This window comes from Micromys minutus (genome assembly GCF_963924665.1).
Source record: "Micromys minutus genome assembly, chromosome: 4".
NCBI classification, from domain to species: Eukaryota; Metazoa; Chordata; class Mammalia; order Rodentia; family Muridae; genus Micromys; species Micromys minutus.
Window position 1 is genome coordinate 69701838 of NC_137973.1, and position 72089 is coordinate 69773926.

The 72089-nt window shown below is 41.9% G+C and overlaps 1 protein-coding gene and 1 pseudogene across 2 annotated transcripts; both read left to right on the forward strand.

Annotated features, from left to right (window-relative positions):
* Positions 1-4754: 4754 nt before the first annotated feature.
* Positions 4755-32134, forward strand: EIF4E (eukaryotic translation initiation factor 4E). Its single transcript, XM_080915178.1, has 7 exons — positions 4755-4858; positions 21830-21936; positions 23177-23272; positions 25763-25826; positions 26414-26527; positions 29086-29225; positions 30613-32134. Exons 1-7 carry the CDS (start codon positions 4841-4843, stop codon positions 30725-30727), a joined length of 654 nt encoding a protein of 217 aa, XP_080771304.1. The 5' UTR covers positions 4755-4840; the 3' UTR covers positions 30728-32134.
* Positions 32135-42108: 9974 nt separating this feature from the next.
* Positions 42109-42659, forward strand: LOC308419535 (serine/arginine-rich splicing factor 3-like; annotated as a pseudogene). The gene has a single exon. The product of its transcript is annotated as a serine/arginine-rich splicing factor 3-like (transcript).
* Positions 42660-72089: the final 29430 nt, after the last annotated feature.

Consider the following 72089-nt stretch of genomic DNA (forward strand, 5'->3'; position numbering starts at 1 on the left):
TTTCTTGTCAGGCCTGTAAATGAACTTGTAATTAGATGGGCTTCAGTGGGCGAGGTTGCTTGCTGAGTGAGCCTGACAGCTTCAGGTTTGATTCCACGGTGTCTTCTGATCTCCACATTCCCTTCCTGTCCCCCTACCCAGGCTATTATATACAGAAACAACAAAAATAAACTAAAAGCCTTCAGAGAATAATTGGCACCGTCTGGAGACCAAATCCGAAGACAGCAACTATGACGTGAAAGTATGAAGCCGGAAGTTGAGAAAAATGGTTTGACTGCATCACTGCATGTGTGGACTTCAGCATGGCACTCAATAGTAGTACTCTGCAAATGGGAATGACAGTTTAAGAGTCAAATGAAATAATGCATATGAGGAATACTTGGCATGGGATAGGGTACTGATCCATGTTAGCTCATCAACATACTACATTTTACTAACACAGAAGAAATAAGAAATTCATGTTGCCAGGTGTGCTGGCACACAGTCTCGGTACTCAAGAAATAGATGGAGGAGGACCAGGTAGTTCTGGGCCAGCCTGGGCTACACAGTGAGTCTGGCCTGGTGGCAGAGGTCTTCTATGTGGGAGAGGCTGATATAGAGTAGTGCAGATTGAAGGCTAGCCTGGGCTACAGAATGAGTTCAGGCCCAGTCTGGGGAACTTAATGAGACCTTGCGTAGAATAAAGAGTGAAAAGAGGGCTGTGGCTAGCTCAGTGGTAGAACACTTGTCTCGCATACTGTGAGGCCTGGGAACTGTGGAACCCAGAGGAGCCACAGCAGAGCAGGAGTTGGTGACTGACCTCTCCAAACCTAGAAGTCTTGTTGAGTGACAGGAATGGGACCACTCCCTCTGTACCAAACATTTGCCCACACCAGAGGAAGTCACATAGTTGCAGCCAGGTTAAGCTACCCCTCTCCATATAAGATCATGACCACTAAGCACCCAGAACTTCTCCTTATGCAAATGAGGTATCCTCAGACAGCACCCCGGCCCTGCCCAATGGGGTACACCCGCCCTGATAAGCCCTACTTATTCCTAAAGGTTTAAAAAGCCTTTGTCTCCCCCAACCTTGCCTCCCCGCCCATAATGAAACAAGCTGTCTCATTGCAGCCTGTCTTACGGACATCTGAGGTCTGTCTGATTAACCCCAGGTGACCCTGCTCCACTCTTCCTGCCTTACTGTTCCTCTCAGGCGACCAGTCATGATCACAAGACAACATGGATGGGGGAGCAGAGCCGGAGTAACAGCACATGATAAAGAAAATTAAATGAGAAAAGTTTATATACTATTCTATCACTCTAGTGATCAGTATGTTGAATATTGTGTTTGAAAATCTGTTCCAATCGCGCTACGTGAAGGTCAGTATTCTTCACTGTAACCAAATGAAACAATATTATTTCCCCATCTAACGCATGAGAAAACCAAAGCGTAACTCAGTCAGCTGCAGATCTGTAGAATGAAAACTGACACCGATGTTCTTAGCTCTAGAAGTCTTTCCTAAGACTAGTTTCTATGTCGAAGACACTATCTTGAATCTTTCCTAAAGGAAAGTTACCATAATAAAAGTAGAATATAAATTATAGTTCAGGCAGTCACATCTCAAGGGAGATGTGACAAAGAGATGTAGCTGGAAGTTGGTTTAGATTATTCCTATTCAGCTTACAATGCTGAGGTCACTTATTTGGCTAGACAACTTCATATCTTGTATCCCAAAGTCTGCTTGGTTCTTATCAGGAGCTATGCATGTCTAATGTTTTGAAGCTTGCTTAAGTAAAAACAACAAGGGAAACCCTAGACAGTGGGCAGGAATATTTTTATATAGATCACAGCAGGTATGTCTAGTTTCAACCATAGTCAAAAAGTCTAGCAAAACAATCACTTCAGTCATTTAAATCAGGGAACTAAAACTCCAAAGACAAAATATATAATGCTTAAAGTTTTAACATGAGTTAAAACTCTAAAGAGTGGTAACATACCAGTTTGGGGAATATATTATATTGAGAAACTATCTGGGACTAGAGGCGTGTGCCACTAAGTGCACAGCATGGGTGTGGTGGTGTGATGGCAGGGCACAGGTATGGGCACAGCTGTGCCTTTAGTTCCAGCTTCTTTGGAAGACTGGGTGGGAGGATCCTTTGCGTGTATGAGTTCAACACTATCTTGGACAGTATAGAAAGAGTCTGGCTCCACAAATGAATGAAATAAGCAAAAGGAGAGGGGTTACACACAGGCAGACACAACACATAAAATCTAGCCTCCATATATTTGACCAGAGGAAATCCTAAGTGTTAGCACTAGGCAAACACATCTGAAACGTTAAAAATAGTCAATAAATCATTTACAGATATAGAGATCAATTAAACTATAAAGAATGGGGCATACTATACATACTGTAAGAGCACAAGCCCTTTTTTCGGGGTCACTGGGGTACTGGGGATTGCATTCAGTCTTAAACTAATGAGGCAAACATTCCACCTGACTTACAGCCCTAGCCCAAAATATGAGTCTTCACTAATAGAGGAAGGTTAAAAAGAAAAACCCAATACAAATGAATGTTATTTAAAGCAAAAATTTTATATTGGTGGCTTTCAGGCAGGATAGTTTCTTGCCAATGGATTGGCTTTTGCTGTAATCTTGCAGCTCAAAACAGTGAATTTATGCTGTCTTTTCCTTTCTTTGGATGGAGTCTTCGGTTTCTTTGGCTGGCCTGAAATTTGACATGTCGCTGAATTTAAACTCCTGATCCTTCGGTGGAGAATCTAAAACAGGGCTTCCCGCTGGACGAGCACTCTCAACTGAACTACAGCCCAGCCCCCTCATGCTGTCTTTTCATAGAAATAAACCAGGCATCACTTTACCGACAACAGAAAACAAGCGGTCCATTGTAATCACTTTGGTTAGTGTAACAGATTTGTACATAGAAACTCACCTATGTGTTTAGTTTGCAGAACTTTGCCTACTTTAGAATCTACTCATGCTGTCTAAACAAAAGCTTTCCTTTAAATCACTTCTGCCATCTTGGTAAACAAAACAAAAAAAACTCCAAACAAACCAGGAGCCAGCACTGGTTTTGAGGTCGTACACAGCCTCAATTATGTGACAGTCAACCCAAGCATCCATTATGTACTCAATAATAGCTATGACACAGCTCTGGACAACAGAAACACCGTGGCGAGGCAGGCGCAGAGATAGACTGCTTATACTGCTTTTCCTGGTGGTAACATTCTTAAGCTGCGTGGAAACAGCAACGAGATCCTGTCTTCCTCATTAGAACCTTTACTCAACACTAGAGAAACGATGGCCCAGTAACTTGGAAGAAAATGTAGCATGCCAGCGTAGGGGCAAATTTCCGTTTGTTAGAAGTTGTTTTGAACATGAAGTTTCTGTTGAGAACAGCTACATTCGTAAAGCCGGAAAAAGGCTTGAAACTTTAAAACTGCTTTGGTGTCTGTAACAAAGTAAACAAGAAAATTTTAAGCCATTGTTAAGAGTTGGGAATCTAACTCAGTTGGTGCAGGGCTTGATTAGAGCTCAGGAAGCCCAGAGTTCCATCCCTATCTCAGCAAAAAAGCGCTCTCCTCACCCCTACTCCCAGCGCGTGCCAGTAATCCCAGTACTTTGGGGGGGAGGTGGAGGCAGGAGGATCAACAATTCAAGGCCATCCTCCCCTACACCTTAAGTTCAAGGCCACCCTGAGCTACAGAAGAGCCAGGGTCAAGAAAAAAAATTGTTAAAACAGCAGCGGAGGCGGAGGCAGCTGGACCTTAGGAAGGCACGCGCTTGCTTCTAGATTCCGAAGCGTTTTCAAAGCTGGTTACAGTCCTTACCACAGCACACCCTTGTGAGGTAAGTGTATTATCATCTTTGGTTCATAAATGAAAAAGCTGAGGCGCTGAGCGATTAAGTCACTCGCCTAAGGAGCATGAGTCAACGTCAAGAGTCATAGTTGACCCGGCTTAACGACTCCTGACCCTCAGTCCAGGGCTGAGTCAGCGGAGCCCGGAGTGGCTTCCCTGGCTGGCACCTGGACGTAGGCTATTTCCTTTCACGTCCAAGCAGAATACTGGAACCGATTGGACAGAACTTCCAAACTTTTTACGTCCAGCAAGATTCACCCCTGACGCCTTCATCTCAGGACTGGGAACAGGAAAAGCCGACGCGTGCACTCCCCTTCCCCAAGCGTGTGAGTGGGTACGGTGGGCAAGCCCGCCCACCGGCTTGGGCAGAGATGGCAGCAAGGGACCACCTGCGTTAGTAGACCGGGGACGGGGGAACGCAGACCGCATCAACGACTCTCCATCGCCGCCTCTTTCTGAAACCAAGAGAAAATGGTGGGAGGCGAAAAGAAAACTAAATAAAAACACAAGCAACTTGTCTTAGGACCTCAGCTAAGTAAATGAAGCCTTCTTGCGTGTGCTGAGCCTGCAGTTCTCAACCTTCTAGGAAAGATGGGAGGACTGGGCGACAGAGGGCACAGCAGGAATGCCCCGCAGTGAGTGCAACCGGAGCTCTGCCCGCTGCACCGCAGAGGCCTAAACCTACTCTGCAGGAAGTGCCGGCGGCGCCGGGAGCCGCGCACCCTCGCCAGCGAACACGTGATCACCCTTTTTTTTTTTTTTTTTGAGAAAAAAAAAAACTTCTTTGCCTTAAGAGAAAAAAAAAAGACTCCACTTCCCAGAAGCCTCTCGTTCCCCAAGCAGCTGCAGTCTTGCGCAGGCGCCGCCAGGGCCAAACGGACACGTCCGTCACGTGGGCAGGAGCCGGCCAATCCGGTTTGAATCTCATTTTTTTCCTCTCGCCCCCCCTTCAGGAGCGGTTGTGCGATCAGATCGATCTAAGATGGCGACTGTGGAACCGGTGAGTATTGCCTTCGGCCCCCACCCCCGAGGTCCCCGCGCTCTGGCTCCCTCCGCTCAGGGACTCCCCGCAGGACGGCGTTCTCGGCGCGCACAGCGCCTCCGGCCGCGTCCGGCCCCTGTCCACCCCCGGCCTGACCTTCCGCGGGCAGCCTCGGCGCCCGGAGGCAGACGGCGGCAGCGTGGAGCGCACACGCCGTGTAGGGGCCCGGGCACCGGGACGGTGGGGGAGGGGCGCCGCGCGGCCCCGCGATGATGCGGCCGGCGGAGGGCGGCTCGGGCCGCCGGCGCGGGGATCGGCCGGGGGTCTCGGGGGGGCGTGGGGCGGGCGGCTCCTAGCGGGCACCGTGGTTGGCGGGGCGGGTGGGCGCCGACCCGAATGAGCGGGAGGGAGCCTGGGGCAGCGGCGCCTAGCCGTCGTTCGCGTCCGGCCGCCGGGGTCCTCGTGCGGGCCGCGCTCTCAAGCTGAGGAGGAGGGCGGGCTGGCGGAGCCGGTGGGCGCGCGGGGCCGGGCGGGTGGGGCGCGGCATGAGGGCGAGCGCGTCCCGCGGGGAGCTGGGGGCTGTGGCGTTGAGTGGGGAGCACGCCCAGGGGTCGTGTCGCGCACCTCCCGGGGCCGAGGAAGGGGGCCTGCTGAGAAGGTGATCACATTGTCCTGGCCCCTCCACGCCGGGACTGGGCTGTCATGGAGGAGGGAAGAGGGAGGAGCGAGGCCTACCGATCGCGGCCGCGGGTCGGCTGGCGGTAGACCTGCATTTCACACGCGCCAGACTTCCATTCATTCATCCTCTGGGCGCAGCGCGCACGCCTCCGAGGACCGTGTAGATTCTTCTGCTCTTACGCGACGAGATCGTCTGGGAGATATCCAACGAACACTAAATTTGGAAATAGGAACTTTCAAGATCATCGTTCTTAAATTAAAAGGAAAAAAAAATTAAGCTTGGGGGCAGCGGTGCGAGCCACGGCTTGCGTGTGGTCAGAGGACAGCTTTTGGAGTCCCGAGAATCGAAATTCAGGCGCTTTTTTCGAACCATCACATAGGCTTCTCAACATTTGCTTTTCCATTGATGTTTCCTCCTTACTCTACACTGCTTCCCTCTTATTTAAAGCGCTATTTTAAAACTAATTGAGGCAAGATGTACACTGAGCATCATGTTGGTAAACCTGGTAGCCAGGAGATGGTGATTTTTTTTTTTTTATTTTAATTATTGTTTGGATTTGCCAACAGCTGGTCATTCATCCCAGGTTTTTAAAGAATGTCACACCTGTGTGATAAATTCCCGGTGAATAAAGGCATAGACCAGCAAACCAGAAACCTTTACAAACCACCTTTGCCAGATATTTTTAAAATTTTTCCATAGACTGAATAATTTTGATTAGTTTGCAAAACGGTCTTGTCTTGGCAGAATTCAAGACAACTTTTTTGAAGGTGGAGGCATGATGTACTTTATTTTTTTTTTTTTCTTGACATCAGTTTTCCTGCATTTTGCAAAACTGCCTCATAAGTTGTTGGTGAAGTTAACTTTAGACTATCAGTGTAAGAACGAGAGGGGAAGCATTTACATTTAACTTAAACTCTTGACAAGTTTTGCAGTCTACTTCTGACTGAATCCTGTACCTTCCCTACCGGTGGTAGAGGAAAATATTGCAGGTAATAATAGAGGTGAAACTAAGAAGATCTAAGCAATAAAACAGTAATGTGAACTATGGCATCTCAGTTCTTTTTAAGTCTTGGATTGTGCTAAAGCCACAATGTAGTCATTGGATTTTGTTCTGAGTCAACACTTAGAGTTGCTAATACCTTTTGGGTGGGTACTAAATGATATTTATGATACAAAGTTATATAAAATGTGGTCTGTGCTTTGTTTATTGTGAGTTCTTGTAGGGCCTAACTGCCAGTGTCGGGGTCAGAGGTAAAATGCTCTTCCCCTGGTGACCAGATGGATGTGGATAGTTTGTGTAAATATAGGACAAGAGAAAAAAAGAGACCTAAAATGTGTGAAGGATGAAACTAGTTGGAGACAGTATGCAAAATGACATTGAGGTGCTTGTTTTCTTTTTACTGTTAGACACCCTTGCTTTATAGGCTAGTCATACAGTATTTTTAATATTTGTAAGATATTGGAGCTGGTGGTAGCTGTGGGCTACTTTAATCCCGGTACTGGGGAGGTAGAGGCAGCTGGATTTCTTTTGAGTTTGAGCCCCAGCCTGTTCTACAGAGCTAGTTCCAGGATTTCCTTCAAACTAAAAGATTTGGTTTGGGTGCTTGATTTAGCTCAGGGCCTGGTGCATTTACTAAGTTTATTCTACCTACCACGAAACTAAACTGGTACATTTTCAGTTTTAAGTCATTAAAAAAAAACATGATTTGTTCTACTGTTGGATTACAATTGAAGTTTGTAAAAATTAAGAATTTTATTTGGTCATTGCTATTTTTATTTAGCTTGTGAGCTTTTCTTGAGTTTCTTTTTTGTTTGTTTTGGTGGTGTGCTTAATTGTATAAACACTTAGAGCAGTGGTTCTCAACCTGTGGGGTCTAAGGACCCTTTAGCAAGAGTTGCCTAAGACCATCAGAAACACAGATGGCTAACATGATTTATAACAATAGAAAAATTAGTTAAAAAGTAGCAATGAAAATGGTTTTATGGTATGGGGCCACCACAGCATGGGAACTGCATTAAGGGGTCACAGCTTCAGGAAAGCTGAGACCACTGATTAGGAGAAGCCTGCCATGGTTGTGTGCACCTGTAGTCTGAGCACTCAAAAGTGGAGGTGCAACAGAGTTTTGAATTTGGCTTGGCCTACATTGTCTCAAAGCAAAATAAAATCCAAGAAAAAGGGTCTAGCGAGATAGCTTAGGGGTAAGGTGCTGTGCATGTTGCCAAGCCTGAGGATCTGAGTCTGTGAGCTAGAACCCTGGTGGTGCAAAGTTCTCTTGGTCTCCAGGTCCACACCAAGGCAAGCTCACACACATACAAAAATGTGTAAATGAAATTATATTTTAAAAGCATTAAAAGCCGCTAGAGAGATTCATCAGTTAAAGCATCTCTAGAAGACTCGGGTTCAGTTCCCAGCACTGACATGGCAGCTCAGATTGTCTGACAGGAGTTGGAGGAGAGCCCTCACACAGGCATGCCATGTTGCACATATCTGTGCATGTGGGCAAACTGCCCATACATATGGAAAAGAACTAAATGCTATAAAATGTAATGTGTTTATTAGTGGTTTATGATGGTTTGGTAAGCAGACTTTGACAATTTTTTTTCTTTAGTGAGAAACTCATTTTCTTAGTTTGTTACTAAATCAAACTTTGGGTATTTATTCCAAATTTCACTTCACTTTATAATCTGAGTCTGCATAATTGTTTGACTTAGAGAAATCAAACCTGAATATACAGTTTCATGAAACGTAATTTTTTTAAAAGATTTTTTAAATTTTATTTCATATATGTGAGTTGCTCTCTTAAGATTCACCAGAAGAGGGTATTGGATTCTGTTACAGATGGTTGTGAGCCACCATGTGGTTGCTGGGATTTGACCTCTGGAAGAGCAATCAGTGCTCTTAACCACTGAGCCATCTCTCCAGCCCGAAACTTAGTTTCTAGAACAGCAGTTCTCAGACTGGTTGGACACAACCCTTTTACAGAGGTCGCCTAAGATCATTGGAAAATACATTTACATTATTAACAGTAGCAGAATTGCTACTATGAAGTAGCAACGAAATAATGTATGGTTGGGGGTCACCACATGAGGAAGTGTATTAAAGGGTCACGGTATTAGGAAGGCTGAGAGCCACTGTAGAAGGTTAGGGATATAAAATTGAGCAGAAAGAAGCACTTACAGGGCATGTGCAGTAGCTGTTCTGGCCTTTCTCCTTTTCATACTCTGCCACACTGGAGATGGATCTTCTGTGACATTTTGAGTTGTGCTGTGCCATCTTTCTCAGGGAGATGACTGAGAAGTGGAAATGAGCTCAGCTTATATAGTCTCATTTAAATTTCCCCGTGATGGAGAACATTGAAATTTCTTCATTCTTGAAAAATTAGGCTCAAATATTGTAAAGTGATTCTGATTTTTGAAATGTAGTATTTACAGATGATAGTTTTCACTTGTGTGGCCCTAATGCTTATATTTAATCTAGGTTCTGAAAATTAGGCACTTCTGCATGAGTTTATCTTTTCTGCTGGAAAATTCTTGACTATCTTGTAAGCAATGTGAAGCATTGCATGCTGATAGTAAGCAATGTGAAGCCTGTGATCACAGCCTCGGGTACTGTCTCCTTTCCTGTCCTTATCATAAAAATTACTTCTAAAGAGTCTAGTCACATCTAGAGAAGAAACTATTGCTTTAGTCCCAAAAAGAATTATTTTTGGCTTATAGTTAGAAGCAAGTAGCTGTCAGTGTGTGTCTGTGACAGTCAGTGCTTCTTCACCTATATGGTAATTTAAAAAAATATTCCATGGAAATTGGTGGGAAGCTGAGTGAATTTATGTCTAATCATGACAAGCCTGTCTACTATTTCCAGGAATGTGGATTTAGTGTTCTAAGCAAGTAAGTTGGGGGGGGGTGTTAATTACTGTTAGTAATGACTGTTTACTTTTGTAGCGGCTATTTTTAATGTAGGCAGTTCTTTATTAATTGCTAACATAGTGTGTGCCAGCATCTCAGCAGGTGCTATATTAATTTAATGTAGTTCTGTAAGAGAAGTGGGAGTGTTCTTATTTCACATATGAGGAAACCAAGGGATCAAAATGACTTGACTTTTTAAGGCAGCTACTTCCCAGTGTATGTGTCTTTAACTATCACACCACCATCTATCTCCTGGCATGCAGGGTAAGTTCAGAAAGGGAGCTTGATATCAACCTCTTTTGATATCAAAAAGGAGGACTTTGCTAAACTAAAAGTTGTGTAGCTGGCACCTACAGGATCATGTTGAATCAAAGCATAGAATTTTAGAAAATACCTGGAGATAGCTCAGGCCTCGTACAGTTGTGTAACTGCGTGTTACCTGCATATCCTGCTATATACTTGGGATACTATCCAGTACAATACAGATAGCACAGAAAGATATGTCCCGTGTTAAATAATGACAAAAAATCTGTACATTTTTAGACTGGGTTTTACAATATTTTCTGTTTAAAGTTTGTTGAAGTTGTTGATGACAAATCCACAAATCTGTAGAGCTCATTGTATAATAATAGCCATGCTTTAGTGCTTGGGCTAGAACTTTTAGATTTTGAAAGACAAATGACTGCTTCCCTTCTCCTGGCTCCTTGTTTGCTTCTTAGGATATTTTGCTAGTGGAACCAGTTTCAGTGAATTTGTAAAAAGAAAACAACCCATAAACTGGAATTTACTTGCTGTAGACTAAGCAGTTTTAGTGAGAGGTTCATTAGAATGTAACAGTTATATTTGGGAAATTTTAAGCCGTAGTGCATATATATTAACATTTATTTAAGCTTGTCATGTCAATGTACTTAGCAGAAATTAACTATAATGCTCTTTCTTTACTTTTACAGTGGAAGATTTTAATGCCTTGTCAATGTGCTAGTATTGCCATATGAATTCTCGGGGACAATAGTTTGCTAACTGTAATATATCTATCTGTTCATTTCAAGTGTCACAAAGGCAGTAATATCTGATTCCTTAATAGAAAGGTGAAATGTACATATTTTCTTCTTATGTTTTAGATAAGTTAAAAGGTTGTAGATAAGGAATTTATATTTTTGTAAAATTTTAAATTTTTTAAAAAAGGATTTATTATATAAGTATCCTGTAGCTGTCTTCAGACACACCAGAAGAGGGCATCAAATCTCATTATAGATGGTTGTGAGCCACCATGTGGTTGCTGGGATTGTACTCTAGTCCTCTACAAGTACTAAGACATTTCTAACAAGCTTGCTATCCACGTTTTTGCTTTGTTTTTCCAAGACAGGGTTTCTTTTTGTAGTCCTGGCTGCCCTAGAACTTACACTGTAGACCAGGTTGGTCTTGAACTCAGAGATTTTGCCTTATAAATGCTCTGATTGAAGCTGTGCACCATCCTTCCAGACCTTATTTCTGTTACTGAGACAAGGTGACCCAGAACTCTTTAAAATTAAAAGTGATTAAAAGTGTGTGGATGGTTATTATTTAGTGTAATATGAAATTGATATTGTTCTCTGAGTCAATTTTTTCTTTTTTAACTAAATGGGCAGTTAAATACACAGATTTTATACAGGGATATAAGGTAGGATATTAAACTGAGCTGGAGTTAATTCATTCTTTTATGTAGAGGTTTACATGCTTACAAACCAGTATAATATCTTTAATAGATGTTAGCCATGCACACTCTATTGGCCATTTTTGTGCAGTAGTTATTGTGAAAGTTTTACTATATATTATTATATCATGTAGTTTTAAATTATTTTTGTATTGATCAGTACTTAGGCCCTTTCCAACTATTTATAAATTCAGATATTGCGGTGATGAGTAACCTTTCCTATATATGAGGTTTTAAGTAAAATACACGTTTTAACAAATTGAAAAGTTAAAAATGGTGCTAGTCAAGTGAACTATATTATAGTTAGTTGTAACCTAACGTCACTCAGCTCTCCTTTAAAAAGTGCAATGCTTAACATGGAAATGAAGGGCTAGAGAGATGGCTCAGTCCTTGCTGTTTCTTCAGAGGACTTCAATTTTTGGTTCTAAGCGTGCCATCTCACATCAGTTCTAGGTGATACAACACCTGGCCTCCACAGGCACCAGACACTCTGTGTGTGTGTGTGTGTGTGTGTGTGTGTGTGTGTGTGTGTGTGTGTGTGTATACAAAGCATTTATGCACATAAATTAATGGAATTTGTATGTATTTACACATAAATTCATATGTACATATATGGTTTAGAGTAATAAACCTGGAACCCAAGTACCCACTACTAAGGAAGTTAATGTAATTTTTAATCTGTTGTCATAGTCTAATACTTTTAAAGAAAAGCCCTTTTTGTGTATTTTTATTTATTTATTTATATGTGTGTGTGTATGTATGTATGTGGGTGCCAGAGGAGGCCAGAAAAAGGCATTGGATTCCCTGTAGCTGGACTTAACAGGTTGTGAGCCATCAAGTGAGTGCTGGGAATTGAACCTGGATCCTCCAAAAAGAGTAGCAACTGCTCTTAACTCCTGAGCCATCTCCCCATCCCCATAGTCTTTTGTCTACCTACATTTCTGACTAGTGATGATTGTCCCCCTCGGGTTTTTTTTTTTTTTTTTTTTTGGCTGCCGAGTTTTATTATTTTTAATTTCAAATCTTTATACAATGTTTTGATTGTGTTTTCCCCCTCTTCTAAACTTCTTGCAGATTCTCTCCACTTCTCTGCCCACACTTTCTTCTTTCAAAAACTCCCACTAAAACAAAAATTAAAACAATCAGAAGACTAACCTATTTTTTTTTTAAAGGAAGGCCAAACAAAGCAAAACAAAAAATTCATGAAAATACCACTGAATTTGTTTGTGTGTTGGCCACTTACTCCTGGATGTGGGACCTACCCTGCAGTGTGGAATATATAAATCTCCATCCTTGACATTCAGTTGGAGAAAACTGATTTTTCCATTGCCAACTTATATCAATTGCAGATAGCTTCTTGGTTCATCAACAACTACCATTGTAGAAGCCAATGTCTGCTTCTCCATTTTAGTGCTGGGGGCACTTTTGGAGTTTCTTCACCTCTGACTCTTACAGTCTTTCTGCCCTCTTCCACATAGATCCCTGAACCTTTAATGAAGGAAGGTTTTAATGAAGATATCCCATTCAGGATTCTGCAAATTGTCCAGTTGTGGGTCTCTGTTAATTCCCATCTACTGCAAGAAGCAGCTTCTCTGATATGGGTTGAGTAAGGTACTGTTCTCTTGATAGCATGCAGAGTACCTTCATGTACCCTGATGCTAGTCAGTAGGGGTGAGGCTTTTAGTTAGGCACCAGCTGGACTTTGTGTTTAGTGACTTCAAATCAAAGTATCGTCTTCAGCAATAGAGCAATCAGGTTGTGAAGAGCAACCAAGAAGAGCCTTGTGATATTTGGGGTGAGGCTGGGGTGTCTTAGGGATCCCTTTGGTCAATGGCTCAACAAGATGTAACCCATTCCTGTCTCTGGAAGTTTTATTTGTTGAAATAAGATCTATTTTAGGTATTGTCTTCTATTATTTTATTCCTCTTCCCTTTGTGGTAAGGGGTTTCAGGATAGGGTTTCTCTGTGTAATCCTGACTGTTCTGGAATTCACTTTATAGTCCAGGCTGGCCTCAACTTAGAGATCTGCCTGCTTCTACCTCCTTTGTGCTGGATTAAATATGCTACTGCTGGAGAGATGGTCAGTGGTTAAGAGCACTGACTGCTCTTCCAGAGGTCCTGAGTTCAGTTCCCAGCAACCACATGGTGGTTCACAACCATCTGTAATGGGACCTGATGTACTCTTTTGATAAGTCTGAAGGCAGCTACAGTGTACTCAGATACATTAAATAATTCTTTAAGAAAAAATATATGCTACCACTGCCTAGTCCCTTAATTTTTTATAGTAAATTCCATATTATATATCTTTCTGCTTTTATTAATACTAATAAAATGGAATTCAGTCTAAGGTACTGTTGAGTAGGCAAGTGGTATACTACTAAGCTCTGATTTTTATTTTGAAACAGGAAGTCTGATGCCTCAGTCTGGCCTTGCTCTCTCACTCTAGCCTAGGCAGACCTTAAACAACATCTTTCTGTTTCTGGAATTACCGGCCTATGAGGCCTGGCTTAATAACCAAAACCCTGAAAACCTATATGGTATATAAGGAAAAGATTCTGTTGCCATTGTTGGATAGAAGTTCTGAAGGGGGAAAAAAGCAAATAATTTGAATATAATTTTAGATTCGTAGTTTGGCTTTAGCTTCTGGATGGACTCTTCTATTATCTGACTGGTCTGTCTTATGGGCCAGGCAGAGTCTTCAGTAATAGAGAGTAGTCAGTCTACTACTCTTACCTTGTTTTAAGGTTACATTAAAGCTAGGTTGTTTTAGTCTAAATGTACAGGCCCGCTGGACAGAAAGAAAAAGGCTCCACTGATGTGGCCAAAATTAAGGTCTGGGTCAGGCAGACCACAATAGTTGGTGTGTTTCAGTTCTTTATATTAACACCACTATTACCTGAACTAGGGCCTTATAGATGCTAGGCTACTACTGCTCTGCCATTGAACTGGTGTCTTACTTGTGTTTATTAGATAAGGTTTCATTATAATGGGCATGTTGGCATTATAGCACATCAATTGCACTTTGACCTAAATTAAACTCGCTTTTATCCGTCTAATGTACTGTGTCCCTGCTTCCCTTCCTCGGACCTAAGTGAGTTAGTTGTACCAGTCTGTTTTCTTGCCGCTTGGTTTCTTGTCTCACTTTGTTAGCTCAGCATCTCCATTTTTCTTTCTTCTTTTTTAAAGAAAAGGTCCATGAATTGGCCGAGGTGGAACTAATTTTCTTCAGTGGTATAGCCACTGAGATTCCCAGTGTTCCAGCAGATAACCCACTGCACCCTCCATGATCATGCAAACAATTCTAGTTAAACTCAAAGTGAAAAAAAAGTAGGAGGATCTGTTGGGAAGAACAGCTTACTCACTTGGGGTGGGGGGTAAGAGAGGACAGTGGGGTGAAAATGTGTGCAGGTAAGTAAGTAAGTGTGCGGAAATGGCTCTTGACTTGGTGACTGAGCAGTGCTGTGCCTGTTGTTTGGTATTTCTTGTGAAAGTGGAAGCCATTCTGTGCCAGCTTGTGTTGTAGCCATTCATAGGTCTTCATTCAGTTACTACAATGGCTTGTTTTCCTCCATTGTGCTGGTGCTTCTGAGCTTTATGGTTGTCAAATAGTCCTTTTTGTCTTGTAATTCTTAACATTATAACCGTAGACTTTGTAGTGACTCCAGAAAGTTCTATGGGATAACTTGGTTAAAAAGAGTTAGTTTTCTGTGTGGTGTTATTCTTTTGACAATAATTTTTAGTTTAATGATCCATGCAAAACCCAAACCCCCCTTTTCTTGGTATAGTTTCACTGGAGTGCTCATAACTTTTGAGGCCACCAATCTTCTATTATTTTTATTTACTAATTTTTAGTTTTGAAACAAAAGGGGAGGGGCAGAACAGACTGACATTCACCTCTGATGTCACCTCTGGTGTTGTTCAGACACAGGACTGAACAACACTTTGCTTGACCCTGAGTGGCATGGTGTCTGATGAGCTGAGAGACTGAGGACAGATGAAGAAAGTTACACTTAGGTTACCTCCAAGCCAACCTTGGAAAAGACTGATCATGACAGCTCAAATCCATCGTCACTTCTGATCAGTCTATTAGTATTCATTCATTCATTGTTTTCTCTTTATTTTATTTGGATTTCTTTGGCTAATTTCTTAGGCTAATCTTAGGATGGGGTGGGAGTTTCACCTATTCCTAGTCTTTAAAATACTAATTTTAGTTTGAAGGTGTTTTTCTTTTTTGTCTTTTGAATATTTTTGTTTTTGTTTGTGTAGTTCTGCTGTTCTAGGACTTGCTCTGTAGACCAGGCTGGCCTTGAACAGAGAGAAATCTGCCTGCCTCTGTCTTCCAAGTGCTGGGGTTAAATGTGTATACCATCACTACCTGGCTGGATATTCTTTTTGTTACAGCTTCCTGTAATTGTTTTATGTTCATGTAAAATCATAGATCTCTTTTAGGTGTGTATAGTGAGGACAGTCTGCTTGTTTCCTCTAGGAATGTTATTTTATGTTTGAACTCGGGATAGCAGTTGCAGAGCTTGAAGTAGGAGAGGAAATTGAGTAATCTAGGGTCTTTAATCAAGTGTCCTTTGACTTACCCCTTTTTACTGCAGTTCTGAAGGTACTGCAGCTTGGTCTGCATTGATCCAGTTACCATTTGTCCATCTGCATTCTTGTGTTCTTTTTATACTAGTGTATTGTCTTAGTTAGGGTTTTATTGCTGTCAACAGACAGCATGACCAAGGCAAGTCTTATAAATGACAACATTTAATTGGGGCTGGCTTACAGGTTCAGAGGTTCAGACCATTATCATCAAGGTGAGAGCATGGCAGCATTCAGGCAGGCATGGTCAGGAGGAGCTGAGAGTTCTATATCTTCATCCAATGGAAGCTGGGAACAGCCTGAGCATCCTCAGGCAACTAGGAGGAGTATCACCAAGCCCAGAGTGACACACTTCCTCCAACAAGGCCATACCTTCTAATAGTACCACTTTCTGGGCCAAGCATATGCAAACCATCACATGTATTTTAATCACTTTGAACTGTAGTTTTTAATACTTTAATAAGTAAATTTAAGAGAGTGTGTGTGTGTGTGTATCTGTGTGTGTGTGTGTGTGTGTGTGTCTGTGTGTCTGTGTCTGTGTAGACACGAGTGCAACTGATTAATTACCGAGGCTAGAAGAGGGCTTTGGATCCCCTGAAGCTGGAATTACAGGTTGTTGTAAAGCACCCCACATGGTTTCTGGGCACCAAACAAATTTCAGTCCTTTGGAAGATAGTAAATGCTCTGAATTGCTCACTACCTCTTCAGCATTGTGAAGGTTGAATATAAAGATAATACACATGGAGATAGCACACTGTCTGATCGTAACTATTTAGTAATGATTAGGTAAAAACTCATACTTGTAATTCCATCATTCCAGAGGCTGAGGCAGGTACACCGCTACAGTGAGGCCCTGTCTCAAACAAGAAACAACAAAAAGTGAAAGCCCAGTTTTCATGAGCTGTGAGGCTGAAGTTCTCAGTTTTAAAATCATAAAGTGTGGTTTCTCTGGTGTTTACTTATCCTCATTCGCCTGTTGAGATGTTGAGGGTATAACTTAGATGTGGACTTCTGTCAGTTGTAATAGTGCTTTCTTCCTAACATGGAACTTGAGGAAGTGAAGGGAGAGGAAATGCACGGGGACTGGAGCTAGGCTATTGGTCATGCTTTATCCATTGGTTACGACTGGCATAGAACTTACTTTTTTACTCAAGTTTCTTTGGGAAGGGAAGTGTTGGCATCAGAGTGGTAGATATTTCCAAACAGGTAACCAGTTTCAATGTTTTTTTTCTTCATGGGTATCCACACTCGCTGTGTGTGCCTCATTGAGCTGGGAAGAGTTGTAAGAACTGAGGGGTAGACAGAAGCTATTGAGTCAAGGACTGTGATTTAGAGTGCACGCTCCAGGCAGCTTGTTCTCTACTTCTGTGGTAAGTTGCTGAGATATGAATGCTAATAACTCAGCTTCTGTAGTTTAAATTTATTTTTCCTCATGGTAAAGTTGAAAGGACTAGCCAGACCACTTCAGAACTTGGAAATCTTGGTATGCCTCATTTACTCTTCAGCTGGCTCTTCCAAATTCATAGCACCTGAGGTTGCTGTGACTAATTGCAGTTGTCAGCTGTTCATCACTTTCATGCCAGACTCTTGGGTTATCACTAAAGCCCCTCTTTATTTCACAGTTAAGGAAACTGATGCTTATAGGGAGTTCTAGTTTTAAATCCCTATTCTGAAAAAAAGTTTCACACTATTAATTAAAGGGATTGTCAAATAGGGACTACAACTAAATTTGGACCATGGTTTCCCCTATACACACTTAGTAATAATTGGTTGGTAGAGGCTTATCTGTACCTGATCTTCTTGAGGCCAGCTTAGACTATAAGAGAACTTGGCTCCAAAAAAGGTACTGTTTTTACAAAATGACATATGACTATGAAAAATGTATGATTGATTTCAGTAGATATATAATCACTATCAAATGTAGTAAACATTTCCAAATATTTATTTTATATTTCAATAATTTAAATTTCCTGTAGACCAGCAGTGGGTATAGTGTGCAGGTCATACTTGGAGTTAACTGTTTTGAATCTATACTATTGCTAGGAAAGTCATGTGGTGAACCAAAGAATTTTATACACTTCAAATGAAGATTAAGAGTTACATGATCTTCCCTAAAATGAAAGAGAAATCAGTTTTTTGTGGGATGAAGGTAGTAGACACAAATAAAGGGCTTGGAGGGCTAATAATCTCTTTGTGAGTTGGTGACAGTTTGGATATTTAAAACCTTATCCCAGGTTTTAAGCATACCAAGATTTTGTGAACTGACACAAAATTGATGTGATGTGAGACTTGAAAATTTCATCACATTAGAGAAAACAGCTGCAGGAAACAGCCAGATAACATTAGAACTGTGACACATTGATAGCATTAACTTGTTGACGTGTGATACTTTTTACAGAACCTTGAAAAGGCTTGAGTTTTTGCAGCTAGTTGTTCAGTTTATCCTGTTCTTGCAGGACCTTTTCCTTTTACAGCTTCCTACTGTTGGTATAGCAGCTTATTGAGCCTGGGGTCCCTGAAGTACAATACTGAACATTATATTTGACCCATTGAACTCTTGATCTAAAACCAGGTTGCCCTTTGCATTTGGACTGATGATATTTTTCTCTTCCCTTATTTGCCATTGGTATTTGATTTCTTTGACCTGCTAGTTAATGTCTTCCACTGCTTACCCAACAACTGAGGTGTACTTTTAGCTTGACATCTGAGGCCTTTGTGGTTACTGAAGTATACCACCCAAACTCTAGTTTTGTAAATCACCTCTACTTTCACGGACTTTGGTTATGAACGTCTACATTAAACACAGTACCATCTTACAGTTTTATTCTTTCTTAAGGTCTCCCCTTGTGAAATGCACTTATATGCTGTGACCTGTCAAGGGTAGGCTGTCGGTTAGGCTAAAAATGTGTTAAACTATTTTGAGAATAGCCATCTATTAAGTTAGCCTTTACTTTTGTTCAAGTGATTTGTTTACTTTTTAAATTTTATGTGCATTGGTGTTTTGCCTCCATGAATGTCTGTGAGGGTGTTGGATCCCCTGGAACTGGAGTTTCATGGTTGTGAGGAGCCTTGCTGGTGCTGGGATTTGAACCTGAGACCTCTGGAAGAACAACCAGTGCATTGCTCTTTACCCCTGAATCATCTCTCCAGCCTTGGGTACATTTGTTTTTGAGACAGAGTTTCACAAAGTTGCACAGACTGATCTCAGAATGGCCAAACAACATAGGCTGGCTTGGAACATTGAGTCTTGGTTTAGCCTCCCATGCCCATTTAAAGACGTTTGTTTTTAAACATTATATAGATGTAATACAGTTCTATCATCTGTACTCTGTAGGAAACAACCTTTAAGATAAATTTGTGTTTAGCTGCATGTTGTGGCATGTAATTTTAACCCCAGCATGCAGGATGCAGAAGTAGGCACATCTTCCAGGTCAGCCAGGGCTACCCTGTCTTGGATGGATGGATGGATGGATGGATGGATGGATGGATGGATGGATGGATGGATGGATGGATGCTCTGCCAGACGACCTTGGTTTGGTTCCCAGCACCCACACTACCATTTGTGGTTCTAGTTCTAGGGGATCTGATGTGGCTAGTGCACATACAGTGCATGTACATATAGTGCACATACATGTGTGCAGGCAAGACACCATACACATAAAATAAATCTAAAAGCATTTGCTTGGATAGTTTGTATCTCAGTGCTAATTGTGGTTAACTCTGCCTGGTAATTGTTATCTGAGTTGTTTTAAAAAATCTTTTGAGTATTAGTCACTTATTCTTTACCAAGTGATATTTGATTTAATTGGTAGATTGTGAGCTGAATACAGAGGCTCAAGATTGTTTTCTCTCTGAAGAGTGCAGTTTTATATTTGGAGGCTGAGTCTATGGGTAGATGTCTTAACACCACCAAGAGTTGTTAGGACTTAAACCTTACTCTATGCCATGACTTTTATTCCTAGGATACAACTTTGTTCTGGCTTAATCTGAAGCTGAAAGGGATTTTGACAATATGGACTTGAGTTTTCATAACACTGTGGCCTCTGAGACTTTGACTGTGTTCTCTGTAGACTGCCCAAGGTCACACTATGAACCTCAGAGTCACCATAGGACCAAGGATCTATCTATAACATGGCTTTTGTGGCACACTTTTCTGCCACTCATTCTATGTAGTGCATTGTTAGCAAGTCCATTGCCACTATTCCTCTCTTCAGAACCATGGAGCCCCACTGTTTGTCTGCACAGCACTGTGATTCAAAGCTAGTCAGGGAGAACATGCTCTTCTGTGATTATAATGTTTGAAGACTTAAATTGGCTAATGAGTATATATTAAGAATGATTTTATGTAGTTGACTACATATAAATTTTAGGGTCTTAGTTATTCTATATAAATGTTTACATTTATTCAGTTACTAAGTTCATAATTATGGCTAAGTACCGTAGCTACTGGTAATCTAGTTGTGAACAACATCAAACATAGTTGATGCCACATTATTTCTTTATATTTTTATGTTTATTTGTGTATGGGCATGGGGTGAATGGCAAGAGAACTTATAGCAGCCTTCTACCATGTGAATGCCCAGGGATTGAAACCAGGTTTACAGACTTTTCAGTGAACACTTTTACCTACCAAGCTATCTAACCAGCCTCTTTACTTATTTTTAAAGTGGTGTCTGTTTGTTGGTGTGTTTGTTTATTGTGTATATACATATATAATACCTGCTTAACTCAGTCTCAAAGCTTTTGGGTGATTCATCTCATTGCTTCATAGAAGTACTGGAGTCAAAGGTGCTTGCCACCATGTCTGGCTTTTATGTGAGTTCCAGGAATACAACCTTGAACATTAGGTTTGGGTTTGTAGTACCTGGCCCTTGAATAATTTTTATGGATGCAGAGAATAAAGCTTCTGAACATATTACAGGCTGCTTTTTTTTTTTTTTAAGTATGTTTTCGGTAGTTATTTCTAATTTGAAGCCTTTTGGCACATCCATCATTTGTGTTGGGTCAGTTTAAGGATGATATTTGGGCTGGAAGTGATAGTTTTAAGACCTACAAGACAAACTTTTAGGTTTGATGCCTAGAGCTGGAGTCTATTAGAAATGGAATCTGACAGATGGCTGAGCATTTTAAAGCTCTAGCTGATGCTCTTCGAGAGGACCCTGGTTCAGTCCCCAGCTTTCACATGGCTGACAATAACAGCCTGCTCTGACCTTTAGTAAGCATTGTGCCCTGGGGATACACAGATACATGAGCAGGCAAAGCACTCATACATATACGAGTAAATCTTTTTAAAGTTTTTTTTTTTTTTAATCTGATAACCAAATATAGGTGCCATGCGTATGGGAGGTGGTGTTCTAGTGTTTGCTTTAGCTTCTAATGCCTTTCTTTGGCTATGTGTTAAGTTCAGTTTATAGCAGTCTGAGGAAACAGCAAGGGGAAAAGTGGTAAATACTTTAAATTATTCCTAAGCTCCTTTTTTATAATTTAGGTGGCTATTAAGCTTTGTCTAAAAGAAGACTGAAGTTCAAGTTAGTGTCCACCTTCTTTCATTATCGCCTGTTGAGCATTCCAAACAGCTGTTCTTTCAAGCAATGAGTCTTATATGAAGTTACTAAGGATTTCTATTGCTGGCTTGTTCACTTGAAAAATGACTTTTTTATTTTTTTCACCATTTCCATGTAGTTGTTAAACTTGTCAGAGTATAGCTTTGAACCTCCCCTGCTCTACCTCAGTAACATAGAGTACATCTTTATTTTTGGTGAACCTGGAAATAGAACATCCTGCTCTATGCATGCTAGACATAGGTTTTACTATTGACCTATGTCATCAGCTCTTGTATAATGTTTTAACATCTGTTAGGAATGTCGGATCATTGAATATTGTGCATACTCTTTGATTTAAAAAAATGTGCAGATAGGGTGATGTACATTTTATAAAATCATGTTTAAATTTGAGAAATCTTGTTATGAAGAGGTAGAGTTGATTGTCCTAAAGGTTGGTCTGTAGTTTGTCTTATGAAATCAACTGTTCTCATTCGTTGGATCCAGTTTGTTTATGGTATTGCTGTTGTGGTTATATTTTAAAACTTAAAATTCTACTTTATATAATTTTCCATTAGGAAACCACTCCTACCACTAATCCCCCACCTGTGGAAGAGGAAAAAACAGAGTCTAATCAGGAGGTTGCTAACCCAGAGCACTATATCAAACACCCTCTACAGAACAGGTAAGCTTTCTGCCGAGTAGTTTTCTGACTTGGGTAGTAAGGGTGTGGTGAACAAGATAGGTTTACAGAGAAAAGTTAGCTATGACTGGTTTTAGATACTCTCAGTTGTCAGTCTGTAGGATCAGTGTTAAAGGAGAAGGAATGCCTCTGAAGGATGTAGTCATAAACACAGGGCAGAGTGAGGGCTGTGGGAACCAGGAATATGGCTTATTCAAGGTTCAAATGTATGTCATAAAATACAAATAACAATTTATCTTACCTTTTCTGTGTTATTTATTTTTTAGATTTGTTTTTATGTGTATGGGTGGTGTTTGGCCTGCATCTGTGATTGTGCACCGTATGTGTACAGTGGCTGTGGAGGCCAGAAGAGAGCATTAGATCCTCTGGAACTAGTTACAGATAATTGAACCACCATGTAGGTGTTGGGAATTGTATATGGGTTCTCTGCAAGAGTAGCCAGAGCCCTTACCCACTGAGTCACCTGTCCAGCCCCTTTTGCTCTTTTAAAATCTTTACAGCCTAGTAATGTTAATTACATTTACATTGTTGTATAACAAAACCTATTTTGATTTAAAAAAAAAAATACGTATTTTAGAACCTGGTGTGACAGCACATGCCTTTAATCCTAGCACTGAGGGAGGTGGTGATCTTTGAGTTAAAGGCCAGCCATGTCTGTAAAGAGAGTTCCAGGATAGCCAGGGCTAAGAGAAACTGTCTTGGAAACCCCCATCCCAATGTATTTTATAAAAATATTTATTTTTGTGTATATGTATATAAACAATGAGGTTTCATATGCCATAACACACATTTGAGGTCACAGGGCAAACCAAAACTGGCTTCTGCATGGGTTCCAGTTGTCAAAACTCAGTTACCAGGCTCCCATTGCAGGTGCTTTGTTCTGTGCTGTTTCCTTGGTACCATTTTTATCTTTTAAGCTAAAGTTGGTTTATTAACTAAGTTGCCAGCACCACCCTGTCCAGTCCTCAGCACTACTGTTCACCTCTCCAAATCTGACTACTTTAGGTACCTCATGTAAGTAGAGCCTTGTGTATGTGTGGGGATATTTCATGTAGCCTCATGTTCTTAGACTTGGTCTTTGTACTGTGGTGGATTGATTTTTTTTTTTTTTTTCATTATATGTTACTTCTACAGTTTATACCATTTCCTACTGGTAGATGCATCTACTTTTTGACTATGATTATGGGTAAACAACTGTTTATATGCTGGCTTTTATTTTCAGGTGGGCACTCTGGTTTTTTAAAAATGATAAAAGCAAAACTTGGCAAGCAAACCTTCGATTGATCTCTAAGTTTGATACTGTTGAAGACTTTTGGGCGTAAGTAAATTTTAAGATACTTATACTTTTAAGTTGTTGAATTTCATCATTCACAATGAAAGATGAATATCTCTTCACAAATGTTTGAATTGGCATTTATGCTGTACTTTTTACATTGCTGAGCATATACAAAAGCCCTGTGTTTGATCTCCAGCACCAAAGCAAACACAGAAACATATTTATTATAGTCAGCCTTTAGAATACTCTGTATTCATCTTCTTGTGAGATTCCTCTTTTATTATCCTAGCTTTTTTGGTTCTCTTTCTCCTGTGCAGTCACCTACATATCTGTGTCATAACTGGGTACTACAGAGCTTTATTAAACATTCCCATTTCTGCAAACAGTTTTTAGTATAATATCTGGAATTTACCTGTTTAGGATGTCAAAAGCTGACGTTCATTAATCAACTTTTAGAGATTAAGACTCAGGAATATCAAGACAGCGATAGTGTTTGTGATCTTAGTTCATTAATTTTATCATAATTTATCAACGAGTAATCAAAATGTCTTTTTAGGTTTTGTCTTTAGTTTAGGAAGAAGTTAACTTGGATCATAAACCTTTCAAGAGTTACAAATAGAATATAAACTGAAAGTTTGTTCAAGAAGTGTACTTGCTTGAGACAGGATGTAGCTGAGTTTTCGAGGATATCCTAGCATCCTAGAATTTGGGATACCCTGCCGTCTTTACCTGCTAAGGAAGGCATAGCAGATAAATACCACCCATGCCTAAAATATTTTGAAATTGTTTATCTTAAAACAGTGTTTTTTGTTTTCTAAGGATTAAATTCAGGACCATGAATATGATAGGAAAGTACTGTACCATTGAGATGCATCCTAACTTATTCAAAATTGATTTGTCTTGATTTTTTTTTTTTTTAAAGAGAACATACAGGGAAATACTATTTGGAAATATGAGAGACAAAAGTTGAGTTTTGAGTTACTATTCTATGTGTTTATATTAGGCTCATACATGCTGAATTTAGTGATTAACATTTTCATGTAACAGTGTCTATTTTGTTCACAGAGAAGAATAGATTGTAGTCATTAAATTTATAGCTGTATATATTTTAAGGACACAATTAGTATTCAGTGTGTTTCCAATGCCTCTACAGATATTTGGTATTCAGTGTGTTTCTAATGCCTCTACAGATATTTGGTATTCATTGCATCATTGAAAATGGCAACAGAGAATAATACAATGGCTGAATTCACTTTTCTAAGAACATTGTTTTGTTTTTATGAAAATTATATTTCAGCTCTTCTAATTAATAGAGGTAGCTATCTAGTTAAATTGGAGTTCTTGAAAGGATCAAGTGGTTTTTATACTCTCAATGTATTCACTACAACACTTTAATACTGAAGCCTTCTTTACATATACAAAAAGTAGTTCTTCAGTTTCTTACTAAGGAAAAAGAGTTTGAGTCCCATGTCCACTCACGTATGCACGTAGTTGGCACTGCCTGACCTTTACCTGTTTGTGTGTATAAACCTGGCTCCAGGATTCGTTTAGTGGAGCGCAGCCCCACAGGGTAGTAGTGTGAGTGAGAGCCCTGGGAGCAGGAACTGAGAGTGGTAAGAGCCTTTTGCCTTTGTCAACAGATTAGGCCACTTCTTGATTTCTCACTTCTTTCTAGAAGATTTTATAGAAACAATTCTTTAGTCCTTTAGTTTAGTCTGTGTAATCTTAAGATTCTTAAGGTTGTGGTTTGGGAACAGTCATTAGATACCTTATACTACTAGTTTATTCAAGGTGAATTATACTGTGTAATTTGGTAAGAAAGATGGAGAATTCTTTCTTAAGATTGTCTGAAATATTGTAGACAAAGTTAAAGTCAGCACAGGAGAACATGCTCATGTAATGTCATTCAAGATTTGTAACTAAGATAAACTCTTCTGCTCAGTAGAGAGGAGCAAATACAGTCATCAGTGTGTAACCCAGTCTTACTATAAGAGAGAAGCCAGGCAGCCTTTTGCCTTTAAGAAGTGGATGCCAAATATCTCAAAACAACTCCACGGTTTAAGTACTTGGGAGATAGCTCAGAAACACAGATCACCTGTTGGCATATGCCTGTGATGCCTGCATGTGCCTGACTCCCCACACTGATAGGAACTGTTTCAGGTTGGAGAATCACTGCTGTGTTTACACTTGGACACTTGCACAGCTGATACGGTTTATTGACTGAACCATGCGGTACTGATGGCTTGTTTCATTTTTAAGTATACACGAACACATTATATGAGTTAACAAATGTATTGAAATATATTTTTGTTAGAATAGTCATTTGAGATAGTTGTTTGTATTAGTTTACATTACAAATTTCTTTGAATGTTTTGTCCATTTCAGAAATTAACTACATAGAGTTAAAAAAGAAAAACAAATCTACATACTTTTATGTTTTTTTGTATTTTCCAAATGTGTCTGTGTGTCTGTGTAAGCACCCAAACCCTGCATTACATATTATGTTTTTAATTATTATTTTCTTTTACCTAGTCTATACAACCATATCCAGTTGTCTAGTAATTTAATGCCTGGCTGTGACTACTCACTTTTTAAGGTATGCCTAATCAATGATTGTTTATATTTATTACAGGACCAGACCATTCAGGTATTTGTAAAAACTGGCCACAAATTCAGGCAGTTGGCTTTACCAGGCTTGAGTACAGTGCTCTGTGGTATGACTTAGTCGTTCATGGGAACATCCTGGGATTGACTTCGAGCCTTGCTAATTCTGTGCAGCCCTTCCTGGATATACTTGAATAGACTGACTTCGTCAGCTAATTTTAAACCCATGAGATATTTATAAACAGACCTTTGTCAGGTGCCTAGGATAGTATATTAGTTAGCTCATATTACATAGTTTTTAATGTAGCTTCTAAAAGGCTTCTGCTCAGGAATTTTCAGAACCTTTAGGTGACTTGAAATCTTGCAGTTCATGTTATTGGACTTGATAGTTCAGTGAGGAAGTGGGACACTTGTGCAGTTGCATGCCTCTGGCATGTAGTTCTTGTGTATGTTTGAAAGCTGTGCCAACAGCAGGGGTACAGGGAATGAAAGGAAAGTTGTCAGTGTTGCTTGTTGATTCTGTTACTGTCTCTCAGACTAAGTAACAATATTGTCTAATGCTGTGTTCTTATCCTGCAGGATGGTATTGAGCCTATGTGGGAAGATGAGAAAAACAAACGGGGAGGACGATGGCTAATCACATTGAACAAGCAGCAGAGACGAAGTGACCTCGATCGCTTTTGGCTAGAGACAGTAAGGCTTTAAAATGAAAAAACAGCTTTAGGATATATTTTCCTTTCTCTTATTTAAGGCACCTTTTCTAAAGTCCTTGTGCTCTTGTGGGATCACATACACTAAAACCAGAACAAAATAGAAATTAGTCTGGTCCTTGTACTAGGATGGCATGTAAATTCCTGAAGCATTTTGGTTTTTTGACATAACTGGAAAGTATGTTAAGGAAAATGAGCCAGACTTAGGAAGAATATGGCTGTCTTCTCTCATATGTGGAACTTAGGCTTTAAATACACATGTATGTTTGTTTACATAATCTATATTTGTAGGACAGAGAAGACATGTACTAGGAAGTAGAAGATGGCCCAGATGGGATAAGACAACGGGAAGCACCGAGGAGGTTGTGCATCATATGGGGAAGGGAAGCTAGGAGAGCAGGAGTCTGGAAATGCCATGATGAAACACACATCTTTATACTAACCTGAAAACACCTACAGAATGGAAATACATGTAGAAATGGGAAGAGAGGTTCTTAGCGTGTGTGGGTGTGGCCTTTCCTGTTGAGTAACAGTCACTTGCCCTTGCTCTTTAGAGACTGGGCTTTACTACCTATCCAGGCTGGGGTTGGGGCTCAGGATCATGCAGTCTCCAACCTTTTGATTGCTGGCATTATAGGCATGTGCTGTTTGGCAAATAAATTTTATCCATCCGGGGCATATCATATACATGTGAGTTCAGTGAATGATTTCTAGCATAGTAGTGTACACCTTTGCTCGGATCTCAGAGTTTAAGGACAGCCTTGTCTGCAGATTTCCAAGTCAGCCAGGGATACAGAGAAACCCTTTCTCAAAAAAAAAAAAGGATATTAACTTTACCTCTACAATCAGGTCTCCACTCTTACTTCATTAACCAAGAATAATAGGATTTTATATTTTGTGATTAATGTGAAGTTTTTTACAACTCATTTGTAGTATTGCTGTAATTAAAAATTATTAAAATTTGAAATTAGGAAAACAAGTAATAAAATTTTTGGTTATTTAAAACTAAATAATGTGTTATAATATACTTTAGCACTTTGGTTTTATGAGCTACACTAACTACGAAATCATAGGCATTTCTGTGTTCAGGTTCTAGATCATAATTTTGGGACTGAAGTTCAAATTTAATGCCTTTTTTTTTTAAATCACTTAGACTCAGTACCTGATTTACAGTTAGCACTTATTAAATGAATAAGTACTTATATGGATCAGTAACAGTTAAAAGCAAAGATCTAGTCATGTTTTTGGAGGAGAGTATGAATAAATACCATTTTTGGAGTGCCATAGGAAAGTGTTCTCAACCTTTCTAATGCTGCAACTCTTTAAAACAGTTCCTCTTGTTGTGGTGGCACTCAACCATAAAATTAGTTTTGTTGCTACTTTGTAACATAAATTTTGCTACTGTTATGAATTGTAATATAAATATTTGTGTTTTCCAGTGGTGCTAGGCAGCCCCTTTAGAAGGATCATTCAGCCCCCAAAGGGGTTGTGACCTCCAGGTTGGGTGCTGCCACCATAGGAAAAAGGACTTTTTAGCCTTGTAGGTTGAAAAAAAAAAAATGTGATGAATTGTAGTGACCTTTACTCAGTGTATCTAATGCCACTGAATTCTATTTTGAAACTGTTGGAAAATGGCAGTTAATGGCAGCATAAATACATTTTGGTCATTGTGATTATTGTCAACAAACCGAGCAAATGGATATTAATGAGATGGCTTTCTGTGTGCCTAATTTTCAGGAGTTAAAACAATTGTTCTGTTTTTTTTATTTTTTATTTATTTATTTTTTTTGTTTTTTTTTTAAGCGGGGGGGATAATGTAAAAAAGTAAAATGTAGACATTTTAAAAGTTGGTGCTTGGGGCTGGAGAGATTGCTCAACAGTTAAGATCACTGGCTGTTCTTAACCAAAGGAAATGATTAATATTCAGTTGTCAGCACTCACATGGCAGCTCACAACTGTCGGTTATTTCAGCTCCAGGTGATCTGACACCCTCCCACAGACATGCAGGCAGAGTACAATATATATAAAAAGAAATAATCTGTTGTTGTTGTTGTTGTTGTTTTTATTTTTTTTTCAAAGGTCAGTTTGTAAGCTGGTCTGTGTGATTCTGGAGGTAAGGGTGCTTGCTTCCAAGTCTGACTACCTTAGTTTAATTCCCAGAGCCCACATGGTGAAAGGGAGCCCACTGCTGCAAGTTCTCTTAAATTGGTTTGCCACAGCGTGTGTGCCCTGTCTTCATTCACAGACAGCAGCAACAAACTGAGTCAGACCTTATCGTTTGCCTTCTTGTCTCTAGATCAGGATGGCTTCAAACCTCTGCCTTGGCCTGAACAATTTCAGATGTCAGTTCTTGATTTAGTTTTCTAAATATACATAGAAGAGACCTGTGCTTTCTTCTAAGTTGTTGGGGTGTGTGTGTGTGTGTGTGTGTGTGTGTGTGTGTGTGTGAGAGAGAGAGAGAGAGAGAGAGAGAGAGAGAGAGAGAGAGAGAGAGAGAGAGAGATCTTCAATATAATTTGTTAATTTTTGTTTCATTTTTAGCTGCTGTGCCTTATTGGAGAATCTTTTGATGACTACAGTGATGACGTGTGTGGAGCTGTTGTCAATGTTAGAGCTAAAGGTGATAAGATAGCAATATGGACGACTGAATGTGAAAACAGAGATGCAGTCACACACATAGGGTGCGTTGTGTTCCCCTCCCTGCTTCCTTGACTATTTATTAACTAAATGTAGATGTCCTTTATGTGTGCAGTTTTTATACTTGAAATTAATAAAAACTTATTTCCCTTGTAAATGCTTTAATGAACACTTACAAGTTTGGATTCTGTTAATGTTGAATGTGTTTGTCTTTCTGTAAAATGATTTTGCAACAGTGGTGTCTTCACTATCTAGAGCAGGTAAATTTCCATGAAAGTAGCATGTCTTAGTTTATGTCCATATTTAGAGACCCTGTGTTTGTAAGTTTTTCTGTTTTGTAAATTTTGTTTTTTTTTACAAATTCACACACATCAGTTTTGCTAGAATTCTCTATGAAGTTTGACTCTAAGTGGGATTTACAAGGAATTCATTGTTGGCTTCTCATTTTTCATCTTTTAGTATTAACATTGACCTGTAGCAATGTATTTCTTCAATAAACAGAAATTAATGAATTTGTTACAGAATTTTTGTGTCACTATTAAACGTTTTGAAATCAAAAACATATAGCCTCAGTTTTTTAAGTTTTTTTTTAATGCTTCCAATTGACACACTTTTAACTTGTTGCTGTATGTGTGTATACATTTTTTTTAATGGTAAAGACTATTTTAAAAAATTTTTTTAAATGTCATCTCATACTAATTGCCTTGAAAAAAGCTCTCTGCTGTTGTCTTAAGCATTTTTCAGCCTTATTTTATACTCACAATCTAGTCACACAGCTTTCATTTCTTTATAGCTTTTGTTGTTTCTTCTCAGCCTTTAGATGTGGCGCATTCCCTGAAGATTACACTGTTAACACCTTGACATCCACCCATCCATTGTACCTGCCTCTGCTTCCTAAGTGCATGTGCCACAATGCCCAGTCCCTTCTTGGCCTGTTAAGGAGAGATTTCTTTAATACTGCAGATAAGCTTTAGACTCTCTGAATGGTAGTTGATAGTCATATATTTAAACTCTGTTTAGTTTGCATCACATTTTATTTTTTAAGTAGTCACAATTAATTTAAAAATTGGTTTATGAAATTGACACACATAAGGCAAAATAGAATTCATATGTAAATATAATTATTACTTTATTCTTTGAGATAGAATTTTGCTATGTTAACCAAGCAATTGCTGTGAGTCCATGAACTGATCCTGATGTACTTGTTATTGATTTAGTAATAATCATACCTTTTTATTAGTAGTAGTAATAAAAACAAGCCTGGCGGGATGACAGATGTCTGTAATGTGATTTTGCTAGTTATACTGAAAGAAATGCATTTTGATTTGCATTTTTTAATGTATAGGCTAATATGATGGATTTATGAAATATATTTAACGACTTTTCTTTTTTAAAGAAATATTAATGTTTCTTATCTCCTGTGTCTTGTAGGAGGGTATACAAGGAAAGATTAGGACTTCCTCCGAAGATAGTGATTGGTTATCAGTCCCACGCAGACACAGCTACAAAGAGCGGCTCCACCACTAAAAACAGGTTTGTTGTTTAAGAAGACACCTGAGTATTCTCACAGGAGACTGCGTCACGCAATCGAGATTGGGAGCTGAACCAAAGCCTCACTGAAGCAGAGTGGACTGCGCTGAAGTTGATTCCATCCAAGTGTTGCTAAGATATAAGAGAAGTCTCATTCGCCTTTGTCTTTACTTCTGTGTCCATTCTCCTCCCCCACCCCCAATGTTTGCTAGTGTGTCCACTATCCCAATCAAAGAATTACAGTATACGTCACCCCAGAACGCACAGATGTGTTCCTGGCCTGCTCTGTAACAGCCGGTTAGCATCACCACGACATACACATCTGCCTTTCCACAGTATTCCAGAAAGAACTTGCATTTCTATCACCTTAGCAGGAAGAGATCTGGTTCTGTTCCACTCCACGCAGGAGCGGGCTTTGCTGGTGTGAGAGTCTGAGTACAGCTGTCTAGCAACCTTCTGTTTCCTGTCACAGCATTGTCCTTGCTGTCCTCTTGCTGATGGCTGCTAGATGTTAATTTATTTGCTTCCCTCCTTGATAACATTAGTGATTCTGATTTCAGTTTTTCATTTGTTTTGCTTTTGTTTTTTTCCTCATGTAACACTGGTGAAGGATCCAGGAATACGACAGAAAGGTGGAATAAACATTAAATTTGTGCATTCTTTGGTAATTTTTTTGTTTTTTGTAACTACAAAGCTTTGCTACAAATTTATGCATTTCATTCAAATCAGTGATCTATGTCTGTGTGATCCCTAAACATAATTGTGGACTATAAAAATGTAACACCATAATTACATTCCTAACTAGAATTAGTATGTCTGCTTTTGTATCTTTATGCTGTACTTTAACACTTTGTATCACTTAGGTTATTTTGCTTTGGTTACAATGGCTCAAGTAGAAAAGCGGTCCCATCCATATTAAGACAGTGTACAAAACTGTAAATAAAATGTGTACAGTGAATTGTCTTTTAGACAACTAGATTTGTCCTTTTATTTCTCCATCTCTGGAAGGAACCTGTACTTCGTATTGCAAGGCAGTCTCTGTGTCTTCTTATAGTGTCTTCCCATACACAGCCTAAGTTTGGAGCACTAGTTTATTATTATGTTTATTACAATTTTTAATAAATTGAATAGGTAGTATCACATGTAATTAAACTGATGTGGCTATCTTTTTTAATAAAGTTAAGGCATAGTTTTTCAGTCTTAGGTTAAATAATGTACTTTGAATATGTTAAAATTCATGAGAATTGGGATTTTGGTGTATCACCATTTGATAGGAACAGTTGCTATAAACTGATTGTTGAGTTTAAGATGTTTTTACATAATGGTCAGAAAATTAGCATAAGGAAAGTATAGGGGAACATGTGTTAGGAACATTAGTGTTACTATCTGAATAACACATAATAAACAAGTATTAAGAACTATTTATATTGGTCAGTTGTTGCAGTATGGTTCTATGTAAACTTGAAACCTTGATCTAGTCTTTGTATCATTTAAAGCAAACATGAAGACATTTTGTCTGCAGTACATAATTGTATACAGTTCAAATCCTGTGAAATGAGGTGTGGCTGTTATAGACCAAAAGGTCGGTGGAACTGTGGGTAACATTGGCTAAGAGAAAAATGCTCGTTAAGTGGTTATTATGAGTTCATCCTTTTTACCTGATAGCTTGATAAAGATCCTTATCAAATAAATATGGAATTAATGGCATTGCTCTTATGTACTTAGAAAATGTACAGCTGACTGCTCTTGCTGTTGCAAACACTTCCTGTTCAGTGTTTTGAAAATAGTGATGCTTACATTCTCAGCATTCTGTACCTAATGTCTACTATGTTCCTGGATGTTCCCATTTTAACATTGCAATATGATGTGGTCTGTGTTGGGCTTTATTCCTGGCTGCTTGTGAATATGAGGCCCAGGTTGGATCACCTGAAGCTGATTGATACAGTGTATAGTCATAAAAGTGGCTGGTGATGAGACTTTGTTACCAACAAATGGGATTCTAGTCGTTAGAGATTGATGCTCATATTCCTTTAATTCAATTGTAAGAAGTATCAACTTTAGAAGTGAAAAAAGAATCATAAAATACAGTTCTAAAGTTAAAAACTTTCAGTAGGATGTATTTTTGTAGTAGAAAATTGAAATAATTTGTAATGGATGAATAATTACAATGGAGAAATAAAAAAACTGGACAGAAGGGTTTAGTATATACTGAAGAATAGAAATTAAATAGCTACAGCACGTAATATTAGCGTTCTAATGATATCACATGTGCATAAGATACATAGGTATTTCTTTTTATAAATGAAACAAGCATTAAAATTTAAGTGATTCATCTCTTGATACAGAGTATGAACTTGAGTCCTAGGATTTGCTTCCAATAATTTTTATCACATACTTTCTGAAGATGAAAGAAAGACCTGTCTAAGAGCTTGTAAATTAGTAACAGATTGAGCTAGTAAGCTAGGTGTATAAACAACCAGCAAAGCTTGTCACAAGAAACCATGGAGAGTAGGCACAGGATTAAAGTATAAATGACTATTTTCATTGGTGCTCTAAATTACCATCTTAGATGGCAGTGTTCACATTGAAAGGGAGGTTCTGGGATGCAGGAGTTGGATTTAAAGGTTTAATTTAGGAAATGTCCTCTATAGTGGGTATATGTAACTACAGAATGACCATAAGGCCAACCTGGGTTACATAAACCCTGTTACCTAAAAGTCAGGGGCTGGGAACCTGCCTCATTGTGTTTGCCAAGCATGTGCTGCATTCTGTGTGTGATTGCTGGTACTGTCAGGAGAAAGATGAGGTGTAGTGTTGGGTCTCTGCTCTCATGTAACGTATATCTCATGTTTCTCATAACTATCTTCAGTATGAAATATTAGAGGGCGGGTGGATGTGAAAAGTGAAAAATACACATCAAATTGATATCTACACCAGCCTGGTCCATAGTACTAGTTCTAGGACAACTAAGGCGATATAAACTTTGTCTAGAAGTGTTGAGTCACACTGTGGGAGGATCCCTGAAAGCCAGTATATGCAAATGACAGTTTGTAAGACCTCCCTCCAGGTCTGAATTACTAGCCTTAAGCTCTGGTTATGCCAGTCATGTGTTTGGTTGTGTGTGTGTGTGTGTGTGTGTGTGTGTGTGTGTGTGTGTGTGTGTGTGTGTGTGTGGTTTGTATCATAGGTGGTGCCTGAGGTAGTCAGCAGATGGCATGTAATGTCCTGTAATTGATGAAGCTAATAAGCACAATTGTGAGCCACCATGTGAGTGCTGGGAACCAACTAGATCTTATATGAAAGCATAACTTGGGAGCCCCTATATGCCAGCCCCATGGCTTTTGTTTATGTGACAGTATGTTTTTTTTTTTTTTTTCCTGACAGGCTCTCTCTGTATAGCCCTGGCTGTCCTGGAACTCACTAGAGTTTGGCTGGCCACCAGTCTTAAGTACTGGGATTTTAGGTGTGTGTCATTTCTGCCTAGTAATACTTTGATTTTCTTTGAGGGAAAGCTTGGTGTGGTGGTGGTGCCTGCCTTTAATCCCAGCACTCAGGAGATAGAAGCAGGCAGAGCTCTGAGTTCAAGGCTAGCTTGATGTACAAAGTGAGTTCCAGGGCTACACACAGGTTGTGTGTGCATGTGTGTCAGTGAATGTATCTTGAGACTTTCTCTGTAGCCTTGGCTGTTCTGGAACTCTAGACAAGGCTGACTACCTTCCTCTGCTTCCAGAGTGCTGGAATTAGAGGTGTTCACCACTACCACCCAGCTTTGTATTCTCAAATTAAGGGTCCCTGATCCAGATGGCAATAAATATTTAAATCAGTGGTTCTGCTTAGCAACCCACTTGTAAAAAAAAAAAGAACACTGTCTTAAAACTTAGATGATAGAATTTGCTTATTACCTTTTTTGTTTGGGTTTTTTCTTTTCCTTCTGAGCTTAGGTTCTACACAGCCCAGAATGGTGTGAACCTGTTTCAGCCTCCCAAATGTTGGGATTATATGCATGTGTTAGCACCTGTCTGCCTTGCTCTTCTTGTTTGTTCCTTTTTGTAGCCCTGGCCGTCGTGGAAGTCTGATGTTGGAATTAAAGGCATGCACTACCAACCTCACCTGCTATTTTGGGGAGTGGGGGGTTTTATAATAGGCAAAATAGGGCTTTAATAAGATTTTAGTTCTGGGCCTGAAGGATGGCTCAATGCTTAAGAGCACTCACTGCTCCTCAGAGATCTGAGTTCAAATCCCAACAGACCACATGATGGCTCATTTATAATGAGGTCGGATTACCTCTTCTAGTGCACTCTGTGAGATCTGATTCCCTCTTCTAGTGTGTTTGAAGACAATTACAGTGCACTTTGACAAAAAGACATTTAGAACTTGTACAGTGATATATCTCTTCTCTACTTGAGTGTAATACTGCTTGGAAATCTTAGGGAACAAATTATGCAGAAAATACTTGGTACATGTGTGTTCCCAGCACTGAAGAGGCTGAGGCTAGAGGATTGACATTTCCAGCACATAGCTGACTACTACATACATAAGATAGAATATTCTGTAATATACTATACATAGCTCCTGTCTCAACTGGGAGTTTGGGTTTAGATCCTTTAAAGTTACTTACATTCTACATTTTTGAGACAATACTTAACTGCCATTTGTCTTTCTGCCATTTAGTGTTCTGTATGGTTTCTCATTCCTAGATATTAGAAAATTGGTCTACCAGTGGCTTTTAATGGATCTGTGCCTTTTAGAGCTTACCATGGACACAAATTACTTGGCAGCCTTGCCTGTGACTAAGCTGTTGTCAGCTGATTTGTATGGCAGTCCTTGGGATCCAGGTACTGCTCTCTAACTGTGGCAGGAAGTATGAAGTTGTCAGTGGTGTCAAGTGTAGGAGTCACTGGTCATGTGTGACTCTGCCAGTTCCTCACTCAGCACGTCTCTTGCTATTCATGGATATTGGTGTTCCTGCACATTTCAGGCAGCATATTCCATCTCCAGAATTCTGTTCCATGACCTTTTGCTACGGTGGGCTTTTAATGTCTTGAATGACCCTGAATTACTGTCAGAAGAGCAGTTGTTTCTGAGCAGTTATAAGTTGCTGTTCCTTTTGAGTCTGGTAAGGAGATGTACCTGAGGGTTACCATTGTCTGCAGAGATCAAAGAGTTTTCCTTACAGGCTACAATGAAAAGTACATTTTGTTTCGTGATCCCATCTATGTACATAGATAATAAAAAGGTATTACATGTAATATGTACAATGAGTTTTGAGGCTTCCTATGCCAGACTCTCCTTTCTCTGTCGCCATTGATATTCATGAGGTAAACCATGAAGGTACCATATTGTACTGGGGCTGTAAAGGTTCTAAAGAAGTCTGACTCGATGTTCTGTTGTGGTGCATGGGCTCTATGACCGTGGTGACTCATTTAAAAAGGGCACTTCACGGGACCTGCTTCCAGTTTTATAGGTTTAGTTCGTTATCATGGCAGGGAGCACAGATGCATGCAGGGAGAAAGTACTTAAGATTCCAAGTGTGGCGATGTCCGTGTAACACAGGAGGGTCTCTTGTGCTGGCCAACCAATTTAGCTGAAACCAAAAGACCTCATAAAAGGTTGTGGGAAAGAGCCTTCTGGGAACTGACCACTGACAAACCCCCCTTTACACAAATACAATTTTTTTAAATCTTTTTATTTCTCTGTATTTACATTTGAGGTGTTATCCCCTTACCCCGCCCCGCTCCCATCCCCCCTTGTCCAGTTGCCTTCACAAAGGTGCACTCCCTTTTGATCCCTCTCCCCACCCCATTGCCTTGTCATTCCCCTACATTTGGAAAATGTGCCCTCTCTGGAACAAAAGCCTCTTCTCACATTGATGCCAGACACTATCTTCAGCTACATACGCAACTGGATCAATAGGTCTCTCAAAGTGCGCACAAATGTTGGTGTTTTACTCTATGGGAGTTTTGGAGGGTTTGGTTGGTTAACAGTGTTATCCTCCCATGAGGTTGCAACCCCTTTCAGCTCCTTAGGTCCTTCCTTTAGCAACCTCATTGGGGTCCCCGAGTTCAGTCTAATGGTTAGCTGCAAGCGTGCTCAGCTGTATCTGTATGACTATAGCATAGTCCCTGAGGGGGAATCTCTGTCTGGTTCCTGCCAGTAAGTACTTTTTGGGATCAGCTATAGTGCTTGGATTTGGTTACTGCATATGTGGTGGATTCCAAGGTGAGGTGGCTTCTGAGTGATCTTTTCTTCAATCCCTGTTCCTCAATTTGACCTTGTATTTCCTACCATGAGAGTTTTGCTCTCTTTTCTAAGAAGGACTGAAGAAGCATCCCCATTTTGGCCTCCTTTTTGAGCTTCATAATGTCTGTGAATTGTTTCTTGGGTATTGGGTATTCAGAGCTTTCTGGGGCTAGTATTTGCTTATCAGTGAGTGCATACTCTAGTTTTTCTTTCATCTTCCGCAAAATATTTTTAAAAGGAACGTCTTATGAGATCTTGAAGCATTCATGAAGGAGGGGCTTGTCTGAATCAGTTCTGTGGAAAATGGTGTATCCATTTCTTCCATCCTTGCTTTACTTTTGATCCTACCATAACAGCAGTCTAGAGCCAGAGAAATTATCAGATAAGAGGACCCAGATTCTATTCTGAGCCCGTAGTAACTCACAACTTCAAAGGACCTTGTCTCTTTTGGCCTCTGCAGCAACAGGCATGTGCTTGGTGTATGTACATACATGCAGGTAAGCATCTGTACACACAAAACCCCTTTAATAAACATTTCCTTGTTCCATCTACTGCAGATCAGGCGTTTTACTTTGCCTAACTGATGATCTTCAATTGTCCCTACCTACTCTGGTACTTGCTTTGTCCAGGTTTGACCAATATGACATGTTTGAGATCCTTCTTTGACTGGAATTTACTTTCGGTGTCTAAATGGGTTTCTGGGCTCATCTTGTGCTTTGCCTACTTCAGAAAATTGTCTCTCACAGAATTCCCAGTCCTCGAGTACACAGAATGTAGATCATTGGTGTGTGTAAGCCAAGTGTCATTGCTTGTTTTCTAAGTAGATGGAGCCTGATGCATACATTTATACATACCATCCTTACTACTGTTCCTAGAGGTCTTTATACATATTTGTTGGCACCTACCCCTCCCTGTCTTCAACTCTTTAATGCAGAGTGTCTCATGATTCATTTCTACCTCGTGCTAGGGTCCATGGGTGCATCCCTTGTCCCCCTATACTCTTATTTTTTCTCTTTCCATCCCCTCCTTTTCTGTATCCCTTTTCTGTTTCTATTTCTCAGATCCTGCTTTATGTGACCAGAGAATTCTATCCTCTTCATTTCCTCTTCTTTTATCTTGAGATGAGTATCAATTGCTAATGGACTAGCTTGATGGAAATAACCATTCCATTTTTTGATGGTAAGTTCACACTCTGGAGGAGTTGTAAGTTTTCACTGCTTTTTCATTTGGTTTCTGATAGTATCTTTGTGCACTTTCCAGCTTTGCTGTTGCTAGGCTTGTGCAGCATGGCAGACCTGCCTACCGCATTGTACATGCATTTCTCTGATGGCTGCTGGGCCATCCCAGTCATTCGCTGCGCAGTATGAGATGCTCTGAGTAATTTAGACACAACCCGTGCTGGTTGACTTTCTGTGGAGCAAAAGTAATACATGCTCTATGGGAACTACTTAGAATTCTGATCTCCTGGGCTAGTGGTTTGTAGTGAGAGGCCCTCTTGAAATACTCATCCTGGGCCACAGCTCATGTTCAGCCACTGTTACAGTTGACAGCGTGTGATGCACACGTCTATGGGCAGGTTTTTAATCTCATAGCTACAAAACACCCATGCTTCATTGTAAAGTAGGCTTTGTGCTAAATGTTTTTCCCAACTGTAGTTTGTGCGCTTTGAGTAGGCTTAAGGTAGAACCTGCTGAAATATGGTGGTTACGTTAGGTTAGGTATATTTAATGAATTCTGGAGATGTATTTTGACAATTCTGCTGTGCACTAAGATTCTGTGCCTGTCTATGTTTAGGTCCAGATAATGCTTTTCCTAGGCCTCATTTGTCCAGTTTTCAGAAGAGAAACAGAACAGTGAGTTGCATTATGGCTTGAGGAAGGAAGGGGGTCACTTTGTACTCAGTGTACTGAATTTTCCATCAGAGGTCAGCGTTCTTTAAGAAATTAAAATTTTGCAGCCCCAGGTTCTGAAAGCAGCATCCCATGCTAGGTGAGCACTCTTCTCTGAGCCTCAGTTGTCCTTTTAACCTCTTCCAAGCCTGTCTTTATTACTGAAGACAATTTAGTTTGTCTTTGTTGTTCTGGGCACTGCTGTGCCGTTTCACACAGGGTTTTGTGTGTGTAGGTTTTTTTATTTTTTGTGAGACAAAATCTACTTGGCTGTCCTGGAGCTCACTATAGACCAGGTTGGCCTTCCTCATAAAGATCCCTTTGGCTGTCAGCGCTGGGATTGAATGACTGCCAATACATGGCTAGATGCTTGATTTCTGTTTCTTTTCTTTTTTTTTTCTTCTGTATTTTGCTTAAAACTGTTTGGGTTCATCATTAAAATTTTTTTTTTCTGAATAAATATTTTAAATCTTCAAATGCATTTTTAATTTTTCTATTTTAATTATTAATTAGCTGTTCTGGAACTAATTGTATAGACCAGGCTAGTCTTTTTTTTTTTTTTTTTTTTTTTTTTTATTGTTTATTGTATGATTTGTTTTATGTATGTGAGTTCACTGTCTCTGTCTTCAGACACACCAGAAGAGGGCATCAGATCCCAGTACAGATGGTTGTGAGCCATCACATGATTGCTGGGAATGAAACTCAGGACCTCTGGAAGGACAGTCAGTGCTCTTAATCACTGAGCCACCTCTCCAGCCCCCCACTTGGCTAGTCTTGAACTCACAGATCCACCTGCCTTTACCTCCCCACTGCTGGTATTTAAGGGCATGTACCACACACATATGCAGTACCAGTGGAGGTCTGAAGAGACCATAGGATTGCCAAGGAATGGAGTTACAAACAGTTGTCCGGTGTCTTGTAGTTGCTGGATCCTGTGTCTTTCTGGAAGAGCAGCCAGTGCTCTGGTCTCTGCAGGCATTATTAAATCTCCCATAAATGCAGGGAGTGATTCATTACTAGGTTCAAAGGAATATTGTCATACATATGTAACTTGACACAGATTCAGAAATGCCACTATAAATCTGTACATTGCCCCAGAAGTAGAGATGTTTGCTTATTACATGTTTGTTTACTCAGTCAACAGACACATGCCACATGGATAAGACACATGCTAGAATGAATAGGTGCCTGCACATCACGGAGTTTAGGGCCTGCTAGGGAAACAGTCTGTAAATGAACACAGTGAGATAAACATCTTCTAAAAGGTACACGCTGTAAAGGCAGCCAGAGTACAGCAAACAACAGGAGCACTGTGGGAAGGGAAGTATGCTCAGCTGTGTATAGACAAATTTTAGAATGACTGGTATCTGGCCAAGGATTTGAATTATGCCCATGTTGCTGTAGTAAGAACCGTGGTGAGGTGTTAACTGACGCTATTAGTTCCTCGAGTCAGATGGACGAAGACTGATTGGCTGACTGGAGAGGCTCCAGAGGACCTGTGATAGGTTCCCAGCAGCCCCACACCAAGTGGCTCACAACCTCCTACGACTCTAGCTCCAGGACTTCTGATGTCCCTTTCTAGTTTCTCTGGGTACCCATACACGTTTGGACATACACACATAACTAAAGGATAATCCTTAGAATGCTGAGCTATTGTTAGCTAACACGTATATACGAATTTATAGTTAGATGCGTGGTAAGGTTTTGAACATACTTGCATAAGTGTGAATAGATTTACATTTCTGCCTATTAGTGCTTAGTTTTCTTGCATTTATATTCTTGAACCACTTTTCTGTCAGGTTTTGTGTTACATGTATGTGGTATGCATGTGTTCATGTGTGTGTACACATGAATGTATGTACTCCGGAGGTCAGAGGTTGCTATTGGGTGCTCAATGACCTGGGACTTGAACTGACAGGGGATATGAGTAAATGAATAAAGAAGAGACACATGAACAGAAAAGCTGGGATCAGATGGACCATGTACTCTGATGGGGACACACCAGGAGAAACCCAGAAACTTGGTGTTTATTTTATATAGGTTTTTGTTGTATATAGGCAAAGGAGGAAGCAGGTTTGGCTAATCTCAGCTGGGGGGATGAGAGTTTTGTAGGGGAGCAGTTTCAGGCTGCAAGCACCTAGAAGGAGGCAGCTGCAGACCACATCTGTGCACGCAGTGTCAGTGTGTACACATCGACTGGGGAAGGCTTTGTTAGGCTGTTATTCCCACGGGCTTGAGGCATTAACAAGACGGTGCCCAGGTCAGTGTCAGGCCTGGACTGGGATCTCTCATTGCATCTGAAGCTCACCAATTCAGCTAATCTAGCTGCTCAGAGAGTTCTAGGGACTGCTTTCTAAACCTGCCTTCCCCCTAAATCGCCAGTGCTGGTGTGGCAGCCTGACTTTCTCATAGCAGTGCTGGGAACTGAACTCAGATCTTCATGCCTGACAGCAGTCATGCCCCTGCCAGCGTCTCCTTAGCACTGCAGATTTCTGTTCTAAGAGCTGATTCATTGTATGTTTAGCATTACACTTTTACAGATATATCACATTAACCTTAGGGAGTTTTTCCACTCACAAATTGTAGATTGTATGGAGTCAGACATGTTTCTGTGTCATCAGAGGACACATATTGATGACCACTGTGTCTACATGTATTTCTATGTATGTTGTCTGTGTATGATGTCTCCCTTCTGTTTGAATATGATACACATTGACTGAGGACAGCAAAAACCACCTTATACTTGAAGAAACATTTTTTTTTTCCCTTTCGAGACGGAGTTTCTCTCTGCAGCCCTTGCTATCCTGGAACTCACTTTGTGGACCACCCTAGTTTCAAACTCAGATATCCACCTGTCTGCCTCCCAAGTGCTGGGATTAAAGGTGTGTGCCAAATAAAGAAAAGTTCTTAACCTCTGTACTTCCATTGCTCAGTTATAAAATGGGCTTATAAAAAGAACATGCAATTGTAGAAAGTGTGTGTAAGGAAGTTAGCATTCTAAAGGAAGATCACCAGCTGGATGGTGTAGCTGGGGAAGAAGATCAGACAGATGCCTGGAACATCTTAGTGTACCAGGGTCTGCTACCAAGCCAAGATAACACATCTACTTGCTAAGTTAAAAAAAAAATCAGAAATAAAAGTGTTCAGAGGGGCCATTTTGTGGACGCTGCGGGACCGAGAGCATCTGGGAGCAGAGCCAGAGGGAAGCGGGTGTGCCTGTCGGAGCGTTAGGATTTGAGCTTGGGATTTTTGGATACAGGATCTCCAAATGCAGCATGATTCCTGTCCCTTGGACTCTAACGTCTATGTAGGTAATCTTGGGAACAACTGGAACAAGAATGAATTAGAACGGACTTTTGGCTATGGACCACTCTGAAGTGTGTGGGCTGCTCGGAACCCTCTTGGCTTTGCTTTCGTCGAATTTGAGGATCCTGAGATGCTGCTGATGCTGTCCGAGAGCTCGATGGAAGAACATTATGTGGCTGCCCTGTAAGAGTGGAACTGTCGAGTGGTGAAAAGAGAAGTCAGAATCGTGGCCTGCCTTCCCCTCGGGGTTGTCGTCCTCAAGATGATTACCGCAGGAGGACTCCTTCACCTTGGCGCAGATCCCCAAGAACTGCTTTGCCTGAAGCTGGAGCAGGTCACTTTCTAGGGACAGGAGAAGAGAAAGGTCTCTGTCTTGTGAGAGAAATCACAAGATCCTTCTCTAGGTCTCGTAGCCAATCTAGGTCAGAAGAGAAAGGTCTCTGTCTCGTGAGAGAAATCACAAGATCCTTCTCTAGGTCTCGTAGCCAATCTAGGTCAAATGAAAGGAAATAGAAGACCAGTTTGCAAAAGTGTACAGGAAATAACTTCATTTGACAGGAGTATGTACAGGAAAGTAAATTTTTGTTTGAGACTTCATAAAGCTTTGTGCATTTTAAAAATGTTTTAGTTCTTCAAGTTTGTTTTGTCTCTTGGAGCAGTGACATACAATGATGTAATTCTGTGTGGTTTCAAATGGATCACATAAGGCATGTGATGTTAAGAATTGTTACTTTCCAATATTCCCTTAAGTGAGATTGAATTTTCTTTGAATTTTAGTTTTTCATAGACTGCACCCCCCCCCCCCCGCAAAAAAAAAAAAAAAAAAAAAAAGGTGTTCCGAGGCTATGGCAGCCACTGACAGTGCTTGAGGGAGGATTTAAACTTGGATAAACAGACTTTTCTTCTTTCTTTCTTTCTTTTTTTGGTTGTTTTTCTTTTTGTTTTTTGTTTTTGTTTTTTGTTTCATCAAACACCTTCCTTTTTGCTGGTGTGTAGTAATACTCTCTTTCTCCTTCTGTCTTTTAGTCTTAAAAAAAAAGATTTATTTATTTTGGCCTCAGGAGAGCATCTCAGCATTGGCAGCAGCTCCTCTCTCTCTCTCTCTCTCTCTCTCTCCTTCCCTGAGGCCTGCTGCACCATGGCCTTGGCGTTGGTGGCGCTGGCGTCCACGGAGCTGGACTCCAGCACTGGGTACCAACAGCCTATCACCCACAGAGGTTGTGGAAAAGAAAAGGATACAAGGGGAGTGGACCTGTTTAGAAGGCAGTTTTAGAGTTCTTTGGAGCAACTCCAGCCTGTGATGTCTGGAAGTCAGCAGTTCGGTTCACAGGTCAGCAGCAGCAGCTCGATCCACTTGCAAACACTTCATGGATACACCAGCAGTCCAGTTTAGTAGAGTTAGGTTAGCAACAGCGGTGGCATGACCTAGCATAGACAGCCAGGCCTCAGCCTCTGCACGAGTCAGCAGGGGGACCAGGAGGAATACCAGGAAAAGTTCTCAGCTGTGGCTCTCTTAGAGAAGTGAAGGTCAGTGGAGATTCAAGACCAATTGGTCTTGCCTCAGTTCGTGCATCTGTTTTAGCTGACATCACTCCACCATTCAGCCCAAGTCAGCAGCAAGAAACCGCAGCACACCACCAGAAGTGTTTTAGTGCATTTCTCTCTATGGCGTCCTAACAAATGGAGCTCAAATATGCAATGTAAGATGAACCGACACATGCATGCATGTCATTGTGAAGAATCCTTCATCATCTGTCCTTTCATGTGCTTGCTTTGGCAGAACATCTTTTCAAAACCTGTATCTGCTTCAGGAAAACACTCCTTCACCTGTTTGCCTCAGCAAAACACCATCCAACACAACTGACTTCCCAAAGAACCCATAAGTTTCCACCTCACTTTACCGTCGTTGTTTGGGATTAAAAATGTTAACTAAGGGAATGGGAGTATTCCAGCCAGAGCAGGTAAAGGTGTGTGCTAAGGGTTGAGCCACACCACAACTTTAGAAACAGGTTTTTTTTCCAGTAAATATATCTTGGGGACTGCAGTGTGATCAAAAACCTGCAACAGCTTTTCTCCCAGGGAACCCTGGATATTAAATAAACAATTTTTAAAATAAAAAAAAAAAAAAAGACTTACCTATTTTATGTGAGTACACTGTAGCTGTCTTCAGACATACCAGAAGAGGGCACCAGAACCCATTACAGGTGGTTGTGAGTCACCATGTGGTTGCTGGGAATTGAACTCAGGACCTCTGGACGAGCAGTCAGAGCTCATAACCACTGAGCCATCTCTCTAGCCCCCCCCCCCCCCCGTCTTATTTCTGCTCACTTCCTGCTTTTTTCCAGTAGGAGTTTGCTTTTTTTTTGTTTGTTTGTTTGTTTGTTTTTGTTTTGATACAGGTCTCAGTAATTAGTTCTGGCTGGCCTGGAAGGCATAGAGATCTTCCTGCCTCTGTTTCTCTAGTGCTGAGAGTAGAGATGTGTGCCATCTCAAGTGGCTCAACTTGTGTGATTTAATCTTTGGACTACATACAGTTGTGTGAAGCTCTGGATGTGTATTTTCTCTAGCAGTCCTGAGACTCAGTTTTCAGGCACAGGTCTTTTTGCCCGATTTAGCCACTGACATTCTTTTACCTACACTTCTTGAACTTCTGGAGGGTTTTTATGTTTTTATTTAAACTTCCCTTAGGTTTTTTTCTCATCGTTCTAGATTGGCTTTGGAGTGTGTGTGTGTGTGTGTGTGTGTGTGTGTGTGTGTGTGTAACTGGAACTTAAATGCTGACCATCTCTGCATCCCCCACCCCCTTTTGAGGTTTAATCCTTGCTTTGTGGTTTATAGTCATTTCTTTAGTATGTCCTGCTGTTAGTTCAATGTAACGTCTACTCCCACATGTGTCAGTCGCTGGAGGTACTATACAAATTTGTAGGTGTTCTAGTGACTACTTATTCTGCCAGTGTGTGTGTGTGTGTGTGTGTTTGCAGAGGTGTCATTGATCTTGATCTTGCTGGCCTTGCACCTCTGGTGTGACTCTGAGAGGCTCTGCTGTTTCTGTCAGGAAGTCCACTGTTATCCAAGCCAGAAGACAGTTTATTCATTATTAAGATACCCAAATGTGGGGCAGGAAGTATACAGCAATCTGTCAGTTCCTTGTGGCCAGAGATGCCAAAAGGGAAGCTGATGATACCCAGGTGGCCATGTATTACTGTTTCTCCTAGAAAACAATAATCACTGGGGAGGAAAATTGGCTCCATGGTTAAGAGAACTGCTTGTTCTGCCGGAGGATCCAGATTTGGATCTTTGCACTTACAACTGCCTGTAACCCCAGTTCCAGGACATACAACCCCCTATTTTGGCCTCTACAGGCACTACAAATATGCAGTGCACACACATACACTTAGGCCAAAGTCATATGCATTAAGTTAATTAAATGTAATCATTGTAAAACAAGAAAACCAACTGAGGTGGCACGTGCTGCAGCAGTTGGGAGGCAGGTGGATTTCTTGAGTTTGTGGTCGTCCTGGTCTAAAAAACAAGTTCAGGACAGCCAAGAATAGTTTCAGGGAGTTAGAGTCCATGACCATCATGGCAGGCAGGCAGGCAGGGCAGGCAGGCAGGGCAGGCAGGCAGGCAGGCAGGCAGGCAGGGCAGGCAGGGCAGGCAGGCAGGCAGGGCAGGCAGGCAGGCAGGGCAGGCAGGGCAGGCAGGGCAGGCAGGCAGGCAGGGCAGGCAGGCAGGCAGGCAGGCAGGGCAGGCAGGCAGGCAGGCAGGCAGGGCAGGCAGGGCAGGCAGGGCAGGCAGGGCAGGGCAGGCAGGCAGGCATGATTTCGAAGCATTAGTTGAGAGCTTATATCATTGTCTGTAAGCAGGAGGAAGAGAGGAAAGGTGTAGTCTGCAGCATATAATTTTAAAAACACGCTTGCTCTTTCTTGGGAGCTCACCCCAGCTCCGGCTATGCCCCAGAACATCCTCTAACCTGCTGCGCTGTCTCACTTAGTCTCACTTAGTCTCCACCATTAGCTTCACCAATCTGCTTGGTCTCACTCAGCTCTGCCAACAAGCTGCCAACAACCACCCAACCCCGAAATGCTGGGAGCCACTGTTCCTGCGCGACTGAATAACAGCCCCAGGCTCTCTTCTCCTGCCCCCCTTCAGCCCTGAGGAAGGAGAACTAGAGTTTTATTATTTTAAAACTGACCAGATAACTCAATGGCTGGGTGAAGAATTTCCTATCCTAATATTAACAGTAGCCTTTTCCATCCTCCTTGGCCTCTGCCGTTGGAGGAGGCTACACACTGTAGATTCCTCCAACAGACCTACATGTCTGCTGCTTCCTGTCTGCTCCGAAGCCCAGTCCGAATCCTCCCTGTGTCCCCTTCTCTTTCTCTTGAGACCTGGAAATCTCACTTTTTTCCCCCTTTGCCCAGTGATTAGCTTCTTTATTGACATAACCAAGAAACAATTAGGGAACTAGATTTTAGAATCAGCTACAATAGTCTTCTGAAGTTTCAAAGCCAGCCCCTAGTGACACACCTTTCCCAACAAGGCCACACCTCCTAGTCCTTCCCAAGAAGTCCCACCAACTGGAAACCAAGCACTGAAGTATTTGAACATATGGATGCTGTTCTATTCAAACCACCACACAGTTGCAAACCCCCTTCCCCCCCATTTTCAATTATCTGGAAGAGTTTGGAAGGTTAGGATTATTTCTGCCTGAATGTTTGAAACAACTCATTTTGCTACCTCTGGTTTGGATGTCTTTTCTAGATGTGGTAGATTCATATTGATGGATCCTTACTCCTCTGGAACTGGACGTTTGCTTTAACACAGTCATTAAATTGTATTGTTTTCTGTTGAAGTTTGTTCACTGGAACTAGAGTTTCCAACATATTTGCATAATCTGTAAGCACATCTGCTCATCTCTTGTAACGTTTTAGACTACGATGTGAGATCACCCGAAAATTCTTGATCTTACCATGCTTTCATCTTGATTTGATCCAACAGATTTGTCAATTTTATTAATCTTTACAAAGAACCAACATGTGCTTCATCAACACTTTTGCATATTTGTTTCAGTCCATTTATTCTTTTATCTTTACCATTTCCTTCCTTTTGGTTCATAACATTTGAAGATTCACGCTGAGCTGTTTCATCCTTAATACTTTTTCCAATATAAAATTCTCCCTTTTTATCCCCTGGGGACATTCAAGGCCATGGGACTGAAGTACCATCTACTGCACTTAAAAGGCACTGGCCGAATTCTCTTATTTTAAAATATAAAACTCAATGAAATATTAATCAAAATGGAACTTGTACAAAGTAACAGTGATTTAATTATGTATGGAAATAAAAATTTAAGGCTAGGCAAGATACATATGAAAAGGAACTTCTTAAGCAAACTTGTTCAGCCAAGCATTGAGATTTATTTTTTACATGCTGGGAATTTTAAAATGGTGAGTTTGGGGTACAAAAACCAGAAAACAAACCAACAGAATAGAATGCAAAGCCCAGAAGTAGACCGATGTGTTCATGAACACTTGGTTTTTGACAAAAAAAAAAAAAAATAAATAACATTGTATGAATGGGGGAAAGATGGCTTTCTCAGCAAATAGTTTGGGCAAAATGTGATACTGTGTGCAAAAAGTTGAGCCTAAACTCATAATGTTCACCAACAAAAGGCAACTCCAGTGGGAAAAGGAAGAAAAAGGAAGGGCAAGCACGAGGCTTTGAGAAGATGCAGCTCCATGTCTGCTGGCAGTGCGGAAGTTTTAAAAGAAAACCACTGATATTAAAAAGTAATAATTTGAAAACATTAAAATTAAGTGTTCATTTTATAAAAGGCCACAAAGATAAGAAAAAAGGTAAGCAAAAGAAAACCATTGATATATATATACAACACCCCACCCAATCGAGGGCATATAACCAGACCCAAAGAAGAATTCTTTTAGACTGGGAGATGGTGGCTCACTCCTTTAATCCTAGCACTCAGAAGACAGAGGCAGGTAGATCTCTGTGAGTTCAGTGCAGCCTGGTCTACAGAGTGAGTTCCAGGACAGCTATAGCTAAACAGAAACCCTGTGTCTTCTTTAGGGTTTTACTGCTGTGAACAGACACCATGACCAAGGCAATTCTTATAAGGACAACATTTAATTGGGGCTGGCTTACAGATTTAGAGATTCAGTCCATTATCATCAAGGCAGGAGCATGGCAGCATCCAGGCAGGCATGGTGTAGGAGCTGAGAGTTCTATCTGAAGGCAGCTAGGAGGAGACTGGTTTCCAAGCAGCTAGAATAAGGGTATTAAAGCCCATGTCCACAGTGACACACCTACTCCAACAAGGCCACACCTACTCCCAAGAATGTCGATCCCCCTAATAGTGTCACTTCCTTGGCCAAGAATATGCAAACCACCACATTCCACTCCCTGGACCCAGTAGGCTTGTGCAAAGCGTAATAAAAAAAGTACATTTAGTCAAACTTTCAAAGTCCCCATAGTCTATAGCAGTTTCAACAAGTCCAAAGTTCAAAGTCTCTTCTGAGATTCATCAAATCATTTAACTGTAACCCCCAAAGCAAGACAGGAAACCAGTGGGGCAACATCCAAACTCTGTATCTCCATGTCTAATGCCAAAGAGGTCCTCAGATCTACACTCCTTTTTCATCTTTGTTGACTACAACCAACTTATTTCTCCTTGGCTGGTCCCACTCCCTGTTAGCAGCTTTCCTTGGCAGATAGCCCATGGGGTTTCCAAGGCAACTTCAATGTTACAGCTTCTTGTTCCAATGTCTGGGATCCACACATGATCTTCTGGGCTCCTCCAAAGGCCTGGTGTCACTTCTCCAGCTCTGCCCTCTGTAGTACTCTAGGCTCTGGGTGATTTTACTCCACAGCTGCTGCTATTCTTGGTGATCATCCCATGCTACTGGCATCTTCAGTAAGCTGGAGTATTCACTTACAACTAGGCTTCCCCAATAGCTTCTCACAAACTTTCCTCATGATGCCAAGCCTCAACTTCTTCGCATGACCCCTTCAGTCCTGGGCCATCAACTGCACCTGAAGCTACAACTTCACCAATGGCCTTCCCTGGCCTCTCACAGTACAAAGCCTCAGCTGCTCTCCATGACCCCTTCATGCCTTCAAAATCAGTACCACCTGGGTGATTCTTACACATTACCAAGTACAGCTGCTGCACAAGGCACAACCTTGGCTATCTCTGGAACATAGAGCTTCTTTGTGCTCTCATAAGCATTTCCCAGAAGATTTCACCTCAGTGTGATAGATGCTGGTTTCTTTCTTTCTTTCTTTCTTTTTTTTTCTTTCTTTCTTTCTTTCTTTCTTTCTTTCTTTCTTTCTTTCTTTCTTTTTCTTTCTTTCTTTCTTTCTTTCTTTCTTCCTTCCCTCCTCCTCCTCCTCCTCCTCCTCCTCCTTCTTCTTCTTCCTCTTCTTCTTCTTCCTCTTCTTTATCTTCTGTTTTTGTATTTTTTAAAAGTTTTATTTATATGAGTACACTGTAGCTGTTTTCAGACACACATCAGAAAAGTGCATCAGATCCCATTACAGATGGTTGTGAGCCAACCTGTGGTTGCTGAGAATTGAACTCAGGACTTCTGGAAGAGAAGTCAGTGCTCTCTTTTTTTTTTTTTTTTTTTTTAAATAAAGATTTATTTATTTATTATATGTAAGTACACTGTAGCTGTCTTCAAACCCACCAAAAGAGAGCATCAGATCTTATTACAGATGGTTGTGAGCTATCATGTGGTTGCTGGGATTTGAACTCAAGGCCTCTAGGAAAAGCAGTCAGTGCTCTTAACCACTGAGCCATCTCTCCAGTCCACTGGTTTCTTCTTAATCACCACTAATTTCTTAGCTTCAGCTAACCAGCATAGGCTATCCCTAGGGTCCCTTCTATTCTTAACTCTAAAGCCAGAATCACATGACCGAAGCTGCAGAGTTCTGGTGCATGCTGGGGCTGGAACATGTCCCTATCCCCTTACTCTATTACCAGCTTTCTGTTTTCTGACTTGCTCTCTGTCTAAGCTTGCCTGTCCTGGAACTTGCCCTGCAGATTGACCTCTAGTGCAGGATTTGCATGGCTCTGTCTTCTGAATGCTGGGATTAAAGGGCTGTACACTCCCACCTGGGTTTAAACTTTTCTTCACCCAGAACTTTCTCTGTCCCAGGCTGGCCTTGAACTTAGAGAGCTGCTTGGTTTTGTCTCCTGGAGTGTGTACCACCATGCCTGGACCTAAGCTTTTCATGGCTACTGTTTCTCAAGGTCCAGATCAAAAGTCTGTGCATCCTTGTCTTCTGAGTTAACCTGTGTGAAGGCAACAGTGGTGCATGTCCCTTGATGATGAAGTAGGGGACCCCTAGCTTTTGACACAGGGCAGGCAGGAAAGCCACCGGCTCAGTGGAGTCTACATCATGGGCAATCACCACCAGCTGAGCCTTCTTGTTCTTCACCAATGACTGTATTGACTCCTGCTCGGAGGACAGGCAGTGCCTTAGTTGGAGTGACTCTTTTGCCAGCACTTTCTTCTTAGCATGGGACAGTAACCTTTGCTGCTTCTGCTTTGTCTCTGGCCTGTACTTGTGGACAAGCTTAAGCAACTGGGTAGCTGCCTGTTCAGGGCCTGAGTGAACTGATTAATGGCAGGAGGTACTTTGAGCTGCTTATAGAGGATAGCCCTTTGCCGCTGCAGCCTGATGTAGCAGGGCCATTTGACAAAGCCTGTGAGATCTCTTTTGGGCTGAATGTCCTGTGCAATGATGAAGTTCTTTTCTCAAACGAAGGATTAGTCACCCTTTAGGCCTTCTGTTTCTTCACAATGGCAGGACCCAGGGCCATCTTCTTCCCCCTTGGCATTCTTTCCTTAGGGGAATCTAGCTTGGCTGGAGGAGAGAAAAAGAAAAGGGAATTGTGGGTCAATTAATGGTGTTCAGAGATTAAAAACAAATACAAAAATTAGATGATTGAGAAAGACATCCAATGTTAACTTGGTCTCTAAACGGGCACATACAACACACATACACAATGCTAACAAACTAACAAACAAAGGGCCATTGCTACGTCTACTGCTATTCGTTTAAAGCACACTGAACCACAATGGCATCTTCTGAATGTATTTTACTATGTCAGGCACCTCTTTAAACAGGTGTTTCAGCCCAGCATTGCCCGAGTTATTGTATTCCCTGGATCAATAAGACACGTGTGTAGAATTGGACATGGAGGCAGGGTTTCTAGCCAGTTGGCTTTGTTCACTAGAACATATTTGAAAGCAACTACCATTTATCATGATCATAAGATAAAATCTTAAGGGTTTAGCACCACACATTTAGAAAGGATCTGAGGAAAAGAGTTGGTTGAATTCCAGTTTCATAAAGCAACCTGCACTGCTTCCCCCCCACCCCCATCAATTCATGTGGTTCAAATCAAGTATCATAAAATTCCTTTGACCCAGAAGCCAGTTTCTGTTTCAAGGTAGGAGATGGGTGAAGAGCCACCCTGCCCGGACAGCCAGCCCCCTGGGAGGCACATGGTCAACTGACTCAAGGTAAGGGTTCTTCAGGCTGGTGTTTGTAGACTTTCTTTTAAGTATTGCTATTTGTTTTACATTTTTCATTCTTTTGCCATCTTAATGGTTCTCTTTCCTTTTCCTTTCATTGATACACAATTTATTCCCTTGAATATCATATTGGAATCCAAATCATGTAAAATTCTTTCAAAGAGACAAAGCCAGTGAGGAAGGAGTTGGGTCTCCTGGGAAGGAGTGAGGGGGAAGGGCAGGTGAGGGGCACTTGTTCTAGCTGCCTGTTGGAATCCAGAACATTAAGCTTCTTCCACCGTTGCCTCAGCCCTGGTCATCAAGGCAGCACTTCGAGTCAGTCATCCGTAGAATGTTCCTTCCGTGCCACTGTGACTTGGTGACATTTTCCCTTGGCTGCTTCTCATGACCTATTTATAGGATCTGTTTTAAAAATATACTTGGTTTGACACTTTAGATAAACTGTTAGAAATATGGGAATCTGGGTAGGAAAGATTATGAAAATTGATAGAAAGTAAATAAACAAGACATGGTTTATGATTTCCATACTCATTGCCTAGCCCCTTCCTCTGGCAGTGACCGTGGAACATGAAGCATTTCTGCCTCAGCTCCGTGCTGGCTAGACTCCAAGACTCCTTCCCTACTGTCGCCCCCATTAGCCTTCCTGGCCTGACCTTTATTTCACTGCTAGTTCCCCAGGAACACCACTGCCTTCCACAGGGCCTCTTTCCTTCTACACAGTACATGTAGGGAGGGTCCTCAGATTTCTGGGTCCCCACAGCTCCATGCCTGGGACTTCATGTGTCATGGTGTGTCATACGGTGTATTCTGTCTCACACTTCTGTGCACTGGAGCCCTCTCTGCACACAGCTGTTCCAAAGCATTGGCTCTTCGTCCTTGTGCAAAGTAAGCATCAGTGCTTGAGGCAGGTTCTCATGGCTCAAACTTGGTGCTCATACCCTGTTGAACTTACTGACAGTAGCTCCCTACAGCTGCAGAAATGAGAAGCACATAGTAGGCCACACAGTTTTTCAGTTTAACTGCTGGTTCAGACACAACAATGGTAATGAGTGTAGAGTCTTTTAAAGTGGAGGTCAGTATCAAAGAAACTTCCAAGCACTCACTGCCTTATGTGAATAAATGTAGGAACAAAAATGTTTTTAAAAAATGGAAAAGTAACGTGGACAACCCTCAGAGATGTTTGCTGAGTTAGAGGAACCAGGAACAGAGAAGGTTGTAGATGGGGATTTTATTTGTATGAAGATGACTGAACACATGGACTTGCACTCAATATAGTGTTTTGTGTGTGTGTGTGTGTGTGTGTGTGTGTGTGTATGCACACAAGATTCTTAGAGGTGTCTAAACCTGGAGTTAATAGGTGGTGTAAGGTGCCTGATGAAGGTGCTGGGAACCGGATTCTGGAAGAGCTGTACACATTCCTAACTACTGAACAGTATCTCCAGCTCCAGTTTTTCCATTTTTAAAAACATTTCTATTTCTAGATTCTCAATTCTATTCCATTGATTGATACATCTGGTCATAAGAGAGGAGATAGAAGCTTTGATTAGTACAGTTTTGCTGGAGATTGAATTTTGCAGCAATATAGGCAACATCTTCCGTTTATGAAGTTCTGTGTGTCTTGTAAAAGTCTTTCCCAGAACTGCCCAGAGAGCTGTTATACTCTGACTTTGGACTAGAATCTTTCTTCACAAACTGAGGTAGGAGAATGTAAGGTATGAAAAAATTGTGAAATCCCCTTAGAGCTTAATGAGACAGCATGACATTGTCCAGACTGTCAACCTAAAAGATTTAAGTAGACAGGTACACAGTCACCAGCAGGATAAAGGGAGGGCACTTGACTGAAAGACATGAGATTCCTGTTATGTTTCTGAGTTCTCACAGCCTCTTGGTCTGGAAGCATAGCCACTCTGTCTCCTGAGCCATTTCCTGTCAACTCTACTCAAGCTTTGCTCTGTGGCAACTTCTGTATGAATAAACCGACTCTATGCTCTTGGTGCCTAAGAAACGAACCCTTTTAAATTTTATTTTTATATATTTTTATTTGTGAATGTAGCAGTGTGTGTGTGTGTGTGTGTGTGTGTGTGTGTGTGTGTGTGTGTGTGTATGCAGTACCTGTAGAGGCCAGAAGAGGGCATTAGATTCCCTGGAGTTGCCAGCCATAGGTCTAGAAACCAAACTTGAGCCCTCTGGAAGAACAGTCTGTACTTTTAATTGCTGAAACAACGCTCTAGTCCCAACAAATGCATTTTTGAGAGGATTTTTTATTTGTTCATTTCAATAACAGGCTTTAGGCAGAATGCTAAGGCTATGATTGTACATCTAAAAATAACTGTCTTTTTAGACATGTTTAAAGATTATTTCCTTAGGCTGTACCACCACTGCCACCCATCCATTGAGAGTCCTGCATGGATAGGATGGTGAGTGAGCTCAGTAGGTAGAGGTGTGTTAAAAGATACTAGATTCTATTTTTCCTTCCCAGTCCTGCTCCTGGAATGACGACTCTGGGACTAATTATTTTTAAATGCCTAAGCCATAAGCTTGGGCTCATTCCCTGAGTAGATCGTAACTTATTTAAGCCATCCAATCTTTTCTGTATCTACCATGTGGTTAGTTACCTCTCTTCAGTTCCAGCTCTCCTCTCTCTCTCTCTCTCAGCGTCTCTGAGTTCTTCTACCTCAGCCTGTCTCTTTTCTCTCTGTGTTTCCTTTTATTTTTGTGCTATTTTAAGAATCCTTTCTTCCTGTCAGTGTCCCACCTCCTATTTCCTGCCTCAGCTCATTGGCCATCGTATTTTTTATTGACAGGCAATGCTTACATGAGATTCTCTCTACAAAGGTGTTTGTCATTATGCCCAATTACCTGAGTTTAATCTGAAGATCCATATCCCATATGGTGCAAGAAAACAACTGACTCCTGAACGTTGCCCTCTGACCTTCCCTTAGGTGAGTGTGTGCACACAAGCATAAGTTGTTTTGAAGAATGAAGCTTTGAGTGGCTGGAGAGATGAGTCAGCCTGTAAAGCTCTTGCCATGAAGACACCAGAACCTGGGTTTGGCTCCCAAGCACACACGTAAGTGGCCAAACACTTGCAACATGCATCTGTAATCTTGGCTTTTGGAAGGCAGGGTGTGGCCGATCTCTGGAACTCCCTAGTCAGCCAACCTAGCTAAACCTCTGAGCTCCAGATTCAGGCTCAATAAGATGCTATGTGAAAATGCTAGGCAGAAGGCTGGAGAGATGGCTCAGTAGGTAAAGACCTTGTTGTGAAACCATACGACCTGAGTTTAATCTCTTGGTCTGGATCCACATGTTTGAGCAGAGAACCAACTTCAAAGAGCTGTCATCTCCCTTACACACACACACACACACACACACACACACACACACACACACACACCACAGCACACACGTAGTCACACTTCAGTGGCAATCTTTAATGGTTCTGTAGGTTGAGTGCAGACTAGCATGAGAATGAGATGCTCCTTCGTCTGGGATTAAAGAGAAGCACTACCATGCCTGGTTTTGTTTTTTTGTTTTTGGTTTTCTTTTGTTCGTTTTGTTTCGTTATTATGCGTATGCTGGGGACCCAAACTCAGGGTCTTAGGTTTACACAGCAAGTACTTATAGAGCCCGTATTCCTGGCCCCTTATGTCAGCTGCTGAACACACAAGATCATTAAGAATAGGACGAGGGGTTGGGGATGAAGGTCAGTTGGTAGACGGTCTGCCTGGAATGCATGAAGCCCTTTGTCTGTGTAAGATGACGTCTTTATGCAGGAAGGCTGGTACAGGATGGAGCAAGGCCTGCCATTGGATGAGAAGGAAGGATGGGCGGGAACAGAGTTTTAGAAAGAGAGGGAGGAGCTGCAGTGAGGAAAAGGAGCTGGGATTAACGTGGAGGCAGATGTGGAGATTCTTCTCCGTGCATAGATACAGATTGTTATGAATATTTTATAAGAGGTTGGTGTGTACTGAATTTTGTGCTGTCTAGATGGGAAAATTATATCATATCAATTGGATCACAGGTTATTGTGTGGTGTGTTCTTTCATGTGGCGATTTAATTGAGTTCAAGAGTTGGTGCAGTGACGGGACGCACCAAGCCTGCCACAGAATTGGGATGTGTGAAACTAGCGACCACCTGGGTCAGAGAGAGCCAGAGATAGCGAGGAGAACTGGTCGAACCCCTTTTTAATATTTACCACAATCGGTCTGACTTTTGGTAAGAGGGGTCTGAGGAGGAATGGATGACAAAGGAGAACTGAGAAAAGGGCAACTTCTCCAATATGCATAGTAATTCTAAAGGCCTAGGAGCTAGCAATGAATATCAAACACAAGGCGCAGCAGGGCGGTTGTGGTACACGCCTTTAATCATATTCTCAGAGGCAGAGGGTATATCTCTGTGAGTTCAAAGCCAGCCTAGGCTACATAGTGAGTTTCAGGACAGCTGGAACTACATAGTGAAAATGTATCTGAAAAAAAAAAAAAAAAAAAACGAAGAAGAAAAAAGAAAAAAACCAAACCAACTAACCAAACAGTAACCATACATGAGGCCAACAGATGGATATGGAAATGTTTTCAGCTAAAATGGCAAATATGATAGAGCTGAAAGAAACAGGACCAAGAGGCAAATTCACTGTTACTGCTGGAGAGTTCCACACCTCCCTGTTCACAATAGCCGGACAACAGAGCTTCGAGTGGATGTGAGCATGGAGACCCACCTGTCTCTCATTGGTGCCTATAGAATGCTTAGCAAACAGGATACCCACTGTAGTCTATAAAGCACGCCTTAACAAACTTATGGCTATAGAAATCACATTAATAATATGCCTTTACCACAGTGGAATTAAAAATAGAAATCAAGAACAAAGATAGTTGAAAAATCTCCAACTGAACATCACACTCCTAACTAAACTATGGAAATTCTCTATTACCAGCTAAAGCCACAATCATTTTAGAAAGCTTTTAAAGACAGGGTCTCACTAGACTGGCTTAAGCTTACTCCATAGGTCAGGAGGGAAAAATTTAGGCTTGTGATCTTGCCATAGCCTTCCCTGCAGCTGGGATTACAAGTCCAGCCTCAGACTGCTTTAAACCCTATTAGAATAAACACACAAAGAAAAAGACTGAAGACATTAAACACAAAAGGCAAAAGCCTTGACTGTCCAACCATATCACACAGAAATTAGAAAGAAACAGGGAACTGGGGGAAACGTTTTCAGCTAGTATGTCATCAATCAAATGCATTTAAAGACAAGCATGGACCCCCAAACACAAACTCAACTATCTGGTGTGTGTGTGTGTGTGTGTGTGTGTGTGTGTTTAACCAGAGAGGAAAATGCAAACTTTCATCTGTTAAACTAAAAACTAATAGTGTTTTCAGTGAGAGGTACATCTGATATAATTAGTTCATTTTAGCAAAAATGTATTTTGTGAAAACCTATTTTTAAAGTTTTTTCTGCCATGTTGATAAGGGTTTAGTAACAAAGGCATTGCCATGCATCACTAAGGGTAATTTAAATTGACTCAACCTTTCTAGAAGGCAATTAGATAGTTATCAAGCACACTAATAATTTTCATAAACTTTAACCCAGAATGGCAACTTCTAAAACATAAAAAAAAAAAAGGTTACATAGAAAGACATCCTTTGGTGTCTGAAAACATGGAGCAAAATCCATAATAGATAATGCTTACTGAGAAGTTTGTTTGGTCGAACATTAAGATGCTATCAAATAATTGATTTCCTAAGCTAATTAATGATAGGAATCATTTGGAGAAGGGATGATATGCAGTGTTGTAAATATGCTCTGTGAGTGAAGTTCTATATTAAGACCCATAGAAGAAGGGAATATTAATATTTGGATATAAATCCCACCACAGCTCGAGTGTCTGAACACCTGGTCCCTAGCTGGTCTGCTGTTTGGGAGCTCGATGGCAGCAATAGGTCCTTAAGGGTGGGTTGTTTGTGGCCACACCCATTTCTTTCCTGTTCTACCACCCTGTGGTTGTCTCGAAATTCTACCGCTATATACCACTGTTCTTGGATTTGCTTTTCCTACCACAATGCACGGAAATCCCGGAACAACCGAAAACCGAAGTCAGTCTTTGCCGCATGAAGTTACTTCTGCTGGGTAGCTGTGGCATATGCCATGATAGGTTTGCTAGGATAGTGATAAGAGAATCCACGGGTACAGAAAGCAAGGAATTATGGCAAGGATTCCTTCACTGTAAAGTACCGTCTCTACACTACAGTCGACAAGCCATTGGATGTTTTGGGGAAGGATGTATTTTTACTTGATTCTTATTTTTGCCATTTTCCATTTTTTAAAAAAAATCTTCATTATTTTACTGCTCATGAGAATATTACAAAACAATAATGAAGAATAGTAACAACAACCACCACCACAACAAATTCCAAACTTTTGGAATTTCACCGGGATCCCTCTTGAGCGACTTCCAAGGTGCAGGGTTCTCTTTGTGCCTAGGAGAAACAGCATCCTCTGAAATAGTTTGCGACGGACATCTCTGTCACCAGCATTCATTTCTCTTTTCTGTAGGGAAGAGATTCATGGTCTTCAGTAACCTTGGTGACAAGACCCTCACACTGTGGAGTTTCCTACCTATTGAAACCTCTGGACCTTTGTACAGATCTATAAAAGCAGATGGTCTGCGTTTTCTTTTTCCTCCATGGAAATCAAATTCCTAAGCCAGGTATGGGGACTCAGGAAGAAATAAATGCTTTGAGTTCGAGCTTGAGACCAAGCTGGTCTACATAACAAATTCCAGGCCAGCAGGGGTATAGTGAGACCTTGTCTAAGAGAAAAAAAGGAAGTAAAGGAAGAAAGAAGGAAAGGAAGGAATGGAGCAAGGAAGGAAGGAAGAGGAAGGAATTTCTTTCTCTTGATGAGGTAGCTACAAAATGTAAAGTGTATTAGTCACTGTGGCAAAATGAGCTCCAAACATTGATGATACTCAAACTTCTTTTCCTCCTAAAAATTTAAAACTTAACTGGAAAAAAAAAACAACGAAACAAATGTATACAGACCACCAGATGACAGAATGACACAGGGGTGAGGTCTGTGTTCTGTGTGCACGTACATTCCAGGGTCGAGGGGTTCATTTCTTCCTGCTCTAGGAGAATAATTGATTGAGCTACTGCTGCGGCATCCAGCTGTAGGGAAAGCAGTTTGATGAAGAGGTATAAAACCCTTCTGAGCTGTGGATGACAGGAAAGTGAGATCTTAATTTCTAGGCAGGACTCCACCTGCTCAGGAACAAGCAATGTGTGGCTAACCTGTCTGAAAGCAGAGTTGCCCAACAGGGTGTCAGACTGTAAATTCTGCTCTTTGTTGGACTTTGTCTTAGCACGTTGTCTTAGCCTGTTCTAGCTGTTGTAACAACCACCAGGATCTGGGTGCCTTCTAACAACAGAAATTTGTTTCTCACAGTTCTTGGGGAGCTGGTCAGTGCAAGATCAAGGGTCTGGTAGGCTTAGTGTCTGGGGAAGTTCAGTTTCCTCCGGGATGCTTCTCCTGAGTCCTTACCCTGAGGAAGGACAAGTGAGCTCTTAGTATCTCTTGTTTAAGGCCACACATCCCATTCAAGATGATCCTTCCCTCATTATGTAATCACTTTCCCAAAGCTCTTGCTTGACACCATCGGCATCTCGGAGGTTATAATTTCAATTTGTGATGGAGAGACGGGGCAGATACTCAGACTGTAGAGCCACCGCATATGTTGAATATCTGCAGTCTTGCTTCAGATTGTTGGCCATGCAGAGTAGGCTCAAAAATCTACATCTACTTTTTGGGAAGCTACTCTCATAGTACATCTCCAATTCCAGTCCCATTAATCAGGGGCCATCATCATCTTCTCTTTCTATTAGTGTAAACCTCTTCTCTGGTCAGAGGCACGTGGCCCTCACCATCTTTACTATAATCACGTATCTGATCAAATGCTTGTACCATTTCTTCTCTATTCACCAAACAGCTTCTTTCCTTGGCTTTACATAATCGATTTTGTGCTGAATAATTAAGAAAGGGAACAGAGGGGCCAGCAAAATTACTTTGTGGTTAAAGGTGTCTGCTGCCAAACCTGAGTTCAGTCCCCAGGACCGCCATGGTGGAAGACAAGAGATGACTTCCACAAGTTGTTCTCTGAAACGCACACTCCCCCACCCACTAAATAAATAAATGTACAAAAGTGCTTTCTCATAATGAAATAGAAAGAGAAGAGGAAAACTCTATCCAAAGGACTCTACAGGAGCAAAGCTGATATTTGGGGCAGAAAGGAGACTCGGTGAATCAGAAATCAAGGACTTCCGCAGACCGCTTGGGGGTGCGCTGCCAGACCACAGTGGGTTGTTTTTCTTGGTCACACCGAGCTCTTTCATGTCTCTGCTTTAAGATATCCCTTACACCAGGACTCAGGCTGAAGGGACAAATCCTTGTTGATATGTGCTAACTTTGGGGACGGCTGTGATGGTGTTCGACATGATGCTCGAGCTTCTGACTAGAAGTGACCAATGCCCTTGGAGTGTCTCTGACCGAACTTGACACGGCTGAGGTGAATAAATAAACGTCTCTACAGAGAGAGGAAGTGTGAGCAGAAACCACAGTGGCATCTCTGAAGGAAACAGACACACAGACACGTGACACTGTGATAGGAGAGTGCCTGTTCCCTCAAATGGTGCCTGGTAGTGAGGTGGGAAGGAAAACATGGCAGAAGCACAGTTCTTAAGCCAGGAGGGTATGGTGGGGGTCTTGCAGAGAGAAAGGTTTTGGGTGAAAAAAATAGAAAAAAGTTGACGACAAAGACTCCTGTCGGGGTCGGACAAAAGGATCCGTGGAAGTAGCTGCTTCTTTTCAACCAAAGGAGCTACATTATAAGCACAAAACCTTCTCACTGAGGCAAAAGCCAGGCTAATAACAGAGGTTTGTACAGCCCTCTCCTACTCCACTCTAAAGGGCCGTGGAGAATTGTCAGGGTCATTTCCCAGAGGTGGACTCTCAGAGTGACTTTTTTTTTTAAGAGTAACAATTTATTTGTAACAGAAGAAAAAGGAAGCCACCATTACTGGATTGTATGGATAAATGACTAGCCTAACATTTCTATTGGATTTCACTCCAGTCTGGCGGTTAAAAACAGGCATTCTGATCTTATTTCCTACTCATTTCTTTAGAGAGTGGTGATGACATGTACTATGTTTTCATATCTCAGTGACCCATAACTGTTCCTTTCGTATGCTGGTGTGCCTGCTTGTATGTCTGCATGTGAAGGTGTCAGATCTTGGGGTTACAGACAGTTGTGAGCTGCCTGAGTCCTCTGGAAGAGACTCCATGCTCTTAACTGCTGAGCCATCTCTCCAGCCCCTGTTTGTTTTAACTGACCTCCAGGAACCCGCCCCCCCTCCAAGCCTAAGTTCTTGCTATTTAAAAATGCATTCAGAAGCAGGGTGTGCCCTCATGATCGATCACGTGGTCGATTGGGTGCTGTGACTGCTTCACAGGGCTAGCTAGGGAGATTCCGCCATTAAAAAGTCCAGTGGTTTTTTTGTTGCATGCATGCTGCCTTCCTACCACCGTAAACTTGTAACATCGAGTTGAACCATCATAAATCAGAAGCTGTCTGTAACTGAATGCTCACTTAAAAAAAAAAAAGAAAGAAAAGAAAAAAGAAAAAAAAGGTCCTTCGAGTAGCAACTGGAGACACTTTGAACAAAAGTTAATGGCGATGGCCCAAGATGTCATTATGATAGTCACAAATCAGAGTTTGACTTGTGGTTTCATTGTGTTGGACTAATTACCTCTTATCTTGAGGAAGACGCTGCTGGGAGCAAGCATGGGTTTATGAGCATTTTGATTATCCCTGGGCCCCAGCTGCAAAATGCCCAACGCCCAACTCTTCAAATACATCACTTAGTCACAGGCACTAATGGTGGCAATGATGGTGGCAATTTGACCCAAGAAAATATTAATAACCGACACTGAGTGTGTGAGAAGGATGCTGGTGGATTGGTGCACTAGCTATGTTCCCTGTCACAAACGGTTCTTGTTCAGCATAGCTGTCACGTCGACTCCACAGAAGGCCGTGGTCTGGAGAGATCTGAAGGAAGTTTTCTAGCTGTAACTTTTGATGCTTCTATTTGTAAACGCTGTGGCTTGTGGGTATTTTCGGGAGGCTGCGTCTTAATTACAGACCTAAGAAAAACACACCTATACCTGTATGTTTGGATTTCAAAAGTTTAGATCAGGAAGCCAAGGTTATGGTATCTTATTGGAATCAGAGGACTGTGTGTGTGTGTGTGTGTGTGTGTGTGTGTGTGTGTATGCATGAATGTTTGTGTATTCATGTGTACACATGTGTGTATGTATGTAGTATGCATATGTGTACATGTGAACACTAGTGTTGACACAGGGTCTTGCTACACAATACAAGCTGACCTCAAAATAATGTTCTTCTCCCCAGTCACTGGAGTGGGGGGGGTGTCCCTAAAGTTGTTGCCTGTCTGTAGAATCTCTTCCCCCAAGGGGACTGCCTTGTCTGGCCTCAGTGGAAGAGGATGCTCTTAGCCCTGCAGAATCTTGATGTGCCAGGCTTGGGGGAGACTCAGGGGAAGCCTCTACACTCTCAGAGGAGGAGGGGAGATGGGAGGAAGAACTGTGTGAAGGAAGACCAAGGGGAGGGGGCAGTGGCCAGGATGTAAAGTAACTAAATAATGGAAGAAAAAAGGAGAAAAAAATAATGTCCCATGCTGTGTTTCCACAGAGCTGGGCCCATAGGTACTGCTCACTAGCCAAGCTCAGAAATCTATTTTTAATTAAACAGTAAAACATTTTATATCTTCCACTTGATCTTGCCAGCTATAGTCATTCCATCATTTACTCGAGAGCATATATCTGTGCCTCCACACACGCTCCCCATGTCTGACTTGCTGATACCGTTGTTCCTGGTATTCTTGGTGACACTGGCTTTCGACGTTATCGTCTAGGAAGGTGGCTGTTCTAGCGGAGTTGCAGGGCAGCTTTTAAAGCCTCGTGTTAGCAAACAATGGCTAGGTCCCAGATGCTGGCAATGCCTGAGTAGGAGGGCATTCTTTCTCGCTGTGGCGCCATAGGTGGACGGGGCATTCTCCGTGTAGCACAGTAGGTGGACTCCGGCCTTAGCCCGTACCACGTCTTGCAGTGATCCATCAGCCAGCCTCTCTTGTGGGTCATCCCTGTACTTTTGTGGGTCAGGAGCTGATAGCCATGTGGTGTGCTTGGGAGGAGGGATGCTCTGTGGGGTATTGTTTCTCCAGTGAATGGCCCTGTCCCCACTCGGATCTCCTTCAGCTCCGAGACAGGACTTAGGTTACTTTGAAGGATCCCTTATCAAGGGTGGGAAGAGAGCCAGGGTTCAACAGCTGTATTCACCAATGGGGTGCAACGGGCGCTTGATTGCAGTTTTTCCTAGAAAAATAGGTGCGTGGTGCTGGGTGTTCCTCTCTAGCCTCAGCACAGCAGTGCAGCTTTGACTTGAGATGTGGGCTGCTGCCCCCTCCCTCGGCCATCTTGTATGCTTCCCTTGGGGTCAGAAGGGCACAGTCGGTGACAGTCCTCATGGTGGCGGCTTAAGGCCCCTCTACTAAGCTTAATGTGTTCCAGGGCCTGTGCTGTGGGAAGCAGACACGGTTGCTATCTTCCAACCCACACACTGAAGTCACAGGGCAACCAGCTGAGAGGCTGGGTTCCTGCGACCTCCCTGTCATCACAACCCAAACCTGTAGCCAATTGGCCAAGTGCCTTCAGGGCTGGTGCTTTATAACTGGGGCCAAGCTTACTGCTTCTGGAAGCTTGCTGGAGAGAGAACAACTGTGTGTGTGTGTGTGTGTGTGTGTGTGTGTGTGTGTGTGTCCGAGCGCGTGCTCGAGATCTATACACATTCAAATGAGTTTCTCCAGTTACCTCAACCAGATAAATGGACTCCTGACTTGGCTCCCGAGATTGGCTCCTACAGTGTCCCCTCGCTTTTGCTTTCCTGGCCATCTCATAGCAGCTTCTTCATCTCTGTTACAGAGTCCTAGCCTGCACCCCCGGTTCTTCCTACATGTCTTGTTTCCATAGGAGTCCAAATCCTTCAGAACTATTCTCTCTACTGCCAACTGCTGTTCTCCTGCGGGACTTGATGGTTCTTCTCCACCTCGTGGGTAGGGGCCCTATGCCTTCTGCTTTCCTCCAGGTCACAGAGAGCATCTTGCTCCCCTGTGGCTAAGGCTCTTCCTGCCTTGCCTCTTCACATCCGCCATGACTGGCCTCCCTCCGTAGCTCATTCTCTTTTGGACATCACACTGGTCTTGAACTAGTTGGCCTTTCTGTTTCTGCTCTTCTCAGTTTGATTTTATTTATCAGGCATAAAAACCAGCTCATGTCACCCACCTGCCCAGAACCTTTCAACGGCTTCCCAGGGTTCTTTTCAGACCTTCAAGGTCTGTCAAGTCTTGTTTGCTCTCTCCTTGATGTTCTCTGTTATTCTCTTATCCTCCCAGTGCAGGCATTTGCTATTGGAGCCAAACCCTTTGCTCTCGGGACCTCAAACTTCTACTCATGTACTCCTGCGATTCATCCCCTGGGACGCTGTGGGCTTCACTCCGGTCTCTGTGCATCTCCTCAGAAGTGCTTTCTGCAGCCACAGGCAGCTGAAACGCCACCCGGTTACTCACTGGGCACCTCAGTTAGCGGGTACTGCGGAGAGGGACATATGGCCTCCGGGAGGATATATCGTCTGTGTCTGACCATAGTCCAAAACGGAAGGAAGCCAACGAGAAACACAAACAAGGCAGGAACGGAAGCAGAAAGCCCAGGTGAGCGCTGCTTACTGGCTTGCTCCCTGTGGCTCGATGAATCTGCCACTCAATACCCCATACCCAGGGGTGCTCAGAACCCCCTGCCCAGGGGTGGCTCTGCTCACAGTGAGTTAGGCTCTCTTCCGTCAATCAGTAATCAGTTTAATCTGTGGCTTTGCCTACAGGCACTCTGATAAAGGCAATTTCCTCGATCCAGGTTCCTCCATCCCAGAAACCAAACCAGGATGTTCAGTATAATTACCATTAATGTCATCTATCACTCACAGGAGTAGGTGCATGTAGTTACACACATTCTGTATCATCCCGTACATTATCGAACTCCTCGAGGACCAGGACTTAGTGTTGTGTTTTCCTTCATCGTGCCCTACTTGGGTTCTAACAGTAACGTATCCCATGGTGTTGAATTACACAGATAAATAAAATCCATGGGGTCTGCCTCTGGGTGCCATACACCATATTCTTTCTTAGAGGGACAGTCACACAATTTACCGATATTAATTAATTAATTAATTCTTTGCTGGCAAGAATTCTAGTGCACTTTGTGAGAAACCTATTTTTATTTTCCCTTGGTTTTGAGAGCCCCAATAATCCTTTCAGGTGGTCCGGACTGAGGAGGTAAAGGGCTTCTCCATCACTAAGAGAGAGAGGGCGGGGGAGAAAGTGGTGGGTTGGGGAATGCAAGGATAATGAAGGTATCAGCTGTGACAGTGGGAGTTGAAGGTCAGCTTTGTAAGCAATTCAGTCAAGCTTTCTAAACGGTGATGAAGGAGAAGCCTGCGGCTGAATGGTCGGTTTACTTCCGCATGACAAACCTGTGTGTTCTGAGTTGAAAAGTTTTTGCTATACAGTATAGGAGGACTCTTGAGAAATGTTTGAGGAAGAATCCAGGAAGAATGGGGTGAAAGGGTAGGCTTTTCATTTTGGGACACTCTTTCCCACCTAGAAATAGCAGACTCTCTCATATGACCCAGGCTGTTTTTCTGAGTAGCACTTGAGTTTACAGAGAACCTTTGAATATTCTCTGTAGAATGCATTGTATGTTAGCATCTGTCTTTTTTTTTTTTTTAAGATTTATTTATTTATTTTATATGAGTACACTGTAGCTGTTTTCAGACAGACAGAAGAAGACATCTGATCCTATTACAGATGGTTGTGAGTCACCATGTGGTCGCCTGGAATTTAACTCAAGACTGACCTCTGGAAGAGCAGTCAGTGTTCTTAACCACAGAACCAACTCTCCAGCCACCCCCCTCCTATCTTTGTGGCATGTTGGGTGTTTAGCCTGGTTCTCCTGCACCCACAGTTTCTTTCTTTTCAAAGTCACTCCTGTTAGAAAACAATTGCTTCACACTCACTGGAAACCAATTAAAATAGAAAACACTAAGTTGTATAAGTCATTGTCCTCTCACCCTTAAATGAGCTCATAATCCCCCCAGAGGAAGTGATTGTGATGCTTAAAAGAGAGATTAAAGCTCCAGGCTTTACCAACTGCAGGCCTTCCAGAAGTTGCTTACAAATTGCTGTGACTTTGAAAGACTGTGCAACGTTCAAGTTCAATCAAGGAAAGTGTCACCCAAGCCCTTGTCAAAAGACAAAATCACAGGAAATGTGGTTCCAGATCTGACTGGATTACAGATGCTACTCATAAATCAGGGCAGCCTCTGTTTTCCAAACAGAATGAAATCTCCCACAGGGCAATGGAGGGCCCATAGGATCTGTAAGAGCCCACCAAGGAAGCCAAACAGTAGAGAGCCTAGTTTTAGCACCAGCTCCTCCGGGCTGCTTTTTTAAAACTGGGTCGGAGCCGAGGGCAGTTCCTTGTTGCCGATTCATGTAAACTGGAATTCTTGCTCTCTGGTCTCCTTGGAGGGAAATATCTATTTCTCTAAGGATTTACTTTGATCCTATGGCATTAACACGAGCAGCTACACTCTGGTTTGATCCGATCTGTTGGGGACAAATGGAGGAACCAGGCTCAAAAGCACTGGCCTCCCCTGATTTCTGTTTTATGTTTGCTGGTTGTTGGCAGGTTGGAATAGTAGAGGCAAGACCTTATTATATAGGGGAAAGGCCATAGGTCTGAATGTTGGTAGGTCAATATTCAAATGAGAAACTGGGGCTGGAGAGATGGCTCAGTGGTTAGAGCACTGACTGTTCTTCCAGAGGTCATGAGTTCAAAATCCCAGTAAGCACATGGTGGCTCACAATCATCTATAATGAGATCTGATGCCCTCGTCTGGTGTGTCTGGGGACGGCTACAGTGTACTCATGTACATAAAATGAATAAATAAATCTTTTTTTTAAAAAAGAAAGCCAAACTTTTGTTCATTGTGTAAATATTTCAAGTATAACATTCTTCAAGTCTACACTGATAATAAATTATTTAATTTTTTTTAGTGTTTTAGGGAAAATTAAAGTAGATCATTTATGTGATACAGCTTTTTGAATGGGCTCAATAAATTATGATATTTCCTCTTCTTCCACAAATCATTATTTCATAAAGGTTATAATATACATTTTTCATAGTGTGTGTGTTCTATGTGCATTTTGTATGTGCAGGCATGTGTATGCCTCAAGAATGCAGGAGGTACCTATCTCTGTCCCCTTTCATCTTGTTCCCTTGAGACAAGTCTCTTGCACTGGACCTGGACCTCAGTGTTTTTCAGATGGGTGGCTCGCCAGCAGGCCCCTGTGACCCTCCTGTCTCTGCCACTCAGGGTTAAAGTGTGCGAGATGATGCATGGTTTTTCACATACATGAGTGCTGGGATCCAAACTCAGGTCTTTATGCTTATGGGAAAAGTGCACTTAGTCACTGAAGCCCACCCTGTCCCATTCCATGGATTTAATACACCTTCAATGTATTCTCAAGAAGAAGAAAGCATGAAGCAGAGAGGAAGGAATAGAGGGTTGGAAGAGAAGTCATGTTCTAACCCGAAACTCACGGATACTAATCTTTCCATTATTCAACTTTTCACACTTGGGCAACAGCAATCCTTTTTTTTTTTTTTTTTTTTTTTTTTTAATCTCATTGCCCGTCAGGTTCTCATAGCCCTTTTCTCTTCCAGAGGTGACTGGGGGAATGCAGGCGAGTTTTAGTATCGTTACAAGTGAAACATAATTAAGGAAGTAAATCTGCTGTGCCCACATGTGCCTCGGTCATTACAGAGCTGTTCTGTGAAGTGGCTCTAGGAAGTCGTTTGCGGCTTGGCATTATTTGGGGGTCCTGCGGTCAGCGCCCCACGGTGTTTGCTGATCTGACTCTTCTTGCTTGCGTTTGCTAAGAAGACACAAAAGCGTCATCTTCTAGACTCTTCTCTGAGCTGACCTGTGTTCTTTTGGTGCAAGTCACACAGTAGGTCTGAGTGTAACTTATGGACTCAGCACTTCAGGCTGCTGGTTTCTGTTGTGGGTGTGTGTGTGTTTAAACAAAACAACCCGTGGGCTTGTGTAGCCCAGGCTGGCCTAGAACTTCCTCTGTAGCCGAGGATGACCTTGAACTCATGCCACCACATCCATATGCCATCAGTCCCAGGGTCTTATGCATGCTAGCAAGCACTCTACTGACTGAGCCATATCCCAAGCCCACGTGCAAAGCTAAAATCTTGAGAATTATGAGCACAGGTTCCTCAAAGGATGCCCATCCACTCGTTATCCATGGAGCTAGGGTCTTCAAACATGCTTTTAGACCACAATATATTTCTTATTTCATTTCACTTAAAAATTCTTCCCTCTGACTCATTAGACCAGCGATGATATAGTTTAATTTGCAATAGAGTTGATTGTATCTGCTTTGAGAAGTCTTTAATATCTCATGAGACCAAGTGGAGCGACCGCAAAGAATTATAAATCTGAGATAGAAAATCCACACTCTGGAGATTCCAGGAAGTGGCATTTTAGCACTTCCTGGTTAGAGGACTGCTGCCGATAAAATTCTCATGTTTTCTCTGTAACCACTGAAAACTTGATTGTTCTTACAAGGTCAGGCTGCTGTTTTCTCTAAGTAAATGTGGCATGCGTTGGCTTAGAGCTTTCCTCCAGGGACAAGAAGGTTGCATGGGTGCCCTTTACTTACTGGAACTGGAGGGTCCGATCTTTTCAATTCATTACAGAACGATTAAAATTACTCAACTGTTCCCTTTCCTCTGTCTGTCAATCATTTTATCTGTCTTCCTGTCTCTCTGTTCCTGTCTGTCTGTCCGTTCTCCCCCTCCTCCGCTACCATCTCCTCTTGAACGGCATTCACTGTTAATGGTACTCACCTCTACATAGTTGGAGACCCTGCAGGTTTGAACACTCAAATAGGCATCCTGTGCTGTTGTTTTGTTTTAAAAGAGCTTTATTTAGCATCAAAATCTCCACACGATTCACCACAACTAATTTGTAATGTTTTACCCAAGAGATGTCATCAAAAACAGCCTCATACTTTAACACACAGCAGCCTTAGGAATTTATTTCTCACGTGGCTGGAAGGTCAGAGGTCATGAGACATTCCGGTCATCCCTTGGTACCTGGAGACAGAGTCTAAAGGGCAGATTGAGATGCGCATGGTCCTGCAGTTCAAGTGATGCTGTTCACTGTGGGCTTGTCGTCTCCCGTACTCTCTCCCCCTTGCACACCCCCTCTGCTCTGTATTGACGTCCTGGAGGATCAAGGGAGGGGAGGCACACAGCTGACTGTATAACCACTTGATGGCGTGGTTAAGGGGAAGGTTTTGTAGAAGATATGAGAGAGAACAAACGGCCAGAGGAGTCCAGAGCAGAGAGAGAAGCAAGTAGACTGAATGTGGCCGGCAGATTGGACTAGGGTAGGGGTTACCCAAGAGAGCAGATGGGTTTTAGGAAGAGTAGCTGGGGACAGTTTGGGGTTGAGGAGGAGATAAGAAAAGCCAGGATGGACTTTTGAAGTGCTGATAGTCACCAAATATGCAGGTTAATGGAGAGAGATATGACCCTTTAGCTGGAGGTAAGGGAAATGATGCCTTTTGGTAGATAGGATTAGGCCTCCCAAGTTCCTGAGAAATGCTGGTTTTTATCTAACCACCAGGAATCCTCCTGTGGTCCGGGTTGAGCTGGGCCTTCCCTTTTGGGAGTGTGTCCTTTGGACCTGACACTGATGAAATCCATCATGGGCTAAGGCAACTAGCAAGGATGACCAGATTGCACACTGAGCCTGTGCTTCACACGGGATCTGCCTGTCCCTAAGCCTTGCAACCATGAGAACTGAAATATTAACTACATGCAATCTTGCAGCTTAAGAAGCAACCCAATAAGACTGTGAATCAAACAGTTAGGGCTAGGAACCACCTCATCAGCAGGAGTTCGTAATGTTAAGTTGGATAAAATGGCTCAGTGGTGCCCCAGAGAGCAGGATGCTGGTTGGCAGAGAAGTATTTAATTCTCATGGAGGAGATGTCTAGGGAGGTGTGAGAGATTGTAGGACTGAAGTCATAGGTGAATTGGTTCAGGATGAAAGACCGTTTCTGTCACCAAATGCATCTTTATTCTCTATCCTGCTGATTGTGGTTTCAAACTCAGCAACAGCTTCCCTGAAATAAGTAGCAATTAGAAGCGCAAATTCACATTTGAAAGCTGCACAGGTGCTGGACTGTTCCCCAGTCAGTTGTGTGACTTCTCTGTTGCATGAGCTGAATTAGGTAGGATTCGATCGAGAAATAGCATCAGGTTTTCTCCATCACTGTCTGTAAGCACACTCGACTCTGTGTGTGTGTGTGTGTGTGTGTGTGTAGGATGTCCTTTTAAATTGATATCTACCTTTTAAAAAGGTTATTTATTTTTTATTTTATATGTATGAGTGTTTTGCCTGTGTGTATGCATGTGTATCACAGGTGTGCCTAATGTCTGCAGAGATCAGAAATGGGCATTGGATCCCCTGGAACTGGAGTTATGGATGGTTGTAATCCACATTGTGTGTACTGGGAGATGAACTCGTGCTAGAGGAATGAGAGTTCCTAACCACAGAACCATCTGTCTAGCCTCTCCTTCACTTTTTGAGACAAGAACTCTCCATGAATTTGAGCTTAGTGATTGGCTTGACTGGCTGGCCAGCAAGTGCTAAAGATACTGTTTCTGCTGCCCAGGGTCCGGATGATAGCCACAGGCCTCTGGTCTCAGCTCTTTATTTAGGTTCTGGGAATTGAAGGACATATTACCTATCAATTAAAAAAGTTTATTCTAAAACTTAATGGTTTAAAACAGTAAGCATTTACTACCTAATTTCTGTGGGCTAGGAACTCAGGAGCAGTGTGGCTACCTGGTTGGCTGTACCCTGAATCTATCCTAATGTTCCAGTCAGAACGTTGACCAAAGCTGGTGCCATCAGAAGCCTTGGCTGAGGATGGAGGCTCAGCTTCACAGCAGGCTTGGTGAGTTGGTGCTGGTTCTCCGGGGAAGTTTCTATCCTTCTACACCCGTGTCTCTCTAGAACACTGTTTGGCTTCAGGACAAGGCAGTGGCTCCTCCTGTAAGGAGTAATCAGAGAGAACCCCCTAAGTGGAAGCTGTAAGCTTTCTACAGAGACAATGCTGTGTTAACAGCACCCCCTTTGGGTTGCATAGATCACTTTTATAAACATGCTGGTAGGAGCTAGAATTACTAAGGATGAGAGGTGGTTGGTTCCTACAGAATGTTCTCTAGTCCCCACTGAGTCCTGTCCTCATGCAAAATGCCCCCCATCCTTTCAGGGCCTGATCCAGAATCCCATTAGCCGAGCTGGGTCTAGATAGAGTTTTAAGGCCATGACATCTGTCATCTTCCACCATGAATAGTCCAGAACTGACCAGCTCTGAGTCACATTGTATTAGTTTTTTGGCTTCTTACTGGTTACATGGTTTAGCTCTCTGTATTATGGGAGAGTACTGGCCAGGGTTATGACTACCAGGAGTCCAGATACAATAATGACAGACAGGTAATTATGACAGACACCTAAAAGAATGTGTTTGAATAATACTTTAAAAAACACCTTTTATGGACTCTTTGTGAGTTTTACATCATGCACTCCAGTCTCCCCATAGAAAACATCTCATCCTGGAAGCTGTAGTGTGTTACAGTGTGTCCCACAGTACACCCCTTTGTACACGCGTCTTCATTTGCAAATGTTCATTGCAATGAGTCATTGGTCTGGTTCAAGATCTCCAACATCTGTGGCACCATCAATACTGGATCCTCACTGGGACCCCTCACAGTTATTCTATTGGTCTGCAGTGTCATGAAGATTCTGCAGCTTTGGATCAGCAGGACAGGCACCCCAAATCTTTGCAAGTGATATAAATCATATTTGTGGGGTGGGCCAACTCAGAGCCCTGGATCTGGGCCTGGGTGGTAGCTGAGCTGGTCCACCTGTTGGCTCTCCCACATCTCCATCACCAGGGCAAGCTCTTCAGCGCTGTTTCAGGTAAGCCATCCAATGTATCCACTGGCAGGAGGCAGGGTAAATGCTTTTGCTCGCATGCACTTGGGACCAGCTCACCTACACCCATGCTGCCCGAACCAGCTCCACTGTGTTGCCCAGTCAAGGTGTG

Bases quoted from the DNA above. Each gene is read 5' to 3' on its own strand.
- EIF4E (XM_080915178.1), top strand. The intron at 23,273-25,762 runs GTAAGTAAATTT...TCTTTTACCTAG, and splicing joins ACTGTTGAAGACTTTTGGGC to TCTATACAACCATATCCAGT. The intron at 26,528-29,085 runs GTAAGGCTTTAA...TTTCATTTTTAG, and splicing joins ATCGCTTTTGGCTAGAGACA to CTGCTGTGCCTTATTGGAGA.